The following is a 72,089-nucleotide window of genomic DNA, read 5'->3' on the forward strand; positions in this document are numbered from 1 at the left end:
ATGCTAGCACCAAATGACACCAGCAGTCACCTAAAATCTCTTTATATTGTAAAGTAAAGACCCAACAAATAATACAGAGAATACCCCAACAATCAGATGACCTCTATGAGCAAGTACTTGGTGACAGGGGGAAGGAAAAACACTCTTATAACAGGAAGGAACCTCAGGCAGAGCTGGGCTCAAGGATGGGCAATTGCTGTGACCAGTTGTTGGTGAGGGGAGGGAGACGGGACAAAGGACACACTGTGGAAGAATATGTCCACTCTCTTCTACAACAATCCCTCCCTTTAATGTAAAATGATTCAAATGTAAAATCACTATGGAAGCAGACATTTAGTCTTGATGTTTGGATGCTGAAAGAAAAATCTGATTAACGAGAGAAAATTCATTCCCTCCGCCTCAGTTTTGCCTGTTTGACGACAAACCTCTCTCTTCATCCCTTCATTCATTTTCTTCTGAAAAACGTTTTGCACACTAAACATGACGTTTGACCCATGACAGTACAAAGACAAATTGATGCCACGATGTTTTGCATAACACGGACAATACACAGGGAAAAATTATTAAAAACCAGGCACCCGCTGACCCCATTTGATGTGTTGGAGGTTCTTCAGGATTCTAAATAAGTTGCACGCATCAAATAAAGCAGATACCCAGGCTCATTTGCACACATTTCCATATGTGTCGACGTTTAAAAAGATCCCAGTACTTTGGGCCTAAATTTGAAGTACAAAACCAAACAAATGCCTTCCAAAGCTGTGTTTAATTGGCAGTCTGCATTCTCATTTATCTCTATTCAGTCTGGCAGTGTCAGCTGAGCGATACAACTAAAGCCCAGAGCAGGTGAGAAATCCATTTTCCCTGAACACTTTCCGTTCTGCTCTAGCTTGCTGCTGCACCGCACAAAAGCCATAACTTTGTGGCAAATCAGTGCTGCGATCGCAGGCACTGAAGGGTTAAAACCTGCATTTCAATCCTGCTCAAACTGAAATTAAATGAAGCTAAATGCATCATTATCCACAAGTATGCCAACAACCCTACACTCCAGACAGGAGATAAATGCTTCACTTGTTTTGTTTTTCTTTCCTCAGGTTCTCTTCTCACGCAGTTAAAGCTTTGTCTTGGCAGAACAGTCACCACGACACCCATAATCACTGAAGAACTCCCTCTTGGGCATTATTGCAATAATAACCCATCCCACAGTTTATTGTGCTGCAGATCACCTTTGTCTCATCACACTACAAGCTCACTCTGCACAAAAAAAGAAAGAAAAAAACCCACACATGACTGTAAGACGGCATTATTTACTGAGAGCGCCAGTCACAAAGGAGCTGTGAATCAGAGCTCGCTCATGCTGTGGGTTTGGATCCCAAGACGCTTTCTCACATGTCTGAAGATGCAGACTGGAGAAACACTGTATTCCCTTAGAACAGAGTGTGTGCACCCTCATTCAGATCCCTCATTTTTCTTCATCTAAATATTTCTAAGATGCTTTCTGGCACCACGCTGAGAGCACGCTTTTCTGGCTGTTAGGGTTTAAACAAATATTCAACAAATGGTTCATTTTAAATGTCCGAGCCAGACTTGCCAAGAGCCTGACTTGGGTTTGCGGTTAAACACCCCCCCCCCCAAAAAAAAGCCAACAAATACACACACACACACACTCCAAGAAAATTCACAGTCACAGATTACATCTTTGGTTGCCTTTAGAGAACTTTATTTACATGTCCATATATAGCACGGTTCAAGTTCATGATGCAGCTGTGAAACTACCTGTCTGTCTTTATGTGCCCTAACAAATACATTTAAAATAAAAAAAATTTAAAAAACACACTTAATGCCGAGTGAGTGTCAATGGTGTCCCGACACTGGAGAGTACTTGTTTGAGTTTAGTCTTCCGTCTGATTTTGGTTTCTATCAAACATCTTCAGAACACGTTTGTCTTTGTTCTTTTGAAAGAAACAGGAGGAAAAAAACAGTAAAACAACAAAGACAATGTGAGTCTCAGGACACCTTAGAGGACCGAGCCTTGTTCTTGTCATGTATGCACTAGAGATGATACAATCGTGTTGCTGCTTAAACTTAACCAGGAGCAAAAGAAAATAGCTGGAACCTCACGCCACATCGTCTCGCCATCTCCCATGCATCTGCCGCCCCGAGGAGTGGCTTCGTGCTGTGGACAGAGCTGGACCGGACCGGGCCGAACGAGGCCAAGCTGACTCAGACTTGGACTTTGTACACAGCACAGAATATGGACCGGTTTTCTGAACCCTCCCCCACGTGTTCTCAGTCCCACACCTTTGTCTTTTGTTCCTCCACTCAATGCCATCCGACTGCTTGCGTAAAATTCAAAGGCTAAAAAAATATTTTTTTCCTAATTTCTTGTTCACTACAGAGGTTTCATTTTGTTTTTTTTAAAAAAGGGACAAAAAAAGGAAACAAAAACAAAAAAGTTCTTTGGAGGAATCCCACAGTTGCGCAGCTATAGACTAACCAGCATTCTCAGAGCATTAAAATCAGTTTTTTTCTTTTTTCCAGAGATGTGACTTTGCCTCTTTTTGCTTCGCTTTCTTTTCTTTCACAAACATAACCAAAACGACAAAAGTACAAGTTGAGTGTCTCTTGCTTTCCATGCCACCAACGCTCTGTACAGTCAATGCTGCAGGAGGGAGCCTTGGCCCCGCCCCCTGATTATTAGTTTGCTTTTTGGAGCCAATCAGAGTTCAATACATAACTTCGTAGACTGTGGCTTTCTTGTCCCCGGAGCCAGTGACGATGAACTGGTCGTCGGGTGAAATGTCGCAGCTGAGAACCGACGAAGACTCCTTAGACTAAGCAAAAAGACAGAGACGACATCATCAGCGAATCAAAATGCAGAAATTCACAGCTGTTATTTAAAGGTACTTTTGTGTCCCCAAATTACCCTCTGATATTTGAAGAAGATGAGCAGGGAAATGAAAAAGCTTGTATTATTTTTAAAGCTTTGACAGCTCAATTGTTTCCAGACCAGAGATCAAAATTTCTCATCAGATCAGGCTGCGTGTCTTGCATTAAACTCTGGGGTTTTACCTGAAATATGCTGGATCCATAAGGTGTCCTCCATGCATTCAGGAGGTTATCTTTGCCTGTGCTCACGAACCATTTACCTACAGGAAAAAACACACACGGCCATCAGCAGATAAAGCCTCAGGGGAGGAGAGATATGGAGAAGCCTGAGAGGCTGCGAAGCAAAAGCAGAGAGAAGAGGCGAAAGGGAAAGGACAGCTTCTGTGTTCTAATGAGAGAAGCAAAAGATTTGTTCTGCTTCCCTCTGATTAGATACCCTCAGGTAGTGTGATGTAACCAAACCATCAATCTAATCGGTGTGTACGTGTCGTCTGTGTGTGTGTGTGTGTGTGTGTGTGTGCGTACCACAGTAGGCAAACTTGAGGGAGAGAACGCAGCTTTCGTGAAGGTGCAGCTGGTACTTGTCAGGTTTTGAGACATGCAGAACTTCCACATTACTGCTCTCCATTCCCACAGCCAGCCACTCGCCTGTCGGACAGTAGCCCAGAGAGAAGATCTGGAGACAAAGAGGGAGGAAATGCGATGATGACAGATGTAAAGTGTTATTGGTCACCAGCAGCCTCTTTAAATCTGGAATTGGAAATGAGGTTTATGTGCATTAGACTTGTGTGCGCACCTGTGATGTGAAGTCATGCTGCTGAAGCTGGCGTCCCTCTCGGAGGTCCCAGCAGCGGACTGTGTTGTCCAGCCCTCCCGTCCACAGCTTGGTGCCGTCGTTGGAGATATCGATGCAGCTCGCTCCGTCCGTGTGGCCCTGGAACTGCCTGCAGGATAGACACAAGGTAGTCAACACAGCTAGACTAAACTACAACCAGAGAGACGTTCCTTAAGGTACACAGCCCTGACTGCATTTCATTTAAGTACATTTAATATTTAATCTTTACAATTTGTTGAAATGAGCAATTTTTTTCTGCATTACTCAGAATATCATACCACAAATAGACGAGAGAATTCAAGGCTACAGAGATTTTATTAATGTTTATTTAGCAAAATTAAGTTGCATTTAGCATCAAAAGCACAAATTTATAGTGTTTGTGTTACTTTTAAACATCTAAAACTTCCATAAGTGCAGACAAGTGTCTACACAGGTAACACAGTAAAAAAAAAAAACACAAATAAAAAGTGTTACTCATAAAAGAAAAATGAGGGACCTACGGTGTATGTAAATAGCAGCTTAGAGTATAAATGTAGCACTATTTAGGTATTAAGGGAAGAGAACTGCAAAGCCCTGAACTTAGAATTAAACATAAAATCTGAAGATTTTATTTAAATAAAAACTGTCAAAAGCAGAATGCTGCACACGTGAATGTGGAAAACCACCAGTAAAACCCATTTAAAGACAGATAGGAAGGAAGACTGTAAGTCGTCACTCTGGCTAGAAGATAAATGCACAGCCTGAGCTCCAAACTTACAAAAAAGTCGTTGCTTTGGTGCCCCAAGTGCAGTTTTTCCTGGCGCTATGTCTATTTCATGACTGACAGCGCAGATTGTAAAATTACACCAATTCCTTATACTACTCTCCCTCTCTTCTCAACATCCCACTCGATACCTTTTCCATCAGTCTCTCGTCTCCCAACCTGAAAATAATCTGGCTATTTCCCACTCCCATCTGCTCTCCTCATCTGACTGCAGGAAACCGGTGAAGACGATGAATCAGCCACTTCCTCCTCCTCTTACCTAACCAGCGTCTGGTTGTGAAGGTCCCAGACGACGATGTTGCCGTCGCTGCAGCAGGAAAAGCAGACCTTGTTGTCGGGCGAGATGGCCAAGGCGTAGCAGGCGGGAGCGGACGACGTCAGCTCCGCCTTGATGCGAGGAGTAGGAGTGGCCAGATCCCAGATTGACAGCGTGCTGGCCTCTCCTCCGACAATCAAGGTTCGACCGTCAGAGAGCAGCTTGCAGGATCGGATGTAGTTATCCCTGTTCTGATTGAGCATCATAAAATGATAAATGCATCACTATAAAATCATACAGACAGATATATTCTGGGTAGTTCAACAATGTGATATAAATTAAAGGATGTGGTTACAGAAAAGTATAAAGATGCTGGAGGATTGATCTTGAAATGGTGATTCATCATTCAAAGTGTGAAAAGCAAGCACATCAATTTCAGCAGTAAAATAACATTACTAGACACGAGATGGGCAGCAGGCTTTAAAACCGATCTGCAAAGCATCCATCTATCTGTCCTCCTTTATTTCTCACCAGACAGTCCAGCTGGGCCATGGGGCTCTTGCTTCCTGGTTGGCTGATGTCCCACACCTTGACGCAGCCCTTCCCTCCGGTGTACACGTGACGCGTCGAGGTGCTGATGGTGACGGCGCACACCACCTCCCCGTGGCTCAGGGTGTGGATCTGACGGGCGTGACGAGGGATGCCCGGTCCGAGCAGGGCGTCGGGGGGAAAGGGCACCGGCTGCATCTGGCCGTCAGCGCTCACATGGAAGGAGTAGGCGCTGAGGGAAGAGAAAGAGATGGATAACAGATTCAGTGCTGCAGTAACCGTACGTCAGGACAAGTTACTGTGACGGGCACCGTTCTATGTATGTAGTTTAAAAAAGCACACATGAAGCTCTTGTACTTTGGTCATAGAGTAATATCTCTGTGTTTACATTAAAACATCACAGAACACTCTGGCTATTCATCTGCTAAAGTAAGAAATATTACACACAAGAAATTGAAACGAGGCACACTGCTAACACTTTTAAAGACATTTCTCAAATGCTTTAAGGATGAACTCACTTACAAGCTCTTAATGCATGAATACCACCTTTCTAATTTAAAATAAATGCCTTGGTGCTTTACATTTTGGCCTAACGAAGGTTTAAAATCTCAAAAGGCTTCAAAATCTCTAATTGTTCATCTTTTGTTTTCTTAAAGCTTTGTAACTGAACTCTGAGGGCAAACTGAGCTTCCGAGTGCCGTTAATAGTGAACAGGAGAAGATCTGCATGATAGCAACCAAGGAAGAGGAAACTCACGGTTTCCCGGAGGCAGCAGACTGCAAGCTGGCAGGCAGCCCAGGGACCCTCATGTGTGGGTGTGGAGACTCATAGCCCACCTGGAAGAGTCAGAGATAAGTCAACATAGGGAAGAAAATAATACTGAAGACTATGAAGTAAAATAGATGGTTCATGGTAGAGGACAGAAGAGATCACAGTTAATTTGTTAAAATTGGTCAAACAGATCTGAATCTGAAAGATCAAAATAAAACGAGATGACATATATGACTTCTGAAGAGCAGAGCCCGTAGATTTTAACAATGACAATGCAGCTGCTCTCTTCTTTTCCATATATCTCCCTCTTTCTGCCCTCTGACTGGTTTATATGCTGAGGTATGACATATGACAGTGACACTGCAAAGACAAATTATGTGCAGAGCGTCGAGCTCACCACAGGGGACCGTCCATAGCCTGCGGCAGCTGCTGCCGCCGCCGCTGCAGCTCCATTCATTTGGGGTGAGACCAAGTGGAGACCAGCGCCATAGCCCGCAGCCCCGGGCAGGTCCCCATTCACCCCTGGAGGGGGTAGGCCAAAAGCCCCCGGTGGGTACGCTCCCTGCACTGCCAGGGGGTTTCTCAGACCAAGAGCTGAACGGAAAAGAAAGGGCAGAAAAGAAAAGATAGATGATTTGTTTTGGATTAGTCAGGTGGCAAAATTACTGAATGAGACCTGAGCTTCATATATAATTTTGATTTTTGATTTTTTTCACATAGGTTGGAATAACATACACATGTTATTAAGGTGACTCCCTCTGCAGAGTCTTTTAAAGCAAGCGACAGCTGTGACTGACAGGCTGTGAATAAGCTGCAACAAAAGGCTGGATGATATCAGCACTAGACCACTACTGACCCCTGCTGGCCAGCTTACCATCCTGCAGGGGGACGGCATGTACGTCTCTGTGCGCTCAAATTAGCATCCTCTACATCCCTCCATCTGCACGTGTAGGTGCACCTACGACGGCGCATGCATGCATACATAATAGTGTAGATGTGTGTGCGGAGAGAAAACGGAGCAGAGGCTAACAGGTGACGTGAGAAAAGAGAAAAGAGATGATACACTGGAATAGATGGAGGCTCATTATGAAGCAGCTCACAGTCACAGTCCATCACCTCCCCTAATCTTTCCATTTAAAAAGTGAGGCACACAGAATATTTTTGCCCACAGCTGCTTATTAGGTCCAGATGGTGGTGGGTGGTGGGGAGCTGGCTGACACCCATACCAACTACTGCAGCCCGATGTTGCTAGAAACATTTCGTGTAACAAAGCCAATGTAACAGAGCTAAACGCTCGGCTCTGCAGATACAGATTCATATGTTTAATGGATCCTCTGAGCAGCATGTACGCACACTCCAAGAGGATTAGGAAATAGTACAACAAGAACTGCTCGTCCGCGGTGTCCTCGGCTGTCCGCCTCACACTTTATCTACAGTCTCCCTGAAGTCCAGTGAAGGGTTTTAGCAATAAAGCACAGGCTATGCGCCCTTTAGGGGAATTAAAGAAAGCTAAGGACGTTCTCACCGAGGGGGTCGACGCCAGGCTTGCCGGGGACAGGTCTGAACTGTGGGGGTCCGCTTGGTCCTGGGGTATTGGACTCCTGAGACATCGGGGTCCCTGGCTTCATACCTGGAGTGCTGGATTTCTCTCTCTGGGGGAGTGGAACAGGAAAAAGAATGTTTTAAATCTGGGAGGACTTAGTAATAAAGGACAAAAGGAAAGAGACAGGGAGGAAGAAGAATGGGAAATAAAACACAAGATGACATTAAGAAAGGCCAAGAGTGGACGGGACCATTGTGGGATGGGAGCATCCAACAAAATAACGTAGAGACAAACTATCAACCATGAAGAGAAAAGCTGAATAAAATCCACCCTACAGTAAATTAATATATTAATGGGGCTTCTTGCTTCACCTTGTCTCCATTTGAGATAAAACATTGTGTCTGTCTACCTGTGGGGGCTCTTTGCCACGGGATGGGGAGGTGGCACTGCTGGATGAGGCCAGGGAGGTGGGGCTGGCCTGCGGGGGACCCTCTTTACGGGACGGGGGCATTTTGTCCAAACCATTTTCCCGGGATGAGTAGGACTGCACACTGCGGGGCGACGATGGATCCTGAGTTGAAAAACACAGAAGTTAGAAGTCAAATCTTTCCCGACTTCAAACAGAGGCTCACATTTCTATGTTTTCCAAAAAAGCCAGGAAACAAAATAACGAAACCAATTTCTCTTGCTGTAATTCTTCTGCCAGTTCATAAGGTGAAAAATGTTTGGCTGACATGCTTTAGTGTAAATGACGTCCTCATCCTTTGCCCCATTAAGTGAGTAAAGTCAAATCGGTAAAGACGCGTCTTTTGCATTCACACATTGCGAAACAAAGAATTTATTTTGGGCTTTTGAAGATTAAAAGACGACCCGCAAGGTGAACAATCGCTGTGAAATCTTTGGTCATCGCTTCAATGGAGGTCCTACACCGAACGGTCGGAGCCTGCCATTGTAATGGCCTCGTAACCCAATTAAGCCTCACTGCTAGATATTTGAAGCGACTCATAAAACAACTGTGGCAGCAGAAGTCTTGTCTGTAAGATGTGTAAGATATATGACCCAACATGATAGATGCACAGATTTTATCTGTGTTATTTTTAGTGGAAACTAATTGCTTACATAAACTTGGAAGATCTACTTCTGCTGCTATTGTTTGTTTAATTTATTTTAAACTAACACAACATTTTTAAAAGCCGATATAAGCTCATCGCCTTGCTTTGATGCTTATTCTTTTATTTGCATAATTTTAAGATAAAGAATAAATGTGCTGACTGTTTTTTTTGTTAATCTTTGCTGTAAATAAATTATTTTATTCCACTTTTTCATAACTTGGAAAAAAAACATCTCTAACCAAGAGGCTTTTTAAAATGAGGACAGCTTGAACCACAGTGGCGTTTGTGTACCTATGTATTTTATAGCTCTGTGCTGCTAAATGAGGACAGGTGGGGGTGAAGGAGGGTGGAGAGGGATTAGTATAATTACTATTCATGTGTTCCTGCTGGGTATGTTTACATGATGTATGCAGATGAAAGCGGTCAAGTGAGGCAAACAGAGGCCAGCGGCCGCCTACTAACCTCATCTACTACCAAATTATCATCACTCTTATCCGCATCGCTGCCCTGAAAGAGAAAGAAGGTGAGATGAGACACTCCTGCTCTGCGGTCTGATGTATGCAGATTACATGTAGAAATATACAACACACAAAGTCACACGCAAACAAGTTTCTCTGTGTGTAGTTTATTGCATTTGGAAAATTTTTGATTAATACCCAGTGAAGGTGCTGAGTTCAGTAAACGTGGACAATAAACGATAGAAATGTAATTAATTAGAGATTCTTAACTCGGACATGTGAAATCCTCTCAGGAACAGGCTTGTGTTTTTATTTTAGGTCTTGAACACGTTGATAATTCTGAACTTCGGGATAAAAGGAGGCATTTATCTCTCACTAAAACAAATCCTCTCAAGGTCTGATATATCTGATCTCTCACAATTACTCCAGCAGCAAAGTAAGCACAGCAGAAAGTGAAACTATTTCAATTACTTTGGAAGAAAGAGCAGCTTTTAAAAGTCTGCTGGCCTCTCGCTACGCAGACACCACCAGTCTTATCTGACGAGGCAGAGTTGGATGGAACTTTCTTACAGTTGCTCAAACATTTAAGAGCGCTATGAAAACGTCCTCACATAGTCTGTCATGAACTCCTTCTCATCAGCTTTCCTCTTCTTGCCGTTGCTGAGGTAGTCTGCTGGGCGACCCTTATCCCCATTGGACAGAGAGCTCTGCGGAGAGGAGGGAGAGAGGGCAGAGAGGATGGAATTGAGACAGAGAGGCAGGGAGCGAGGGGGAGGTGTGTGCGGGGAGGTGCAAAGAAGAGGAGGAGATGAAGGTAAGAAGGACAGAGCAGTGGAGAAATATGCGTGAGGGCGCGAAGGAAGAGGGTGATAATGAGGTGAGAGGGACTGCATAAATCATGTCAGGCTCATAAGCTGCAGAGATGAATGTGAAAGAATATCAGGCTGCATCGATTGGCCGGCTCAGTGAGAAGAAGAAAGAATCTTTCAAGTTTTCTTGAAGGCAGCAGAAAAGAGTGCCGAGTGGTCAAAGCATGATTTGGCACTGATACCATTTTTTTTTTAACCCAGTCAGATAAATATTTTATAGCGCTGGCATAAAAATTGTTATCATAGAGGTTCCTCTATAGCCGACAGTAACTCTGTGCTAAAAGCTACGTTACTGTTGTTAAATGAGAACGAGGAGAGCTGTAAAAACATGTCGCCTTTGTGCTCACATGCAAGAAGGAAATGTTTACTTATGCCGACATACTGGAAAATGTGTCTGCAGGCAAATAATGCGCAACAGTAAAAGAAATTGTAAATAAAGAAAAAACATCCATTATAACATCAACAAATAATATATAAGTGACTGCGTAGTAAATTGTACTCACTGGTCCTGCTTCACGATCTGTTCATTCCATGCAGAAGCACATCCAGTCAGAGGACAGCAGGACGGACAGACACACACATAAAGATACACAAACGTCAGACTACATGCCATCACTATACATCACGCTGCAGCTGATGACTCAGTGGGAAAATATCCCTGAGGGGTGTTGCGATCAGCAGCGCTCCGGTGCCCTGCCAAAATTCCAAAGCAAAAGGCAATCATTGGAGTTCATAGAGCGCATTCTGATGTTTGCTCTGCTGCTAACCCAGCGAGATGTAATCCAGCTCGTCTCTCGGGCACGAACTCATCTGGACTTTCACGTGTTTTTCTTTGAACAAATTGAAACAAGAAGTGCGCTGCTGCTGTACCTCGGTGATGCTCGGCAGCGGCGGCGGCGGCGGCGGCTGCCTCGAGGTGAGCTCTCTCATCCTTGGCAGCGAGCTGGGCACCCAAAGCGCCAGACAAGGCCAGGAGGCCGGACCCGCTGCTGAGGGCCAGGCTGGGGTGGGGCAGTCCTGATGGGTGTGGGCCCACTGGCAAACCTTGGGCGTGCTGGGAAAGGTGCTGAGCTTGAAGCTGCTGCTATAACGAGAAATACAAAGAAACAGAAAAAGAGGAGACAGAAATATCTGGGTGACTTACAAGCGCAAGCTTACTTCACAGGAATTGATCGAGAGGAAGAGAGAAGGAAGGAAAAGAAGGGAACTAATTGCTGCGATGTGCACGAGGGGAGGCATGTTAAGGTCGAGGGAGTGGCTCTTTAATATGGGAAGCTTTGCAGTCAGATTGAAAGGGATGGGAAGTGATTTTAAAGCAAGGCCAAATTTTCCATGAATTTAATTTGCATCTGAATTCCAAACAAACTACCTGGGACATCATTTAAATTTATGACTTTTGGGCCTTTTTTAGGTGGTTGTCAGACACCATAAATAGTCAAAAATAGTCTTTTTTTACAAAACAAAAATAAAAAATCAACATATTTTAGAGCTGGCCAATGAATATTCTTACTAAAAGGAAAAGAACAGAAAGAAAAATAAAAATGCTGGAGTATAAGGTACACACGCTATGAGGCAGAGGGGGGAGCCCACGTACCCCTATCGAAGCATTTAGCTCCCCCATGGTCACCTGTTTGGCGCGTTCCATGGCCTGGACCACCTGTTGTTGGTGCTGTGGAACAAATCAAGGTGTCAGTAAGGGCAGGTAGATGGTTAATTAGTCTGTTTTTCCCCCAACAGTGAACTCATAACAAGTATCATTTATAGCATTTGTTGTTTGATTTTAGTGGCTGAAGAAAATGAATGTGCTCTGTCCATCTGCAGCTCTGTGTGTGACAGTGATAAATGTGTATGTATGTGCACACCTCCTGTGTGCGTCGATCTCACGCAGGAGAGAAAAGAAAGAGGACTGAATGTGACACATCGTGTGTGTGTGTGTGTGTGTGTGTGTGTGTGTGTGTGTGTGTGTGTGTGTCCCACCTCCTGTGACAGGAAGGGGATGAGCTGAGCACAGATCACGTTCAACCGCTTGGCAATCTCCGTCTAAAAGAGAAAAAAAGGTACTGTCACTTTGATGAATAAACACACACACAAACACTCGCACAGTCAAGATTCAGCATGAACACAAAGAACACGCACACCCTCATGAAGGTTACACACACAGGCGCACGCACACAGTGTGGCTGTGGCCTGTTTCTCCCAGGGCCAGTGTGGTAAATATTTCAGCTGCTTACATCTGGTCCATGCAAATGGAAACTCTGCCAGAGAGTTTGGCTAAAATATTCATGGACAGCATCTGCTGTGGCCACAGCCAGCCCACACATCGTGTGTGTCTCTGTGCATACACACCCAATTCACCATCTTGTGTGTGTGCATGTGTTCCTGGTGTGTCCTTGCATGTCTGTTTGTCTGTGTGTGTGTTTGCATTTTGTATGCTTGAGTGTGTGTGTGTGTGTGTTTCCTGCTGGGGGTCAGTGATTCTTGCTGTGGGTGTGTGTCTGTCTCGATCTGCTCTACTACACAGCCAACAGCAAACTCTTCCTCCACCCCCCCGCCCCCACCCCAACTCACCGCCATTTCTCTTTCCCTTTTTCCTTCCATCCCACTCCATTTATCGCTCTTTCCATCCATCTATTCCTCGTTTCATTCCTCCCTCCCTAATATTAGCGCAGTAATGAGTGTTACAAGCTCCGCCATGTAACGTCTAACGCACACACGCGTGTGCACGCACGCACACAAAATCATGTTTAGCGGCAGGCCCAACAAGGCCGTTAGGGCCAGTAATGATATGCATGCAGAGATCATGACAACATCATTATGGCCACAGGCTGTTTATCTTGTTGACAGCTAGACCCTGTTCTGTGTGGATGTGTGCTCGCATGTGTGAGAATCCATGTGAGTGTGTTTGTGTGCATAGCCACACTCACCCCACCCCATTCTCTCTCTTAAGTGATTTATTGATGCTGGACTGAACTTCCACCCTTCCTTTTTCTTGCTCTTCCTCTCTCATGCTCTTTCTCTCATTCCTCTTGCTTGCCCACCTCTCTCCCTCCCTCTACTCTCCATTTGTCAGCCAGCCAGAGTGCCCCCCTCTACTCCTGCCCTTCTCCCCTCCATCCTCTGAATCCATCACCCCCCACCCCAAGGGAGACACAATGATTTCTTGTTAGAGAGCTCCAACTACTAAATGACATCTTCAGGAGGGAGAGAGAGAGAGAAAGGGAGAGAAGGAGAGAACACGAGCAATCGAGAGAAAGAGGATAAAGAGGGGAGGACAAAATGAGAGAGGGGAAATGAAAAGAGGAGGCAGAGGAAGGAGAGGAGGAGGAGGAGGAAAAGGGCAGATTGGGTTGAGGAAATGACAGCCAATGAACGAAGGATGTAGGAGGGAGAAGAGAAATAGAAAGAAGAACAGAAGGAAGGCGGAGGAGGAAAATCGAGATTGGGAAGTGGTGGTGGTGTCATGTGCATGTGTGTGTGTATGTGAGGTGGGAGTGGGGTGGGGGACAGCAGCATGTCAAAAGCAAAGCGATTGAGATGGCGAAATGAACGAAGAGAAGGAAAGAGAGCAGACAGCAGGAAGGCAGTGACCTGATTTAAAGTGAAATTCAGCATGGACTGTATGTCTAGAAGGAGACAGAGGTGGAGACAGGGTGCACGGAAAATAGGGAGATAAAGAGAAAGAGAAATCAATCAAAAGGAAGAGCGACAGAGATGGTGAAGAAATGGAGATTAAGCGCGGGGAGCATTAAAAAGATACAGTAAGACATAAATTGAAGGGAAAAGATAAAAAAAGGAAGATGGGATGGAGAAGTAGGGCGACAGTGAGAGAATTGAAAGGACAGAGGGAGGGAATAACAGATGGGGATTTATGATGGGCAAGAGGGAAGGGCAGAGTATTCTCATCTGTCTGTGGTGGAGAAATGAATTCTGTTTGTGGATCCTATTAACACCTCCACAGCATAACACCGCTCTACAAGTCCATCACAGAGAGGATTGACATAACAGCAGCAGAGACGGGAGATTTTCCTTAAAAAATAATTCTCACAGTTTTCGAGCTGATTGAGGGCAAAGGAAGGAAGAAGTGATAATACAAGAGAAAAATGCAAAGCTTCGAGATGGGGGTGGGGGGGTGGGGGGGTGCAGAAAGAGAGAGAATCCTGACTCACCTGTTTGTGCATTTCAATGTTAAGGCCGTAGGACATTTCGTAATACTGAAACAAAGGAGAATATCGGTTAATAGACATGAACGTACATAGAGAATAAGAGACGGTGAAACACAAGGGTAACACAGGATGTACAATGAAATCATTTCCCATGGATACACTGTAGGAAACAAGTCATCTGCTGAAAGATAAAACACGGACATTAACATAAAATAAACCCAGTTTATATTTTTAGGCAACTCTCATTAAAAGCCTTAAACCAATAAGGCTGTGATAAAACAGCCCAACAAACTAGGCTGCTAAGTCAGTATCGTAAGTATTGTAAGTCCTGGCATTTTCACAGGATCAATAGACAATAGACTTTAAGCCTAATTCAATAACATATAAAAAGTATATTTCTGTCTCACCTGAAAAACACAAATATTCTCTAGACAAGGAGTGTATACCCAAGAAGAATACCTATTTTTATTTTCTTACACAAAAGAATTGAGACAAATCAACACTCTCAGACCACTCGCAACCTTTTCCTTTGCTCCCAGTTTCCCGACGTTAGGCCAAGCATGAGCACTCTGAAGTGTCCCTAAAAGCTCATCGCTGCTAATTTCACCTTGAATCTGCTGAAAGTCAATGGCAATAAAATGACCCTGAGGCGTGTTTCAGAAGCCAGAAACCCAAAGCGGGGGAGGGAAATTGTCACCGGGCAGAGGAAGGTGGCAGACGATTGCAATAATCATGTCTAATATGAGCTATTTGACCCTGGCTTTTACCCGAAAGTACAAGGAGCTGCGAGGAATGCACGAGGTGTTGAATGCCAGAGAGAGAGAGAGAGAGAGACAGGTAAGGATCTCTCTCTTTCACTCAGTCCCCCCTCTTCTCTTTCAGAGATGGACCGAAAGGGAGAACATTTTAAAGTCAGATGCCTTGAAAAGTGGCAGGCTGACATTTGCTTTTCAGCGTGGCTGGTTGTGGAGAGATGAGATTGGCAGTTGGACAGCCAGAACAGGCTGGCAGGATGGGAGAGGAGATGGCAGGGGTCCTCTCTCTCCAGACATCTTTCCTGGCAGTTAGCGCACATGTGTGTGTTTGTGTGTGTGTCTGTGCAGGTGTATGTGTTTTTTAGCACAAGCCTCAAAGTGTGTAGGCGTGTGTATCTATGTGCTTTGTGTGCATGCTTTGCTGTGAGTGTGTGTTTTCAAGGCGCGTGTGCACGTTCCTCTGTGTGTGTGTGTGTGTGTGTGTGTGTTTGCCTGTAAGCCTCCATAAAAGACGCCTTTCCTGGCAGCTGGCAGCTCTGCTTGGCAATTGCTTTGCCAAGTTTCGTCTGTTGCTAAGCAACATCCAAACTCCCCCAAATCATCAGCCAGCAAAGAGACCTGGCCTGTGCTTGATGCCAGCTACCCCCTCCTCCCCATTGCTAAAACTTCAATCCCCCTCCCTGCTTCAAGCCCCCCGCTCTGTGCCAAGATTGCCACATAGCTCTTTTTTGGCACAGCGGGTTCTGGGCAGCCTACACTCTGTAAGCTGTGGTTGTTTATGGCTCTGATCACAGGTAAATCAAGGCTGGAGGTTTGCAGACTAAAAAAACAGCAAAAAAAGAGAAGAAGACAAAGAGTTTTGGCCTTCCCTTTATCTGGAAAAAGATCTGCTGATCATGTATCCTTCACAATCAGTCGTACCTCTAAGTAGCACGGAGGTAGAGGGACCACTTTTACGCTTTGTTACTCTTGTTTTCATGCCCAGATTTACAGATATTTTCTGCTATTCAAATCACAGCCTTGCATCAGCTTCTATAACTTTCTCTCATTTTTGTGATGAGATGCAAATGTTTCAGACTTAGTGGAATATCTGCAATGACTGGGCACATTACGCAGCAGCACCAGAACAGACAGACCAGAAGTGAGCAATCAGAGCTGTGCTGGTGAGACGTTTAACGCTCCGAGTAACGCCAGTTTTGGCGATCATTTTCAGCTCCAATCAATGAACGAAAAAGATCCCAACAGAGTCGAAATAAACCACCTTAAATTCACATTCAAGACAATTTTAAGACATTCATCACTTCTGCCAATCTGTTTCCTTCTTCGAGGAATATAAAGTATTTCTAATAAAGAGTTTTCTTATTGGAGAAAATAAACCACATTTTTATTTTTCTCTAAACACAAACGTACCAGTACTTTCCCATCGAAAAAAAACTGCTAAAATTTGGATTTATTTTGTAGTTCGCTAATATGTGTTTGTGTGTGCATGTGTGGTCTTGTGTGTGGTTTTTGCTGGGTGTTGTTTGGCAGCTGTTAGCAGATGAAAGGGATTCAGGGGACTTGGCACTGCACTTGTTGTGAGTAAATGTGGAAAGATGTGTGTGTGTGTGTGTCTCACCATAACATAGTGTCTCTGGATTTCAGTCTTCTCTGTAGCCAGTTTCTCACACTCCAGTTTCAAACTGCAACACAGAGAAGAATGGAAACAATATAGGTTGGCCGTTTTGATTTGTATCACACGCCAAAATAAAAAATACACAGTGTAATTAGCAACATTACAACAAATTATTCCCTACTCATTCTCTGCCCCCCACCCCTCCTGTTTCCATCATTCACTGGGGAGGAGGGAGCAGGGTGACCGGGGTGCTGACAGCCCATTATCACCTCAGAGCAGAGCAGAAATAGACAAAGTCAAGCTCGGGGCCTGAAATTCAGCCAAGACTGCAGGCAGGAAGGCACATCCGAGGTGTCTCTCCCTCGTTCTCTTTTTCAGTCTATCCATGTGTCATCCATTCATCCTCATTTTGTTGCTTTCCCATTTGCCAGCCAGCCTGTCTGTCTTTGGATCTGACCGTCCCCTGCTTCAATCTGAACTGCAAACTTTGCCAAGTTTGACTGAAGTTGAAGTTTCTGTTTCAAGTGGGTCAAGTGTGGCAGTTCTGTTTCACTTGTCTGTGCGTGTGTTCGGGACGTGACCTGTGTCTGTCTGTGAGCGTCTCGGGATGCTGCTTACTCCGAGGCCTGGCGTGGAGTCTAATGCAATCAAACACAAAAATGTATCTGAGGTGATAGCAGCCAAACACAGCTCCCATGTGTCCTATATTTCTGTCTGTCCTCTTCGTCTGCTCATCTCTCCTCACACCCAAACTGGTCCCCGATGTCTCCTAAATTTGGATGATGTCAGTTGCTAGACTTGCACACACACACACACACACACACACACACACACACACACACACACACACACACACACACACACACACACACACACACACACACACACCATTTCTAAATGCGCTCAGGTCCGAGCAAACAAACACCTTTCTTGTTACCTCTGCAGCACTCTCTTCATCTCCCGCACACAGAAATACACTGACCTCAACCCCCCACCCCCAACACCCACACCCACCCCCCTTCCTCCAAAGAGACCTAGTACATTTTGGGCCTGAGGCAGTTTACGCCAACTTGTTTGCGGGCAGCAGATAGATTGATTGGGGGGGTTGCGGTGAGGTGGGACATTAAAGGTGGGTGCTGCGGGAAAGAGTGTGCGGAGGTGGTGTTGGTGGTGACGGGGGGGTCGTTTGGCGGAGGAAAATTAGAATATGATTAATACCGCAACATTACCCCCAGCCGCAACAGGTAATAACAGCCCCATCCGCTCCCTTTCTCCAGTGCAGCGTGCACACACACACATAATTGACTCATTTATCATTGCCAGTCAGTTGAGGAGAAGAGGGACGAGGGAGGAGATGGAGAGAAGCAGGACGCAGAGTGAGAGAGGAAGGTGGTGGTGGCTGAGGAGGAGGGAGGGTAGTGAGGATTAACCTCACCACCCCCACCCCGCCACCGCCACCCTATAGATTTTATTACACTGGAATTGCCTCTCGGCAGAAGTCACTCACAGCTGGGCTGGGAACTAATGCAACTCTCTGCATGCATGTGTGTCTGTGTGTGTGTGTGTGTGTGTGTTTGCATGGCTTCCAGTGTGTTAATCATGAAAAACTGGGGATATGCTTACAGAATAGCTGTGACCACAAACACACAGAAACTGTCCACCGGCTCAGAGCTAAAGGGTGAATCCAGCGATTCTCTATATAAATAAATACAACACAATCATACCCATGAAACAACGGCCATAATGCAACACTTGCACGATTTTCCAAAAAAGTGAACACAATCACAATAAACTGAAAGGACAAAAAATAGGGAATGCCATGTGAAATCATTTATGAGTGGTCTGATTTGCATTTCCCCTGCGCAGTTACCCATTTCTCCTGAGTGTTTCTCCTGAAAAGTGCAAAACGAAAAAATAAATGATAATGAAATAATGATAATAAAAAATGACTCACTTTTTAACCAATTATCATTAACACATTGTTATGTTTTGTTTCCCACTTTCTTTTGCTTCGTTTAATAAAGCAAACTGATAACGTCCATCAGAACGCGTGCCTCCTTACTTATTTTAGAGAATTCACAACCGACAACTAAAAGACAATCACTAAATCACCACATTCACTAAATCAGCAAATGAGCAACAGTTAGTCATCCTATAAACCACTAAAGTGCAACCACCTCCATACCCCCGATCTACAAAATAATAAAAGAAAAACAAACATCCATGTAGCCACAAAGTCTTGCAATGCTGCTGAGCAATTTATGGAGCGCTGTGCCAAAAACAAACGTATGCACATATACACGCCTACACCCAAACAGCGTGCAGATGGACAGCTCTTGTGCTTACAAGAAAGACCCCAAGGTCGTACTCAGAAAGCAATAACCATTCCCCAGAAAATGGACTTCAAGGATTGGAATTACTGCGCGAGTGTGTGTTGTCATGATGGGACTGTGGGAGCATAAAAGAGTTGGAGCGGGAGAAGAAAATGAGGGAGAGAGGGGAGGAGAGCGGTGAGCAGGAAGTAGGTATTTCATGTCGAAATGATTGCCTGTAATAATTAGTCTTTGGCTCAGCACCATTTACTGCGAGGGAGGGAGAGATGGTTTCCGAGGATGGAGAGAAAGGCACAGCGACACGCAGAGAAACCAAGATTGAGCGAGCGAACAAGAGAAAAAAGCAAGAAGAAAAAAGAAATGGTGTGTGTGTGTGTCTGTGCGCACACGTGTGTGCCTGTGTGGCATGGTGGGCTCGGTTCCTCCAATTTTTCACTGGCGGTGACAGGAGATAAGATGATCAGCCGAATGCGCTACAAATCTGCAGCCTGCCAGCCTTCAGACAGCTCTGTCAGTGCTGCCCTGCTACTGAGCACACACACACACACACACACACACACACAAATGCTCTTTACACACGCACACAAGGAAACGCGCAAACTAACCACATAAAGCATGGGAGAAAATGGTGATGTGTGTGAGAACACACTAAACCAGCATATTAACCGAATACACTGCATGTGTCAGGTGCACGGAAACATAACGTACACGTGAGCACAGACTGTACATACACCCACACACGTGCACACGTAGCTGCTAAATAAACACAGCGAGGAACACACACACTCTAATGAGAGCCTACAGACAGTAAAGCATCTAATTCTGCACTTGGAGAAGAAATGTGCCGACTGCTTTTTAAGTCGCCGTGTTTTAAAATTGGGCTTGTGGGTATTGTAAAAATGTCAACGCTTTCCTCTCTAGCATTTGTTTTTCTGAACAATACTTTTCCTTCATTGATTTTTTTATGCTAAAGGAACAAAGGTATTTTCACATTTTCCCTCAATAACACGTTTGTCCATTGCTCCTGCTTACTTGAGGATTTTTTTTCAGCTAAGGGGACAAGAGGAGCATTTTATTTTTCTTATGAGAGATCAGATTTGCAGAAATGGGATCTCTGTAAGCTAGTTGATGAATGATGGTAAATGATGAAACAGTAATTGCCAAATTATTTGTTCTTTTCCTGTGATAACAGATATTTTTTTCTGCACACATTGGGCAAGTGTCGCTAAAGACCATCAAAATATTGACAAAATATTAATTTCTTCCTTCCACAAGCCAGTTATAGGTGTGGTCGAAAAATCTTCTCCCCAGAGGTGAAGAGAGGAACGTGTGAAATGAGGCAGGACTAGATTTACATTATAAAGCTTTTACCACATCATATATATAACATTTAAATCTATTTACATTCAGAAAAGCGTAAACACTGAGGAGTTATTTAATTGTTATATTTCTTGAAAAACTGCAAACATTAGCTGGTGCCAGATTCACAGATGTTTAATTAATTTCGTAGTTAATATAAGCAAATATTTTAGGGATTTGGAAAAATAGATGACCCCCCCCCCCAAAAAAAAAACAAAAAACAAAAACAAAACAAAAAAAACTTGGGTTTTGAGCACTTTTGAATAAAGTGAATAAAGACCAGCTGAAAAGAAATGATGTGTGGACTGATCGTAACAAAAACTGTTTGTCAAATGGTGTCAGGTGCCAAAAGCTGGCAGAGAACTTTTGTCTTTAAATTTTAGTCTCAATTATTTCCTCTTGTAAATCACAGGGTAAACACCGAGTTCAGAGTGATAGGAAACAAAGAAAGAACCATCAATTCAGACAAAGTGCTGCAGAAATACAGAATACTAACTAGTAATCCCAGCTTTAAACATACACGCATATGCACACATGCTCGCGCACACACACACCGATGGGAGCGACTGCGCCAGTGTAGTGCCTTTACAGTGTCAGGACCATTTAGCCTGCCAGCCTGCAGGTATGTGACTGTTCACTTTACATCTCATTAACTATTGATCAACCTTCCCTCTCTGCTCTGCCACAAAAACCTCCGGCCTGCGCCCCAGTCTCTGTCTTCAAATACACACACTGTCTCTGAAACGCACAAACATACATACCAGGGACCCACCCAACTTGCCAGTGTACTCTTTCATCATCTCTCAAGGGCAAGTACAAGAGCAAACACACACACACACACACACACACACACACACACACACACACACACAAGCCAGGAACTTGTCACACAATAAGAGGCCAACTGTTACCCTCTATGCTGCTAGGCTTACTGTAAAGGCTGGTCTTTTATAACTGTTTCTAACAAATGCACACACACAACCACACACTGAATTAAAAAGGGAGAGGTTGCATCACACAAACCAACCCACAAAAAAAAGAATCACATTAAGAAACCACAAACCCTCAGCCTGCCCTAAAGCAAATATAATTTTATCATTTGGTGAATGACAGTTAAACACAGGATACCCGTTTTATCCAATTATAACTGTAAACACGCACAAACACAACCTACCTATTTACATGCGCTGTAAAGACATATTCAATTCAGGCCCACACGTGGTGGTGACAGTGTATGTAAGTCGACTTAGTACAGATGCAGCAATTCTGACATTATTGGCCGATACCAACATCTACGGCGTTTTTTGTTTTGTTATTTGTTCTGCCTTTTGTGCCAGTGAACCAAACAAAAGCAAACAAATAAATAAATAAAAATTTAAAAATTATGGCTCATCTTTGAAAATCTACCAAGCCAAAAACCAATGCAGCATAAAAGTAAACATGCTAAATACCATCGTATTTGCAGATTGACTGATGACAGTGAACGCATCACGCGTCACCGTATTTGTGCATCTCGACCTTCTAGTAAAGAGCCAACAGGCGTAGTTACATACTTGTGTTTAAGTACAAAGAGGTACAGCAAAAGCTTCTAAAGAAATTAAATATGCTTTATTCAGTGTTCATGCAGCACTGTGTAATATATTGCCTAACAGAGGTATGCAAATGACAGAGTTGCTTAATTAGCGCTACAAATTTTTTTAAACTTATCATTTGTGCCTATTAACATAAATGAAACCGTGAAAAGATTTCAGTCTGAGCACTGTCTCCATATGTCTTATCTCTGAGTTATGAATTATTGTCCAAACAACAAATCATAACCCAGAGATAATTTGTTGGATAGAGACGGTTTTTGATTTTTTACCTCTCTGCTCCACCTCAGTGGATTTTAAATCAAACAATCAATATGTGATTGAAGTGCAGATTTTCAGCTTTAGTTCAAGGGGTTAAGAAGAATCCTTTAAGATGCTCTGTTGCTGCTTGTTTGTGGGTCTCTCTGCATTCAGTTTTTTTATTTAATAAGTGAAAAGCTGCTCTGTGAGGTTGAGATCAGGCGACTGACTTTGCTATTTGATATTGAAGAATATTCCGTTTCTTTTCCTTGAGAAACCCGTGGGTTGCTTTTTCGGGATGCTTTGGGTCATTATCCGTTTGCACTGTGAAGCGTTGTCTGATCGGTTTTTGCAGCATTTGGCTGAATCTGAGCAGAGAGTATATTCCTGTGCACTTCAGAATGCATCCTGCTACTTCTATCAGCAGTCACATCATCAATAAACACTAGTGACCCGTTTCCATGCCATAACGCTGCCTCTGCCATGTGTGATGTGTCCGATCATGAGATGTTTGTCTTCTTCTCCATATTTGTTAGTGTTCCCATCACTCTAATTGTGAAATAACAAGCAAACAAACCTCGCATGGCTATGAAACTGCTTGTCAGTCAATTGTCCAATTGCTTTTGAGCCTGTGTATAAAAATGACCACAATTCTCCAACAGTTTACGCAAAATGATGTAAAACCCTCAAAATTAAAGCTGAAAGTCCGCACGTGTCTCGTGATTGGTCGGCTTTAAAATCCTGTGTGGTCGTGTACGGACGCAAAACTAGAAAACGGTATTTTTGTATAAGGTTCAATAATCAGACGATCGGTTGATTGTGAAATTATTACACGCGCGCAGCACTGACTGTATGTGCGTCAGTGCCGCTATGTCGTATTTGGGCAGAGATGAGTGGAGGGGCTCTTTAGTGATGAGTGGCAGCATATTAGTGGTGAGTGGAGAGTCTATCTTACTCTGCAGACCACACACACACACAGAGTTACAATGCAAGCACGTCTGCAGTCACCGAGAACAACGTGTGTGTGCGTTTGTACAGAAAGAAAATTACTGTAATGAGAGCTCTGTGTCAGCAGCTCCTCCCGTCTCCCTTCAGCCTGCTGATTACAGCCTGTTTAGATAGTTAGCACACACACGCGCGTGCACATGTACTCACACACACACACGAGCTGACCCAGCAATGACCCTCTAATTAATTAACTCTTCCCTTTCTTTAGGTTGCTTAGAAATCTTTCTCACTCGATCTTACCAACCACGTGCAGCACCTAAAAAAAAAAAAGGGACACATAAATTTAGAAACGCGCCCTTACCACCCACCCATCCATCTATCCGCCCGCCTGCACACACAATGCACAGTTTCAGCTCATCAGCCCAAATCCCTTCCCACCATCTCTTTCCTGCCATCTAATCCGGCATCTATCAGAATCTGGCCACTTTCCCTGTGGCCAAAATACACAACTAAGCCTAGCTATTTCCAGACAACATCTATTTGTGTGTGAAGATAATTGGGGAGGCCCGTACATGTGTCTAAGCGTGTTAAGCATATGCATCGGATTGGGAGTCTGTCTGAATGGGTCAGTGTGTTTGTGTCTGTCTCTGTGGGCGTTCAGGTCATGTTTTCCCTGCAGGGTGAATAGTGTACAAGTGGATCTGATTACATGAAGGTGTAGCCTGCAATCAGAAGTGGTTCTGTGGTGCAACCTGTCTGCTGCTGGACTAAACAAGGCCACTGCTAATCATACTGATTGCCACTGTATGTATGTGTGCTCCTTTCAAAAACTGCTGCCAAACTGGTGGGGGGAGGGGATAACCGAACCAAACAGCTTCCAGGAGTTACTCAATTGTGAGAGGGGCAAGTGGCTTTATTGCGCCACTTGCAATGGTAAAGTATTACTTCTAATTTTACTGCACGACTGTGGTTTTATGACCTCACAGTGGCGTATGGCTCAAGCGAGGCTGGCCTGCATATTTTGGTTACTTGGTGATTTTCGTGCACACTAACCCTATTTCCAACATAACTACACATTCAAGGTGGCGGGATTATTTTAAAGGTCTGTTGTATATGACTGCATTAGATTTATCTTGGTGCACCTAATAACTGCCTACTGAGATTAGCCCAAGTTAACATTTAGTGTAATAAACTCACAAAGCAATACATTATTTTGCTTTACATATGTTACAATGTAAAATTTGGTTAAACAAGTTAAACACCAATTAGATAATTGTGATCCTGGCTTTATGGTTAAGTTTGATTGACTCTTCATTGAATAATTCATTTAAAATAACTTTTTTACTCCTAAAAGATAAGCAAAAAGTATAGTTGTTTTTGTTCCTTAAACACAACACGAGCAGCAGCTCAAGTTTATTGCTGTTTGTACGCCAATTATGAGCGAGCCAAACCAGTCATTCCAATTAACAGATTCATCCCCACCTGCCAGATTAAACATGCACCCGACAGATACGTGAGAAGATGTCTGATAACACAAGCTGTTCCACTTGCAGAAACTGTTGCTATTGTTCCAAGCCATGGTTACAGTATTAGTTTTCAGTTGTAGTCATATGCAGTGAATTAATCTGTTCTGATTCTTTGTGCTCTAAACATCCCGCAGGGCTGTTGGGAGAAACCTTGCAGGGTGGTTAAACAATCTTTCCTGGAAACCTGAACTGAACCCGTTAAAACAACACGCCGGCTTATCGAAACTGGACGACGCGGATAGAATCCCAATCCCGCTCTCGGTCGTGTTCTTAATCACATCATTAATTTATTGTTGATCTGCTCAGTAGTTCTCAGTACCAGCACTTGCAAGAGGGCGATGCTCCAGGTGTTTTGTAACATGAGGTGTTATGCTAAGCTCCCGCCAGAGGAGTTCATCACCATGAGATTCAGAGGTAACTCGTGTTCAGTGAATGACTGGATCTGTCGCAGGGATGCATTGCAAATAACGAGGGAGGGGGGCTTGTTGCTGACAGCGATGACAAGGAGATAAACTGCTTCATCCATGCAAACAAACACATCAAAAACATACCATACGGCTTAGACGTGGCCGGCATCATACCTCTAGCATTGCACTGAATAAGTGTGCATATGTGACAAGACTGGAAGACTGGAGTAAAGATATATGTTTTTACTGGTTTGAGGTTAAAACAAACAGCACATGCTGCCTTCTTCTCACTGCTTGCTTTAAAAAAAAGTCTCATGACTAAAAAAAAAGCTGCACAAACCAGAAGTTAGAGAAACCAAACAGGCATTGCTAAGCCTCTAACCGGCCATGCTAATTACCGATTTAACATTTATCTTCATCAATGTGACTCTTATGCATCTCCATACAAACTTTATGCTCCGGTTCATAGTCAATAGAAAAAATTAGCAGTATATTCGGAAGCAATCCACTGGAAAGTATGAAATTTGTGTGTTTTCTTTCTCTAGATTTATACTTTCGAGCTAGCGGTGAACAAAACAGACAGTGAAATAAGAACAGAAACACATGCAGGCAGTGGTGTGAACAGGGGTAACAGTAGCCGCAGGGGTTAGAGGGGCTGTGGACGGGGAGGGATGGGTGTACAAAAGAAGTTTGAAGTGGGACAGAAAGGGAGGGAGAGGAGATTCTGGCCAGCTATATCAAAGCAGGATGAGAGGAGAAGAGTTGGGAGGCGGGAATGACCCTGTGAAGGTGTGCCAAGAGAACAGAGAGAGGGAGAGAGAAAAGAGGGAGAAGGCTGGGACTGCACAGCCAGCCCAAATCCCACATTCAAAGGCATTCTGGGCACATTCCTGCGCATCAAGCACACCATACAGTCAGGCAAAAAGAGTAGATGTCAAAACGTCACATAGCATTATCTTGCATTATTTCAGCCAGATCAAGTGTGTTTGCATGTGTATGGCATGGGCGAGAGAAACAATTCCAGTGTGTCGCCTGGGAATAAAGCTGAGCCTGCCTCAACTTCTGCCACGACACTTTACTGCACAGTCATGTGGCAGCGCTGAAGATGCTAATTCTACTGTTTAGCCCTCTGCTTTTCCCACAGATAACAGCATGGATGCTGCTGTGATCCAGAGTTGTAGTTCCTCTAGTAAAATAAATCACCGCAGTCATTTAGTGACTGATAAGCTTTAAACTCATATATTTAACACCAAGACAACACCTTCGTGTCACCAATACTCCATCATTTCTGACTAATATCTGAAGCAACCTGTCATCACAAATGCAGCTTCTGATAAACTGCGTTTCCTCAGTCAGACATGAGCCATTTTTAGCAAATATTGGGGGGGGGGGGTATATTTAAGTGTTCTTATGCAGGCTATATTTAAAGTGTTGTTTCCAGACTTTATGCAGCTAGGATCAGTGTTAAAATGTCATGTAGCTGTTGTCCATTCCAATGTGAAGTTTACAGAGAAGTGATCGTGGTGCGACTCAGACATGAAGCTTTCACATGATCGTTTAATTTTCGCCCTGAATGCCCAGGGCACTGGAAGCAAACAGACTGCAAACAGTACTGAAAACTGCTCCACACCCACCTGTGGTACTGGGTCTGAAGGAACTGAAACTCCTCCTTGATGCGGTCCAAAGTTTCTGGGTAGGTCAGTTTCAGTGACTGGGGCGTCCCCGAAGCTGCAGCCGCCGCCGCCGCTGCAGCTGCCACCACTGACGCAGAGGATCCCGGGGGTGCCTGTAGAGGTGCCTGAAAATACAAGAAATATTTATTAAAAAGATTGTTGGAATTAAATGTCAAAATCGCGTAATTCCCGGTGTCCTTGAGGAATTTGCTACAGTGAATGTTATCAAAGAAGCAAAGGAAGCAATAACTGTGAGCACCGTATCTATTCTCACGTCTGTGAGGAGCTGCTGAATATAGAAATACTGTTATTGCCAGATGTGAGCGGGTCAGCAGAATAGGGCGGAGAGACACAAGAGCTTCTCAGCCAAATGAGCACACTTTGTTTAATTGCAAGTCTGGGTAGAAGAAAAAAGAAATAAAGGGCAAAATAGAGCAGTGGGGGTGCAGAACGGGGGAGGAAAAGGACCCCATCGTGGCCAAAGACCCCTTCCAACCCCTGTGTATAGCCTCTCCTCTCTGCGGGATCCAGAGCAATTAGGAGACTACAACCATAGGGGTAATGCTGCAGGACAGGCAGACAAAAGGAGGCTAAGAGCAGGCCTAGGAGGGTGGTCGGGGCTGTCAGTCCATTTGTCTGTCTGTTTGGCTCTCTCTCAAAATAACAGAGGGAAGAAGCAGACAGCCGGTTCACAAGCTTCATGATTGTCATCTAAGATGTTCATTTTTAGCTTCTAGCACTTAAAAAATTATATCAAACTAAAGCGTAAGTACTAAAACTTATATTTGGTAGGCCACAGATTTTACTCTACACAGCGCTGCTTAATGGATACGTTTAAAATCTGAAACAGCTGACGATGTTTTGCCGTTTTTAAAATCAGGAATTGTACAGACAGACTTGGAACGTTGAATTTCTTGAGCGTTTTCATGATATAAATGCAGATTTCTTCTCTCTTGAAAAGAATAAACCAAAAGTTTGGGCAGTGTTACAATTCCAGCCAGGGCAGATACTACTTGTCTACTAGTGCCACACACATTGTGTTTATCCTGCGGCATTATTTTCTCCTTTGAGGGTAGTAGAAGAGTGCAACTCATTTTTCTCTTATATGCATTCTTAACTGGTAGTCATGTAGCTTTGCTACGTTTTGTCTCGCTGCCTGGGGATTTGTAGGAAGTACTCAAGTTCCCTGTGCAATGTGGAATATTTATGCTGAATGCAAAGGGAGAAAGCTGTGCTCACACCTGCATTCTGTCAAACCCATGCATATAGCAGACTGTGTGTTTAAGTGAAACACATGCAGGGTTAAACATTTTTGCTCGATTCGATTTTTAACGATATACATTTCCCATCCAGTTCTTCCGGAGACTACATTATATATGCTATCCTGTCTTCCAAGCCATCTGGCTGGAATTTCTCCATTTCTGAAAGGTTTGCATTTATATGAAACAACAAATAAAACCACACTGAAGGGATAAAGTGACTAGATAGACAAAAAAATAAAAAAAACTAGATATCCTTCAGTTCCACTTATGCGATGTAGTTTAATTACACCATGCCAATTAGGACATCACAGCGTGTCCAGAAATAATAAGCTGCCCACCTTGTCATCAAATAACCTCAAAGGTTATTTCTCTAAGCGTGGATTGTGACAATTTTTAATTTGGTTTCAAAAAATAACCCCACTCCTGATGTTGTACAAATCAGCAGTGTCTGTGATGCATTAATGATGTATAATTAAGGGCTTAATTACAACATCGCTCAGCTACAATGCAGCAAAACAGTGTGTAAAAGATGTTAAATAAAAACGTGCGTGTCCACATGTGTGCAGACGCATGAAAGAAAGATACACCAGGAGAGGTTTGCCAGCAGGTGAAACATTATCTGAGGAAAGGAAATTAAATACTGAGGAAAGACGGGGAGTGCAAGGACAGAGAATAGAGATGAAATTGGGAGGAGAATTTAAAGGGGGGAAAAGGTAAGACTGATGAAAAGTAAAAATGGACAGATAAGATGGATGAGACTATTTTTGGAGATACACAGAGAAGAGGTGAATGAGGAAGAATTTTCTGAAAGGAGATTTAAATGGAGAAAAGAAAGGGGGGAGAAATGGAACAAGGAAAAGGAGAAAAGAGAAGAAATGGAAGGAAAAGAAAAATGGCTGATAGAAGAGGGGCTGTGGCCTCATTGTTCCTCTTTCTTTCTAACAAGCTGCTCTCAATCTGTCGGCCAGATCCCCCTCCTAGAGCACAGAAAGCCACACAAACACGTGTGCGCACACACTCCGTTTTTCCCTTACACACTCAAACCCAGTATTACAAACACTCACCCCCACAAAACACACACATTTTGTCAGTCACACACTCCCCACACACTTCTGATTAAATGCACACACTCCGCTCATTCTCACGCACGCACACAGACACACGCACGCACACACGGAGAGCAATTACTCTTCACAAGAGGAAAAAAACACCAAGGCCATGGCCATTTTATAGGACAGTGGAAGGTGTAAGAAAGAGGGGACTTTTTATCGCTCCTTCCTCCTCTACTTCTCTTCAACATATTCTGGACTTTAGAAAAAAATATCCCCCATTTTATCTCATATTCGTGTCTTCGAAGGACGGGTGAGAGGAGAGACTGTGCCTTCTTCAAAAAGAGAGGATTTTATCCCCTCCGAAAATAAGGAATCTACCATTCCCCTCCTATGTAAAATGTCAGTCTGTTGGGTTTTTTTGTTGTTTTTTTACACTGATGCACATACAGATGTTGCCTGTGAAACACTAAAGCATCCATCCTATCACAGCATAGCGTAACGTCTTAACTCCTCTCCCACGAACCAGCACTCTTAGTCTGTCCAAACCCCTGATCTGGCAAACAGCTGAGCAGGCTTAAAAGTGAGAGGTCAGACCATTAAGCTGACCTGGTAACCTCTGGGAATAGATCTAGGCGGGGAGCCTCACCTGATAATCCCACGGTCAGTTATTCCCTCCCTCCTCTGCCGTGTCCCAGGCTCGAAGGCAAACAAGAGACATGCCGTCTGCCCTTGAACAAAGCTTACACAGGCTGAAAATCACTGTTACACAATTACAGGCTCGATCTTTTTGTGTGTGATACAATTATGAAGTCAGGTTCTGTAATACTGGGCAGGGATTGCGGGAGGTTGGATGGCAAGGAACACGGAAGGAAAGCTTATCTCTGTTATGATGAGAGATCGTCTGATTACTCAACTGTTCAGTTAAATCATTATGAAACTGCTCATTCTTGTGTAGAGAGAAAAGTTAAAGTTAGAGGTCCAGGACCCTAACTTGCGACCCCATCAGATTAAATGTATATGCAAACACACACAGACATATTCGCCACTAATCTTTGTCAGTACTTAAAAGCCTAGTTCAGTTTCATGGATTTAAACAAGATATTTCCTGGAAGAGCGCACAGCCATCCATAAAGACAGATATTATTTAACATCAAACACTGCATCCAAAAATCAAACACAGCAGCATGGCCGTGACAATCCAACAATGTAGCAACAATGTAGCCCGACAGTGCAAAGACAAGCAAAATTATAAACGTATGAATAAAGGAGAAACTAAGCACCCATTAAAAATCTGATGTAAAGGGACCATTACCAGTGTGGTGTTTTCTGAATTATATCATTCCTGTTTTTATTTGAGTTACCTCAAATTACACCACGAGCAGCAAACCGCTATGACCTCACATCCTTGCTCGAACCCCCACGCTCTCAAACAAACATGTGCAATCAGACTCACAGATGAGACAACACACCCACACATGACCATTATAAACATTAAATTTTCCACAAGTATTTACAAGCACATATGCACTTCATTGCATTCACACATGACTGCAGCTCCAACGTCAGTATCAGCGGAAACCTGCAAGATGTGTCTCCGTCCTCGCTACTCACGCTGACCTACAGTGATACAAAATTCGCAAATGGAGCGGAAATGGGGCCGTCGCTGTCATGAGGTAGTTGTGTCCACTCTGAAGAATGCTTTTCACTGTCTTCTTTATAAGGATGCAGGTAATTAGGGAAGGAAGAGATTTCCAGTGGACAAAAACAATAACTTTTTTTAAACTTTAGTCTTCACCACTAAAAAAAATGTGTTTTTCCATATGCACAATCCAAGAAAGAAAAAATAAAAGATTTGACTTCCACACTGCAAATCCTGAATGGTGCCTTTGCAAAAGAATGCACCCAACGCCAATATTTACACTGCAGCAAAACATGTTCAACTTAAAAATAAGCCTGCTCACAGTAAAACAAGATTAAGAGTCTCAAATAACACTAGCAGTTAGGTGAGACATTCTCCGCACGACAGCGTCAGCAGTTAGCGGATATATTTACCATGTCCACATTCATTGTGTGTTAGCGTGATTACATTTTCCAATCAAAAGTACAACTCTGTTTGCAAAAGAAATGATGCTGTAGACGTAAACAAAACGGAAAGAATGGATTTGTAAATCAATAACACAGCATTTTCTTTCAAATGTCACCATTTTATCATAATTGAATATTATGTGCTGATTTGAAAATTTAATGCCAGCAACACGTATCAAAAAAGTTTAAAACGTGGCAAGTTTGTGCAAGGTGATGCGTGGCCTAGTTTTTTTTTTTAAAAGCTTTTGTCATATTTTTCGTTTCATAATGTGCCAAATTTCTGTGGGTGGCAGATCTGGGCTGCAGGTAAACCAATTTAGCACTCTGACTCATACGAGCCACGGTGTGGTAATAGAAGCAAAAACGTGATCTGGCATCATCTTGGCGAAATAGAAAAGACTGTTCCTTCTTGGGGTTTTTTGTTGTCTTTTACCCAAACCTGTGGGTGCAGCTCCAAATTATGTTTTCAGGAGTGTCCCTGAGACCATGTGCAGACTTCCATTACAGAATCATGCTTTAATGCAGTGCCGTCTGAAGGCCAATAAAAATCACAGTCTTAGTTTTCAGTCTTCAGCCTTGCATACAGAGATTATTCCAGATACGGTTCCAGATTTAAATCCAAATTCTTTGAAACTTTATGCTGAGCAGCTTAACAGAATCACCTTCCTAATAAAGCCATAATCTTAAACTCAGAAAGATGCTATATTTCATAGAAAATCACATTTTGAACATTCAATCTGTATTTTGTTACATTTTACATAGTATCCAGGCTCTTCTGGGTAGTGGGTTGGAAACGAACTATAGCTGAGACGTACTGAAACATCATAAGTAAGAAAGAGAGCTTGTGGCAATATTCTGACTTAATGCCACTAGAAAAAAGAGTCAGGAGGTCAGGAAAATGATTGAAATCCTTCGTGAGGGGAACAGCAATGTAACAATGTAGTCAATAAATTTGTTTCCACAAATAAAATATATATACAGGAACATAATAACACCAGTGAAAGTCAGCAGGATTCACTGCTGGGGAGACATAAATGTCAACAAAATTTCATTTTCATCCAGCCAGGACTTAATGAGACATTTCAGGCTGGACCGACACCAAGTGGCGGACCAACCGACTCATCCCTTGAGTCACTCTACTTGCATGACTGAAAAAAAAACCCCTTGCCAAATATATGTTTAATTGTTTCATCGAATGTCGATCCCTCCGTCTGTCTCCTACAACTGGGAAAATAATTTACTGCTGCCTCCCCTCATATAGCTCATTAGTCAGGCTACTAATTACACCGCTTACCCACAGAGTCGATCAGAGTAAACACCCACCGAGCTCTCTCTTGTTGTGTCTCATCTGAATACCACCAAGGACGCAATGACAATAGGTCTAACCCCGAACAGCATGTCCGAATGCGTATCTGTGTGTCGCCAACCCCACACCTACTCATCTCTGAGGGCCACGAAACATGTCGATATCCTGTCTTCTCAAAAAAGCTTTTGAAATTAAAGCCTCTCATATGAAATTATTCAGGCATGACTGTCAACATTTGACAGTCATTTGCATTGTTAAAACAGTGTGCAGTGTGGAAGAGAAGTTGCCCCCACACCTCTGGCCCCCCCGCCACCTTCCATCGAGTAGGTCTCGGTGCTGGAGAAACCTGCTGGTAATCTCTCAATGACTTCTCTTCTTACAGGGGAGGGGTTGCCAGGCACCTGTTTCATTAGTGCCACACATCTTTCTTTCTCAGTTTTCTTCTCTCCCACCACCACCAGCACCCCCCCACAACCACCTCCTCATTCCCGTCTCCTTCCTCCCGCAAGCCTCGTTATTCAAATTTCCCTGCTGTCAGCCCACATTAGCAAAGCGCCACAGTTTGCCTGTCAGCTGGCTTAATTGCTGGAGGTGCCTTCTTTTATTAGGTAACCCCCTCAGCTCGTTTGTTCCTTCCGCCGAGACACATCGCCACAACAGCTTGTATAAACCTGAAATCCCTTCAGCCTCTTTTCCTTCATTTTCCTCTACCTTTTCTTTCTCTCTCTAATCACTGGCTGAGCAAAGCAGGCGAGCTGCAGATCGATAGCCACGCTCTCACCATAGGACAACACTGGTGATAAAGAGCTAAAAGCATGCTAGGACTACGGAAGCGGGTCTTGCTTTATGCTAGCTCTGAGGGAGGAGAGCCGAAGACTCGTCTCTCTGACCTTTTCTTTTCTTTTTCTTTTTTGCATTTTACTCTCACTCAAGATAAAATTAATTCAGTAAGAAATACTCCTTGCTTGGTGGATAATAGTAGTGGATAATAAGGAGTTATACAGGTGAAAATGCATGCCTCCTTTTGGTCTCAAAAGCAAAACAGTGATTTGAAAATGATGTAGACCTTATGATTGAAGCAACAACAGCAGCAACGGTAAAAATCTAGAGATGAAAAAGCCAGAATTTAAAAACACATGGCGCGCCTCCTGCAGCTCTCCCATCTATAATCTAAGCCCCTCCTACCAGACAAGCTGGGGCATAAGCCCTAAAATATTTCTGCTGATTTCTGGCCTCACACTGGATTTGAATCCTAGGCTTCCATCAGGCACATCTTAGCCTTTTTCATTATGTTTGTCTGTTATGCTACACTAGACTAACTACCAGACCTAAAAAACAAAACAAATGTCCTTAGCGGCTCAAGCTGTACTCAACAAACTGTGAAAAGAGAGACCAAAGGAGATCCAGAACTCTAATTCCTGTTGTCCCTGCTCTTAAATGTGCTGGTGTGACTTGGCATCAGTGAGGTAATGAGTTAGGCTGAAAAAGAAATGCTTTATATTAATCAGCAATAATGTCACCTTCACAGAAGTCTACGATATTTCCATCTAGGATGTTGTGTTAGATTTGCTAACTGATGTCTGTGATTTCTGGAGAGACCTCAGGTGAGTTTTCTATCAGTGCATCTAACATTAGCCACTACTAAATGGATAATAGACATTTTTAATCAGACATAATGACTTAAACTAATAGAAACCAACCCTCCTCCCTTTAGACCAGGACATTGCTTAGGATAAAATGGCAGGTAGGTAATTATGTTATTGCCCCTAAACTCTGATAATAAAAGAATCAGTAAAACAGATGGTCAAGGAATACCTGACATCTAACTAGCCATCCAATAATCATCACATTTATCTTACATGTCATTAATGTATATTAAATGGTTAGGGTCAGTGTAGGCCAGAACACGAGGAGGTTTCCTATTTAAATATATTTTAATATTATGTTTCTGATGTTTTTCTTCTTTGTGTTTGTGCGTGTTTGTGCCACTGTGGCTGATCTGAATGAACACTAATGGCCTAAGACAGCCAGACATGCCTGCCATGACCTATGCACTTCTTTCCTATTCTGTTTTTGGCATCGCTTGGACCCTAAAATAATCTGAAAACAGACACTGAATTCTTCCATGTGGTGTTAATGCTATTTTGGCATAGGGATCTAATTTGTGCACATAATTTTACTTTGATTAGCTGGTGAAAAGTTCGGCCCTGGCATGCAGAGCGTTCATTTTCCAAGATGTGCAAGATGTGTGATTGAAAAGTTAATTTCTGATTTGCCTCTTGCACTTTACAACAGTATGTGCGTATGTTTTTTTGAAGGTAAGAGTCATTTCTAGTAGAATATTTGAAGCTTGTGATTACCAAGCACCTCCTGTATTTGAAAGAAGGAAATCGGGAAAGAAGATCTGTTGTAAGAAGCTCTCACGATTCAGGTTATTTTACCTGCTGACTGCCAGATACAACCGCAAAGTCTCTTTCTTAGAATGTGAAAATACATGCAGCATTTTACAGTCACCATTTGGCAACTATACATGTCAGAATACGTGACTGCGTGTTTGTATATTATATGGGTCACTTCCTTCAGAGCACACCAATATCCAGTGATGACAGGTTACTGCCAGCCTAGCATTTCAGAGATTAAACAGTTTGCTGGGTTGAGTGGCCCTTCACTCCGAGGTGCAAACAAGAGCCGCTGATGGCCGTAGACTTCTTTATGACGGTTGCCTCACATGGTACCGTTAACCTCTGTGGAGAGTTCAAATCAAAAGGGACCGCTGTCCTAAACATCCCACCCAGACCCGCCACAGTCTGCTACTCTCACCCTGGGACGCCTGCCCATACATTAAGATGTGGTTTCTTAGCTCTCACAGGAACACAGTGAGGAGAGGCTGGATGAGAGGGATTGGGTTTACAGCGCAAACCACAGACCCACAGTCTGCCTCCTGCCCTGCCTTCCTGTACTCAGCTATACTACAAGCACAGCTGCTGCTAGTGTGTAATCTTTCTGCATGTGCTGTATGTTTGGGACGGGGGCTCCAATAATGCAGTCTTTCCTACAAGTAAGTATAGGTTGAAATGCTGAAATAGATATAATGGCAAACCCACAAAAATCCAAACGATGTCTTTCTAGTCTCCACCTGCTTGACTGGATTTGTGAAACGTTAATTACAATGGCGTACACACACATTCCCATGAACTTTTCAATACAAGGGACGTGAATGTCAAACCACTGTCAGGGGTGGGGTGCAGGGTGGCATGACTGAGGGATGTAGAGGAGGGTTAGGCAAATGAGCAGGTCTTAATTGATACTTCACACAGCTGGAGGACCAGTGTTTATGTGTTTCAGCCTGCTCAAAAGCTCTCCACATAAACTCCACTAAAGCAAATTAAACCCATGCAGCACAGATTTCCTGTCCTAACCTTGCAGAAATCTATCTCAAAACACAAACACCTTGTCATTTTCTCTTTTCGTTTATTTTATTTTATTTTTCTTTGAGCCCACGTGCTGTTACTGAGATCGTTTGGCACTAGCAGTTATCTTCTTGAAAAGGGTTTATAGTTTCCAGCATCACATCGGTAAATCAGGGCGATGAATCACTTGATATGATGGGAGGGAAAAAAAAGCAAAAGCCGAATTTGTAAAAACAATGAGTGGCACTTGAGAAGGGCAGGCCATTAAGGGAAGGTGACATGCCAAGCTGACTCACTTCCCCCTCATGGTTCACGAGGAAAGCAGAAACAAACACACACACTTCATCATCTGGGTCAAGTCCACAATAGTATGGAGATGGGAGGCTCTGCGTTTCTGGTGGTGGCCACCAAGGACACGAGATTTACACACAAAGGCAGTGGGTAAAGTTGGACGTTGTGTGAGTGGGGCTTTGCCTCACTGACAACAATCTTCCTGACCTTCATAAGACAAAGCCTACACCCAGCGTTAGTAACGAAGGCAAATAATATATGTTCTAGAGAAGAGCCTGAGGAGAATCACACTTTCCATACAAGAGAGTCCCCGGAAATACACACTGAGGACAAAAGACAAGCAATTTTGACTCGCACTTTCTCGTTGAGGTTCAAAAAATGTTTCAATCACACTGAATTTAACTGCTACTCAGTCTGATACAATGATCTCAATAAGCGCGTGGTTACATAGTAGCTAGCTTACTTACCGGTGGTCGGTTCTGGGGAAACATTGTAGCCGCCGACTTGTGAGTCTTTGCGTTTATTTATTTTTTGTCCTTTTCCCCCTTTTCGGTGCCCAAAGCTTCGTCGAAAAATACGAGCAGTCGATGTACTATTGTTGGTCTCACAGAGGCATTTGGCCGGATTTCAAAGATAATAGCGAAGCTAGCCTCGACTCGCTCATTCCTCGCTTCAAGACTCCTTTGTTCTGGGTTATATCTCCAACCCCACACCGCACCGCGCTCGACGAGTAGTAAGGACGGGGAGAGGAGGAGAGGGAGAAACACCCGGTCCAAGGAAGCTCTCCTCCAAGTCCTCAACTTCACGCTTCCAGCAATTACACTGAGGCAAATTGTTTCCCTCCTCTTCGATAAATATATATATAAATATATATATTCGCCGTCTGTAGCGTAAAACGCCAGAGAAGGAAGGGGGAAATGTGGTTCGCTTGTGGCTTCGGAGACGGACACACCACCAGCACACTGAATGCAGCCGCAGCCTCTTTTGTCTCGCTCGTTGGCCTGCACTCTTTTCACACAACACTCCCAGTCCCTCACTTCTCTCACTCCCCCCTTGCTCTGATCCTCAATGGGACATTACATATGAGTAGCTTTCTTTGAGGAAGGGGGGGCTGGGGGAGAACCTTAAGACACGGTTTGCTTCACAATTATCAGCCTTAAGATTTTCTATTGTTCTTTTAACAGAATGAAATATTGCACATATAGTCTATGCAGGATATAAATAGAGGGCAAATCAGAGCATTTACACAATGCTGTTCTTCAAACAGCCTGATGATATTTGCCAAGAAACCTTAGCATGTGTCTTGTTAGGGATGCACCGTAACCAGCTTTACTCGCATCCAGCGTCGGAAATAAAGACGTATCCGCACAACTGGGAATTTTTTAATTTTATAAAAAGTCCAAAATGTATTTAGAAAGAAGGGATTCTGAGGAATTGTTCAGTGATTGAATGAAATCTCCACGTGGGGCTCGGCCTCGGCACGGTAAACACTGGTAAAACGAGCCAATGAGTATCGAGAACACCCACGTGGGGTGTGGCGACCGTTTGCCGATTGGAGGGGATAGCTAGCACAATGCTCCACGCGTCAATCAAGCGGGGCTACAACCGCTCCGTCAGGTTAACCCTTTCCTGGCTTCGTCTAGTGACTGAGAAGGCGAGGAGTTGTGTGGTTGCTGTATCAAGACTCAGTGGTTTTCCTTTTTCTCCCCACAAACTCGGCAATGCATTCGAGAAAAAAAAAACTTACACACCCCTCACCCCGCCTTTCATCCTCGTCAGTGTGGAAATAAATCGACTTTGCACTAATGTTTGCATCATTTTAGTCATTTGTAGATGAGAAAAAATAAGCTTGACCACAGACAACTGGCAAAACACATTAAAAGTAAGGCATCTGAAAACCACATAAATGCAACAGTGATAATGGTGCAACACTCACAAGGCTATTCCTTTGACGTGCACTTTGTTGTTACCTGGAAAAGGAGAATTATTCTGGAGGAGAAGGGAGAAATGGTGGAAAAATTGGTATTCTGGTGGCATGACCCCTTTAGCTGGGCTCATAATTAGAGAGAGAGATATTGAAAAAGCAATTTCTGACAGTGGAAATCACAACCTGCCAGAGGTGGAGCTGGAAAATATAGATGGGTGTGTGAGAGTGTGTGCGTGTGTCTGTTTGTGTGAGAATATATATGTGTGTGAGAAAGAGACAGAGAGAAAAAGGCAGAGGGGGGTAGGAAGGGAGGGAGGAGGAAGAGAATAAAGGATGAAGGACAGCAGGGGGGATGCTGAGAAAGACGAGCCAGTAGGAGGGTTAGGAGATTGAACAAGAGAGAGAGAGAGAGAGAGCACGGGTGATGAAAAAAAATGAGTGTGTGTGTGTGTCGTTTGTGCATGTGGGTTTTGCGTGTGCGTGCATGTGTTGAGCAGACAAGTAAGGGAATGAAAAAAGAGAGAAGGGCGAAGGGGAGCAAGTAGGGAGAGTAGAGAGGGAAGGAAAGAAAGAAGGGAAGAGAGAGAGAGAAAGAAAGATTTTATTGCCATTTTTTCCCATGAATTTTAATGCACAGCACTGGTCTCCCTCCCGGATTCTGGGATCACATTTATTAGAAAAAAAAAGTCATGAGGAATGCAGTGCTTTGCAGTCTGCTGCTGCACAGGGAGATGTTTCTTGTTGTGTGTGCACGTGTGTGTGCGTGTGTGTTGGGGGCATAGGGAAGAAGGCAGGTGGGAGGGTTCATGGGATGTATGAGGCTATGTTGTGCTGGCGGGGCATAATAATATAGATGATAGAAAATGATAAGTGAAGGACACATATTATTGCTATTGGCAGGTCAGGTGAAGGAGTGCTCTAGGTGTGTGTGTTGGCTGAGCTCCAGTGATTAAACACACTCCGTCCACAGTGCCCTTATACTCAACCGCTCGGAGCAAAGGGACATAAAAAAAAAAGCTCTACAAAAAGGAGAGGAAGCCGTGGTCGCAACGTCACGGGACCTTTCAGTTTTACCTCAATTATGTGAGGTTGTTAAGAGAGGTCTATCAGACTCATGCCAAGTCTAAGCAAACACATAATGACCGCACACACCTGTCTCGGGGGGGACGGTGGAAAGTTCCCAAGGGAGTAGGGCTGCTTTGCTAAGAAAAGAAAACAGGAGCGAAGGCCAAGACGCTGGTTATGCATAAAGTATCACCGAGCAGCAAAACATCAGGAGGGAGTGGCGATGAAAACAAATTCGCTTCTCACTATTCTTTAGAGACAGCTTCATTCCTTGTGGTTGCCAGCAGCAATATCAGTGTCAAACTGTGACTGATATTCATACTAAATGATGCCCCAATAACAACGGACAAAGCCTACTGAACAGACATCCTGTTGAGACGATGGACCGTTGTGTCTTTTGTTTCCGGCAGGCAGCGTGATGAGAGTGGTTATTGCTACTTTACTTGGATCAATAACCTTCACCTGTCTGGATGTTTTCTCCCTAGACATGAGCATTTGTGTTATTATACAGTGATACTGCATCCAGAAATAAAAATGCAAGCTGCTACATGTTCTCAGAAAGTCAAGAAAGGATAGCAGTGATGAAAGGAAAAAGTCTAGATGACCTGGCATCACTTCAGAGCACTCAAGCTAATACAGAAAATATAGCCAACTATGTAAAGCATTGACGGTTTTAGAGATAGGCCTTCAAAATACAGGGTGGGCCATTTATATGGATACACCGTAATAACATGGGAATGGTTGGTGATATTAAAGTCCTGTTTGTGGCACATTAGTATATGTGAGGGGGCAAACTCCTCAAGATGGGCAGTGACCATGGTGGCCATTTAGAAGTCGGCCATCTTGGATACAACTTTTGTTTTTTCAATAGGAAGAGGGCCATGTGACACATCAAACTTACTGGTAATGTCACAGGAAAAACAATGGTGTGCTTGGTTTCAACGTAACTTTATTCTTTCATGAGTTATTTACAAGTTTCTCTTTGTTCACAGCCATTGACATGTCAAAGAGGTTAACACGTGACGAGCGGATGGAAATTGTGTTGATATCTGGTGAACGCAGTAACCGGGTCATTGCAGCAGATTTCAATGCAAGACACCCTACAAGACCACCCATCTCCCATGCTACAGTTAGCAAACTGCTTGCTAAGTTTCGTGAAACTGGTTCAGTGTTGGATTTGCCAAAATGTGGACGCAAGAAAACTGTCACTAATGAGGAAACATCAGTGGCTGTCCTAGCTTCATTCAGCAAGAGCCCACAGCGTAGCACTCGCCGCATGTCACTGGAGAGTGGCATTAGTCGAACATCCCTTCGACGGATATTAGCTACTCACAAATGGCACCCTTACAAACTCCAGCTACTGCAGCATCTCAACGAGGATGACCCAGATCGGCGCACAGAACTTGCAGAATGGGCAAAACAAAAACTGGAACAGGACCCTAAGTTCACGCAGAAGATTTTGTTCAGTGATGAGGCAAACTTTTATGTGAATGGTGAAGTTAACAAACAAAACCACCGCTATTGGTCTGACACTAACCCACATTGGATGGATCCCTCCAAGACTGTTGGAACAACAAAAGTGATGGTTTGGTGTGGTATATGGGGTACAACGATAGTGGGTCCATTCTTCATCAATGGTAACCTCAAGGCCACTGGATATTTGAAATTGCTACATGATGATGTGTTTCCCTCTTTATGCACTGAAGCTGGCACGTTCCCTGAGTCTTTCCAGCAAGATGGTGCACCACCACATTATGGGTGCCAGGTCCGAGCACAGTTTGAACAGTTTCCTGGAAAGTGGATTGGTCGTCGTGGGCCAGCTGAATGGCCCCCAAGGTCTCCCGATCTGACCCCTTTAGACTTTTATCTTTGGGGTCATCTGAAGGCAATTGTCTATGATGCGAAGATACAAGATGTGCAGCACCTGAAACTACGGATACTGGATGCCTGTGCTGGCATTTCTCCTGCGGTGTTGCTATCAGTGTGTGAAGAGTGGGAGAAGAGGGTTGCATTGACAATCCAACACAATGGGCAGCACATTGAACACATTTTATGAGTGGTCAGAAACTTGTAAATAACTCATGAAAGAATAAAGTTACGTTGAAACCAAGCACACCATTGTTTTTCTTGTTACATTACCAATAAGTTTGATGTGTCACATGGCCCTCTTCCTATTGAAAAAACAAAAGTTGTATCCAAGATGGCCGACTTCTAAATGGCCACCATGGTCACCACCCATCTTGAGGAGTTTGCCCCTCACATATACTAATGTGCCACAAACAGGACTTTAATATCACCAACCATTCCCATGTTATTACGGTGTATCCATATAAATGGCCCACCCTGTACAAGAGAAAAGCAGAAAACCATTTTTTTTGGAGAAGCACAACAGCCTCTGTTACATGGGGACACTTTTTAAAAGCAGCAACTGCAGTTTAACATGGAAAAACACATGTTGCAATAGTCTTGCTTTAAATTTGAAGTGAAATATTATTTATCAATGCAATTTGCACAATCTTACTTACTTACCTTTTACTCGTCTATAACTTAACCTCATTTTTATTTTGTATTTTCTGTATTTTCGCCACATTTGGGGTTAAAATGTTTGCTATACACTATAAAGCTCTCAAGATGCTTTTGTGACACTTTAACTATGTTTTTTTTATTAGACTTTACTATTTTTATTGTTTATCCTGTTACTCTATCTATCTATCTATCTATCTATCTATCTATCTATCTATCTATCTATCTATCTATCTATCTATCTATCTATATTTCTCTAGGTGCAGATGTGGATCAGTGAACTTACCACACATACTAGGGCAAGTTGACTGTGAGCGCACAATATCCCCCATGTGTTTTGCAGTTTTCGAGTAAGTTCAGGCTTTGAAACCAAATGCACAAGCTGAGGTGTGATCTCTTTTTAAGTTTGAAAAGACACATGAGGGGTACTTCCCAAAGTCTGAGCTGCATAGGCCGATCTGCTTAATGTCCTCTTTGGTCATGCTGGGCACAACAGTTGTGGCAGAAACACTAAACTGCTGTGAACCGAATAATTAAACTGAGGTTGCAATGCAATAACTTATCGCCAGTATGGTTGTTTATGGTTTTCATGACCAAAATGAATTAGTGTAACTTACTGAGGCCCATCCATAACATGGACGCTGTGTAACAAGTTAAATTCCACTTTCTTCTAATTGTTCTGAGATCTGAAATTGCTTGATTCAAACATTAAACACGTCTCCATAATGTAGCGGTTTACACATTCACCTAAGCAGAAAAAGATCCCCAGTTTGATCCTGGGTGGAGACACAAATCCCTTTGGGGTCGTGTCAGGAAGGGCATCAATAAAATCTGCCAAATCAAACATGTGGAGCTACCCGCTCTCTGACCTCTTATGAATCAGGGAGTAGCCGAAAGCAGCTTTTAAGCCCTCGAATAAAAACCATTGTCCTGTAAGAATGTAGGCAAATAAGAAGAGTTTGTTCATCTCAACTTTCTCCAACACAGCAGCAAAGGGGATGGATGATCTTAGATTAAGGTGCCCTGTGTGGGTCAAACTTTAGGTTTCCCAGCCTCACCACCTCTCCCTAATTTCATCAGTTCCTTTAGTTTGGTATAGAGAACGGCTCCTGCCTTGCATTGGCTTGAGTGACAGGAAGACAAGGCCACAGTGTTGTCACAATGCCCACCCCCCCGCCCCACTCTCCCTTACCCCTCCCCGCTGCCTTATTTTGACCCCCACCCCCCTACCCCTCTTTCTGTCCCTCATCAGACAAGCTGGGTGTCAGCGCAGAGACGGCCCTGTGATTTATTGGTCTCTACTCCTTTGGGACCCCTCCTCCCCAACACACAATCTCATCCTCTACCTCCTTCTCATCCCCTCCACAACACCCTCCATGTTTCCCATCCCCACCCCCACCCCTGCCCCCAAACCCTCAATCCAACTCCTCCCCTTCGGTCCTCTCCTGCTGTATAGCCCCCGGGGAAAAGAAGGGGGTAATGACCCACATCAGCAGCAGCTTCACTCACATACACGAGCACACACACACACACAACACACCTTCTCTCCTCGTTGCAGGCGGATACAAATAAATACCCTGTGTGACACCCACACATACACACACACACACACATATGCGCACATAAAACAGGCGCTGACACATTTATGCCCACAGGCATGTGTATCTTAGAACTGAGGAATTCCAGTGTTTCGGCATAACATTGTGTCCCTGCTCAAAAGTCTCCCGCAGTCTTTTGACCACATACCATAATGCTGACGAGATCAATACAGAGCAATCCTTTCCTTTGATATTTGCTAAATTGTTCCATTTGTAAATAGGACGGCATTTTCATCATGACCTGTTGTAGCCTCGGGAAGATGGAATGCACTCCTCTCCTTTTCACTGGCATTTTTTTTTCTTTATAAAACAGAACAATGGAGTGATTTGTATCACGGTGAAGCCGAATAAGATCTCCTTTTGACTTTCCACATGTCTGGCGGTGTAGCTGCTTGCACAATTTGGCCATGAAATCTGAAATGGCATTGTGTACTCAGAGGTAACGATGAGGCAAGGAAACGTCTTAGAGGGGTTTCCTCATAGACCCCCATTGCAAAAAGATAACTTCATACGTACCAGAGAAATTTCGCGACAAGGTCAATGCGATGGTTCATATTCCCACATTTTCTTTTTCTTTCTTTTCATTTTTTTTTAAGGAGCGAGTGAGAAAAGAGCATCTTTTCAGAGTTTGATTTTGAATGCAGGAAGGGAGGGAGAGTGGAGAGGTTAAATCTGAGCATTGACTTGCAAATGCTACTGACAGCACTCTGCGTGCGCTGTCACTCATCTCACACAGCGGTGGGATGCTCTCCTGTGAGAAGTATGCAGCCACTGCCACAGGTTTCCGCTGTAACTGAGTGCTGGGAAAGTGGAGAGTGCAGATCGGGTCATAATTTGTATATTTATACTTTTTTTTTTTCCACAGGAAGAAAAATTACATAAACTAGAAAAAACAAAATCCTGTTAGGTTGATAGAATTTGCCTCCAAAATGTGTCTATAACAACACGACTCTCCTTATCAACAAAAAACTAATAAATAATTTGAGTACCTCACATTTATGCATGAAAAACATTTTAAAAGAAAAAGCACACAGTTACAGCTTAACTGTGGTCCTGTAGATATCAGGGTTCGTTTAAATAAAAGATTAAACACAGAGCTTTTCTTTTTAAAAACAACAACACAAATATATCAAACTCCTAATCTGTATTTTGTGAGTTTGTACTTAGACGTGCAACGAACAAGCTACCACATTGCATTATGCTGCCACCTGCTGTAATCTATAAGTAATGCAATCAGCGGCATATACAGTACCGTAGGCTACATTGTATACTGTATCTTATTTATGTGTCATTCCAGGACGGTATAAATGAATAAATCATTGTCAACGCTGTCTGTCATACCTCATATAGCTTCATATGTTCACTGGGGGTTTGTAATAGCAGCACTGCGGACTTTGAATCCTGTGACCTCGTACAACCTGCTTTTTCCCCCATGGGTAAGGTCAAGGTTACCCGCTGGGCAGGATTTTCCACCATATCCAGGAGCTCACCAGGCGGACACAGACACGCTGACAGACTGCATACCCATCAGAAGCTCTGCTGGGCGTTTCTAATCGCCAGTTTCGCTGCGCTTGTCCGTCTCAGACGTTGAAAACCTTCATCAGTGAGTGGAAACTGACGCTAAATACTGTCGCGTGCCAAGACGCCACTATCCTGTACCAAACTGCAGTGGAGAACTTTCACCACACGGTGTCACCATTACACAGTGAATCACGTGCTGTGTGTAGCTCTGTTGTTCCGCTCAGGAATGAGCCAAACAGAAGTTCACACTGCGGTGTACTGATGTAGGTATATGTTTGCCTGCCAGGTGCTTCACACTTATTTTTGTAAATGTAAGCGATTGACCTTTTTGTGGAAGAATTTTGGCCCATTTTTCTTTATGTCATTGCCTCAGTTGTTGAGCTTTCTACAAAGATCCCACTACAGCGTTTCAGCTGGATGGTTCAGGGGCGATTCTAGGAATTTCTAAATTGGGAGGCTTCACTGGCAATCACAAAAAGGTATCAGAACACTTTTGTAACTTGTCTTATAAGCCAATGTTATATTGATTATGTTTTTTTACATTAATACAACAATGATCAACATTTTTAGATATTAAAAGCTTACAGTCGAGATTATCAGTTTTAAAGTATTTGTAACAATCATTTCAGTGTATTTGCTCCTCAAACAAATCAATGTTCTCAGCTTGTGCTGTATAGATTTTAAAATTCTCTTACATGCTTTGTTCCCTTACAAACCACAAGCTTTACTTAAAAATACAGCTATTAACAGTTATGCAGCTACAAATCCAAACAGAAGTAAGCCAGTCACATGAAGTAAGATAACAGCCACATGTTTTAAAATCAGTATTTGCCCTCATAAAAGCTATTCTAAGCATTACAGCAGTATTTGGCTGTATACTTTGCAACACAGAGAAAAACACAACATCCCAGTTCACAGCTTTAGAGCTTTATAACCAACCATGAAGAAAGATGTGATTGGCAGCCAAGTTGTTTGAAAAAATTATTTGAAGGGGGCATGTGCTACCCCATGCCACCCTTCAATTTGGTATAGCTTTAGCTATCAAATGGATGCAAACAGCTCCATGATCTGCTGGCATGAGGTGTGTTTGTGCTGTTTTGGTTGATTTTTTCCAAATGTGGTGCTGTGCATTACAGTCAAACAGGACATAGTTCCAGAAGTCTTGTGGTTTGTTTAGATGCAGCTTTGCAAACTTAAACCGTGCAGCCATTTTTTCTGTTTGTTTTTTTCAGAATGAAGACGCTTTTTCCTGTTAACCCTTCCAAACATGCAATACTTGTTTAATCCATATCTAATTATACTGTTGTGAAGTTTAACATTCAACATGCTATCTAAGACCTGTAGTGTCTGAGATATAGCTCTTAACGTTTTTTTTGTGTGCATGGTCTGACTTTGGGGTGGGGCAGCAGTGGCATGGTGGTTAGCACTGTTGCCTCACAGCAAAAAGGTCAACTCGATCATCAGGCCGGGGCTTTTCTTTGTGAAGTTTGCATAGGTTTTCTCTGGGTACTCCGGCTTCCTCCAACAGTCCAAAGATATGTAGTTTGTGGGGTTAGGTTAACTAATTCTAAATTGCCCATAGATGTGAATGTGAGTGCAAATGGTCCTCTGTTTCTGTGTGTTACAGACTGGCAACCTGTTCATGGTGTACCCCACCTCTCGCCCTATGGTGGCAGGGATAGCCCCCCCCCCCCGCGACCCTGATAAGGATAAGCGGAGGAGGATTGATGGATGGATGGATGAACTTCAGGATGAATTTTGCATTGTATTAACAAACATCTGATTGTTCCAGACCAGGAAACTGCCAAAATCAAGGGCGTTTGAGGTACTGTGACCTTTAGAAGCACATTGCTGCTATTTCCTCTCTTAATTCTCATGGAAGGCGTAAGGGTGTACTTGGTTGTACTTAAATGTACTTTCTGAAAGTACATTTGAGAATTAAATTTTAACTGTTATTCCACCTTGATGGAGATCTAAGTATTTTAGTTAGCACTAAGCGCCTAATTATCATCATGGTTTATTGAGATTTTTAAAGTTTGTTGACACTAGTCTAAGCTCATAAGCCATTATTTTTGTAAGAAATCTTCTACTTCAATGTCTGGTACCTTATGGAAACATTCCAGCTCATAGTCATATCTAGTGGATAATCTTAAGATGAGTTTATTATATAAACTTTTTTAAGGTAGGGATCAAACAGCTCCACAACAACACACATTGAATCAAGACTACACAAACAATATAAACAAGAAGTCACATATAGAAATTGACTTGTATGGTAGCACGGTCTCCTAAAAATGCTTTGAACAGAACACACCCAGCATTATTTAATCTCCTGATTACTAAACTCCTCCCATCTGCACTGATTGGTGGATACCTCTCCCACTCCTGGTCTTACAGAACAAGCTTGGGATTCTTGAGCAGCTGCCCGCTCATATTTGATACTGAAGCTGAATTTCAAACTAATTTGTAATTAGGTTGCAACAGTTGAACCAGATAATAAAGGACTGACATGTTGATCCTCTGTGTTTCTGTCTTACTACTGAGATGTCTCGCATTTTGATTGGCTGCAGAACTGAAAAGTCAGCACTGCAGAAGAGACACTTTTCAAAAGTCTGGCTTTAGAAAACAGTGTGGAGGAGGCTGGGAAGACTGTCATCATGGGTCAAGTGCAGGTTAACATGTCTTCCTTTATTTTGCTGCGTGTTCTACACTCAACAGGAAAAACTGCAAGTCACCACAAAATTACAAGCTGTGCAGATTTTTACAGAATATGATGGAAACTACCGCAAATAAAGAAAATGCTACAATAAATACTGAAAAAGCTGAAATTAGTTCTTAGTGTACTTTGGCTTAATTATTATTAACATTTCAGTTTTGCACCTGAAAGAAGAATAACATCGAATGATGTGCTTCTCATAAGAAACCCTCAAAAACAGAAGTGTGTGTGGAGATGCATCCACATTAAATGCAAACGTGACAATTAGACTGAACAGCACAAATAACCTTTAATTTTTTTTAACAGTCATTCCAAACAAAGAAGAAACCAAAAAAGAAGGAAATTCATGAGTGTGAGAAGATTACTGAACAACCTTCAGCTTCTTTTCATGCGTGTCTGAAAAGTTACTTGCACATAAAATGCCGTGTATTTGTGCTTCACATGCTGAACCATAACCATAGTTTGTTTAGATTTTTGGTCAAAATTTCAGGCCACCTTACAGAATTAGCAACATTTCCCATACTGTTCCACACAAACATGCTCTTTGTCCCACATTTAGTTTGTTGGGATCAGGTCTAACCACAGCACTGACAGATCACTGAGCAGTAATGGTTCCACCCCAGCCTGGGCTTTTTCAGCTTTGCAGGGAATTGCTGGCATTGTTTTTCCCACAGCTGTTATCGGCATCCATGATAATAACCAATTCTCCTGCTTCTCTTTCACAGTTGTGACAAGTGTGGAGTAACCTGAGGCCAAGAAGGTCAGCCGTCGTCTCCTACCAAGGATCTCGGTCACTGCACACAGCCCGAAGGAGGCAGTTTCTTTCAAGGACTTTTTACAAAGTAAAGTAATATAAAACGAAACATTTTTGCTTGAGGTTCATATATTATTAAATTGCCTGTTGCTGAGGAAGTTAAAATTACTACTATATACTAAAGATGATGATTTTGTGGTTGCTGAAAGAGGAACTGACAGGATGTGTTTGAGTGACCTTCACTGCCTAAACTTGGTTCCCAGCAAAATTTAATGCATCAAAATTGTGTAATTACCACTTGTAGCCACATAGGCTGCTTTTGCAATGCTTATGTTGCTACATACTGCAATTAATTTTGACTTTGAAACAAACTAAAGTCTTTTTGTTTACTTTGATGTTTCAAAAGCATAATAGTGACCTCCTGGAAAAGTTACTGTGTCAACATGAGCCACAAAACATACAGACTGCTGAAAAGGAAAAAGACTTTAATTTTAGTGTTGTTGAAACAGTTACCCTTTGTTGGCACCTTCTGTGATTAAGTGTGTGTTAAATGTCAAATCTCACAAGATTGGTGCTGATGGAGTTTTTAAGCATTAGAGAGGCAGTGGAAACTAAATGGGTCTGAAATTAAAAGCCGTAATAAAGAAAAAATAATAATAAGAAAGCTGTAACCATTAAAGGATTTTGGCTTCTACATACTGTATCCCGCAAGCTATTTGTACATTTTACATATCAGAATAAGTAAATTCAGATTATAGTAACTAAGAACCAAAAAGCATCGTCTTTTTCTTTGAATTTTTGTGTAAAGTCTGCACAAATTGGAAATTTTGTAAATAGTATGGAAATATGCAAACAACACTAAACCTACCCATGAAAAGAAAAAAACATAATTTTTTTAACAGTCATGAAATGCTTTAGCATAAGGGCTGTTTGAGGATTTTTTTTTTAATTCATACAAAAGAAAAACAGCACTTCAAACTCACTTTAAAGAAAAAGCTTCCAGTATTACTCACTTTACCTACCCTATCTTTAAAAGAACATAATCCTTAATGTCTCAGGCCAGACTGTAGGTTTTTCTTTATCACTTTTACCTTCTGAGGCAAAAGGAACTTTCTTTCTTTACACCTTCTAGTAATATCTGCCAGCACTTTCCTTTCTCCAGAAGATTGTTGAATTTAAGAATATGAACCAGTCTTTCCTTCTCCATCTTGGCTGGCATTAACTACACTAACATTTTCCCTTCTTTTATTCACTGTTTGTTCTTGATCTGCAGATTTCTGGCACAGGAAGGCAACTTGTATAGTTAAGCAGACCCGAGCCTCCAGTTTCCCCTTGTGGTCCTTTTCTCTTTTCTACTGCTACGTGCACTGCGGCTACAGAGGAAGAGACAAGACAGTTGGAAAGATTAAAGATCATTTTTCTGACAGTCTACAGAGAGGAAAAACTGACTTAATGTTATTCATAGCGAGAGTGAAATCTTTTTCAAGAGTCAGAAGTCAAATACTCGTGTATATGTAGAACATCCTCATTCTGCTTTCTCCTTCTGGTCCTGCTGTTTGAAGAGATCATGTAATCTTGAACACAGTCCAATAGAAAGAGGGGAAAAAAATCTTGCAAAGCTGGCTCTTTATGACAGACCCAAGTTAGAGTCGCAGTATTAAATGACAAGCTCTGCGTGATATACAACACCTCCTAACCCCATTGGGGTGACTGTCTGTGTACTGATTTAACAACTGGTCAGAACGTTTAGTTTTCATTCCCAAAAAATGCTGTTAAAGTGTCATTTAAGAAATACGAGAATTGTGAATTACCATCTCTACACTGTGCAAATGCTGAGTTAGAGAGTTTGAACTGTATGTCTTGGCCTTACTGTGGGGTTCAATCCACAAATACAGTGCACTGACGCCTGTATCTGCTCTAAGTTTCCAAAAGATAGTACACATCTCTCTGGAATCTAAATCTGGAAACTCCAGCACGGCATAACAAAACTATAAAACAGACTCATGGCTCTTGGCTGATGAGATGGGTGGTCTCTGTAGAGTCTTTTACAGTCTGTTACTGTATATTCGCATATTTTTCCTGTGTAAACATGTGACAGAAACAGAACTACACCTTTCTGGATTAACCTTCTTGTGCATTAATACTAAGAGATGAATATATGTGGCCTCGACTACATGGTGCACTTCCATTTGCAATGACATCATTTGAGTCTGAAACAGAACCTTGGGCTGTTTCCCAACGCAGGCCGTGTCACACATGGCAAGGTTTGTTTACCTCTCTGTGTCACTACTATTCCACAGTGGGACACGTTTTCCCCTCAACCATAAATCTACAAAGTCTTGCATGACTTGCAGAGTTGAGGTGGAGGGACATGAAGCCTATGGTCAAAGCAAGTAAAGCAGTGTGTGTGTTTAAATATATAAATCCCTCATCAGGGTCACTGGTGGTAGTGGCGAGGATGGCCAGCAGCCAGATAAGCTGCTTCTGCTCTCTCTCCTTCTGACTCTCTCTGAGCTGCCTGAAAGAAATGTGCCATTATCCAGCGAGGCCCCTGCAGCCGGGCCCCTGAGCACAGAACTAGTGTCCAAAGCAACATGCAAATGCCAAGACACTGGAGACTGGAAGCTGCATGGGAGAGAGCTTTAGATACCTCCTCAGACTGTTTACGACCACCTCTGCTACAGCCAAAAGTTCCTCCTGCCTCACTACCCTCTCTTTACTACTTTTTTCTTTCCAGCAGGCCACTGCTAGTTAGAATGAAGCGGTTTCAGTGAAGCTATGCAGGCTTTCCTCAGCCAGTGTGAGGCTGATCTCCAGAAAATTTAAATTAGTCTGGAGACTTTAGAAGGCTTTTCTCAAACCAAAAGTCTCACTCAGCTGTCCAGACTGCAGCTAAGATTGCAAGAGTCACAAATAATGCATAAAATTTTCCTGCTTACTATATGTTCATCTGACCGTTAAGCAGTAAGACAGGTCTCAGTAATTCCTTTACTCACTTATTTCTCTTGGACACTTTGTTTCAAGAGCTTTGATGGGGGAAAAAAGGGTGATGACTAAAAGCATGCTGTTCAGCAACAGCTTCACGATTCTATATGGATGCTCATTCCTTGATCCAATCTATGGTCTTTAACTGAGAGACTCAGTGGGCTTTCCAAGCAGTGCTTGGAGCCAGAATATGATACTGGTCAAAGTCAGATCGCAGCCATATGTGCTTCACATGCAAATATTTGACAAGAGGTCAGAAAGTTCATTTAATCATTAGTACAAAAATGGCTTTAGAGTCCTGTCCTTGGATAAGTAATGGGTAACTGTTTGTTACAGAGCAGTGCATCAAATAAGAAACATGAAATACCACTATATGTGTATGTGTGCTTTAGCTCTAGTTTCTTCTTTTGCTAATGTGCTGCAGTAAACCGTGCGGTCAAAGTGGAGATTTTGAGATCAGCTTATCTTTTCCACTTTGTTGGCAGCCACGTCTGTGTTGTCTGTTAATACAGTGTCATAGAGCTTAAGAGGCCTGGTAACTACCGATTATGACCTTTACTTCTCGAGAAAAACATCTGCAAATAAAATAAATACAATTTTAGAAAAAGAGTTATTATTATAGTGGTAGCTTCTCATAAAATAGAGTCTTGATATAGTTCACATGCACCAGGCACTGTTGATGTTCAAGAAGCTGTGGCTTCCCTCCCTAGAAAATGTCCATAACTGACCATCAGTGAATTAGATACAGGGAAAGCCTACTTGTAAACTTTATATTACAGGTGTAGCTGGCGTTGTAGTGTTGTCGGGCTCTGGCTACAGTTACGCATCACAACTTTTGCTGCACAGTAATTCAGTCAAGCTTATCAAGGTCAGAAGTTAGTATCTGTTTGTAGTGTTGTTGCACTCACCAACATTTTAATCACTCCCCATCGTCTACTAGTGTAATTATAATTTACCAACAACTGCCAGTCAGTAACAGAATTATTCTGGTAGTTCAAATAGAAAAACATGTAAGAACAATCAACCATCCTGTCTTCTGAATAAAATTTAAAAATGCATTCAGTTTGGGTGAATATATGGATGTACCAAAGACAAGCAACGGGTTTGTAGGCTGGAAATAAACCATTTAAATGCACATAAAAAGGAAAATAGGATATTAAGCACAGCATGTTAAGAACACATTTTCTGGCTGAGCTAAATGTATAAGAAATACATTTTACTAATACATTTTAATGATATCTCTTTAAAAAATAGCTGGGCAAATGTTTTAAGAACCGTAGATGTTTAAATTCTTTAAACATATGTTTGGTCTTTGTGTCATTGTGCAGGAAGACAATAGCACAAACAACCAGACAGAAGTGTGATGAACCTGACAAAGAGATATACAGGGAGTGCAGAATTATTAGGCAAATGAGTATTTTGTCCACATCATCCTCTTCATGCATGTTGTCTTACTCCAAGCTGTATAGGCTCGAAAGCCTACTACCAATTAAGCATATTAGGTGATGTGCATCTCTGTAATGAGAAGGGGTGTGGTCTAATGACATCAACACCGTATATCAGGTGTGCATAATTATTAGGCAACTTCCTTTCCTTTGGCAAAATGGGTCAAAAGAAGGACTTGACAGGCTCAGAAAAGTCAAAAATAGTGAGATATCTTGCAGAGGGATGCAGCAGTCTCAAAACTGCAAAGCTTCTGAAGCGTGATCATCGAACAATCAAGCGTTTCATTCAAAATAGTCAACAGGGTCGCAAGAAGCGTGTGGAAAAACCAAGGCACAAAATAACTGCCCATGAACTGAGAAAAGTCAAGCGTGCAGCTGCCAAGATGCCACTTGCCACCAGTTTGGCCATATTTCAGAGCTGCAACATCACTGGAGTGCCCAAAAGCACAAGGTGTGCAATACTCAGAGACATGGCCAAGGTAAGAAAGGCTGAAAGATGACCACCACTGAACAAGACACACAAGCTGAAACGTCAAGACTGGGCCAAGAAATATCTCAAGACTGATTTTTCTAAGGTTTTATGGACTGATGAAATGAGAGTGAGTCTTGATGGGCCAGATGGATGGGCCCGTGGCTGGATTGGTAAAGGGCAGAGAGCTCCAGTCCGACTCAGACGCCAGCAAGGTGGAGGTGGAGTACTGGTTTGGGCTGGTATCATCAAAGATGAGCTTGTGGGGCCTTTTCGGGTTGAGGATGGAGTCAAGCTCAACTCCCAGTCCTACTGCCAGTTTCTGGAAGACACCTTCTTCAAGCAGTGGTACAGGAAGAAGTCTGCATCCTTCAAGAAAAACATGATTTTCATGCAGGACAATGCTCCATCACACGCGTCCAAGTACTCCACAGCGTGGCTGGCAAGAAAGGGTATAAAAGAAGAAAAACTAATGACATGGCCTCCTTGTTCACCTGATCTGAACCCCATTGAGAACCTGTGGTCCATCATCAAATGTGAGATTTACAAGGAGGGAAAACAGTACACCTCTCTGAACAGTGTCTGGGAGGCTGTGGTTGCTGCTGCACGCAATGTTGATGGTGAACAGATCAAAACACTGACAGAATCCATGGATGGCAGGCTTTTGAGTGTCCTTGCAAAGAAAGGTGGCTATATTGGTCGCTGATTTGGTTTTGTTTTGTTTTTGAATGTCAGAAATGTATATTTGTGAATGTGGAGATGTTATATTGGTTTCACTGGTAAAAATAAATAATTGAAATGGGTATATATTTGTTTTTTGTTAAGTTGCCTAATAATTATGCACAGTAATAGTCACCTGCACACACAGATATCCCCCTAAAATAGCTAAAACTAAAAACAAACTAAAAACTACTTCCAAAAACATTCAGCTTTGATATTAATGAGTTTTGTGGGTTCATTGAGAACATGGTTGTTGTTCAATAATAAAATTATTCCTCAAAAATACAACTTGCCTAATAATTCTGCACTCCCTGTAAAGTTTCCCTTGGATAATGGATGATTGGGTCAAAGGTAATTGTTAAAATATATTTATACAGAAAAACAAGACTCTTGAGATTAAACAATATCCATTGTGTCCTGGACAAGAGAGGCAGTAGCTCAACTGGAAGTGGGTACATAAAGTAGCAACACCCACAAGAACACACCTGGCAAAATACACAAAAATAAGTAAATCTTCATAGTTGCACCCTGCTGGAAGAAGCCATGAGAAGATGGGTATACTGGAGCCAAAAAAGTATGGACATGATCAGTGTTCTGTAAGGTACCCATTACATCGATAGCAAGGTGACCCTGATACAAAGCAGAATGGATTCCTGCTTTCATCATGTTGAATTCAAAATCCTGCTTCTCACATACAAGGTCTTAAACAATCAGATCCCATTTTATCTTAAAGATCTGGTAGTACCATATCACCCCATTAGAGCACTTCGCTCTCTCACTGCAGGCTTACTTGTTGTTCCTAGAGTATTTAAAAGTAGAATGGGAGGGAGAGCCTTCAGTTTTCAGGCCCCTCTTCTGTGGAACCAGCTTCCAGTTTGGATTCGGGAGACAGACACTATCTCTACTTTTAAGATTAGGCTTAAAACTTTCCTTTTTACTAAAGCATATAGTTAGGGCTGGACCAGGTGACCCAAATCCTCCCTTAGTTACTGGGGGACTCCCATGATGCATTGAGTTTTTCTTCTTCAGTCACCTTTCTCACTCACTATGTGTTAATAGACCTCTCTGTTATTAACCTCTGGCTCTGTTTCACAGCATGTCTTATATCCTGTCTTCCTTCTCTCACACCAGCCGGTCATGGCAGATGGCCGCCCCTCCCTGAGCCTGGTTCTGCTGGAGGTTAAACCATCTTCTCATTCATAAAATGTAAAGCCTGTTGTAGTATCTGCATCATAGTTACTGTTAGGCTGGTATCAGCTGACCTACAGAACAGCTGTGTCTGTGTAACACATAGGACCTAAAAAAAAAAGAAAAAAAAGATTAACTACTAACCATAAAAAATACAAAAGGGTCACTCCAAACTATTCTTCAGACTAAAACTTGAGAGCCAATTATACTTTAACCTACTGGTTGATGATCCTGCATAAATAATGTAGGTATGTTTGAGAATGTCCTTTTGTATGAGGAACAGAGTGGGCTCAATTAATGTGTCTCTTTGCAGAAGCATAGCGTTTAGCGATGATGAAAGGACTAGCTGCTGTCTATAATAGGAAGAGAAAAACAACAGAGACTAGCTGCTCATTTCTGGAGGCATTTTAATTGCTAGAATACAGAGCCAAGCTAAAAATGTCTCCACTGGCTTCCAGCATGAGAAAGTAACAAAAGCTGCTCTCTGTAACACCTCCGAATCAATACTGGAGGGGAAAAAATGGTAATTTTCAAAATTAACATCATACAGCAATGTACTAATAGCGCTAGATGAAACTAGTTTTCTGCATCAAAAAGCAAAAAAGAAGAAAAAAAACCTGCTAAAGTTTACAGAGTAAAATGATATTCTCAGTCAGTAGCACCAGTAGTTCCAATAGTGGTGCCCCATGCATATCTGTGGTTATGAGACTCTAAACACTAATTGATTTAGATGCCTGTCCCCCTTTAAGTGCTGAAAATATGATATAATCAGTTCCAGCTCAATAGAAGCCACAGAACAATTAAATTAAACACTGGAGCCACTTCTGCTTATGTAAAACAGCTCATGTCTGATTCCGACCTTCGCTTTTCTACTTGCATACTCCCTTACTCTCTGTCCATAAACTGATAGATAGACAATACAGATTATTGTGATTGATTTTCACTTCCCCTCATTATATTAAAAACTATAATTTTTCCATCTGAAATTCACTCATAGTTACAAAGATACAGCAAGAGGAAGAGAAAAAAGGGACGCAGAATTAAGAAGAAAAGAGTTCTAAATAAGATGATTTTCATTGTGCGAAATACACGATCAAAGGATTTCAAGCAGCACCCCTTCCTGTTTTAAATATATGGCCATCTTCCACGGGGACGTTGACCAAAGTGAGTATATAACATCCAGCGTTGTCTACCGCAGCATCAAAATACTGGCAACTAAGTCTTTTTCTGTCATGCGTTACTGCTTTCAGTGCTGAGGTTTTTCCAAAACCAGTCATCTCAAGAGCCACTTCGCACCAGACTCTCAGTCATTCACATAATTCCATCTCGGAGGACGGGACCATTCATGGTTTGTGATGGCTTCTAAGGAATATTTTTCAGCTTGTTTCTGTAGAGTAGATCTGATCCATTTGTTGTTTTTTGTTTTTGTGCTTTTTGAACATGCGCTTGAAAGGAGTGAAATACTGGAACTGCAGAAAGTAGCTTAAGTACAGATTTGAGTGTTTCTATTTATTCCCATTCAGCTGACAAAAAACATTGTTCTTACTTCTGCTACACTTGAGCAGGTGATGAATAGCTCTATGATTTATTTTGGTAATAATATAGACTTTTGCACACCACACTCTCCTGTCTGTACACAGGGTCTATGGAAACGGCTTGTTAAGCAAGCTTCCTAGTTAGCTGATAACTTTACACACCACTGTTTCCTAAACACTAGCAGTGGCCAAAGGGCTAAAATAAAACTATCCAAACAGGAGTTCACCAAACAGCGCGTGAGTCATGGGTCTAAGTATACATAACCATACACAGAGTCTATGGTTGGAACTACCACTACTACTTTTAGTTAAGTACAGGATGTTAAGGCACAATCAAATTAGGATTTTGATGCATCACTACCATCATTACTGAATATTTCTTCCTCTTCTTCTTTTTTTAAAAAAAATCTAAAACCAGTGGAATTTCTGTCTGCACTCTACCTGAAATATTTCTTTAATCTTTCATTAACCTTTAGTTAATTGTTTAGTAAACTCATAAATGCCCTGGTTACCAACATCTCGTGACACAAACGGTTATATTTTTCACCAGACCTGCAGGGTAATATATTCAGTAGGGGTATAGTATGCATTTCTCTGGAGAAATTAATGACACAGCGGTGAACTCACATATTGTAAATCACCCTGAAGAAGAAGCAGCTAAATGGCTAAATAGTCACGTAAATAGAAGACCTTAGTGTTTTCCATTTCTACTTGCTTTGACATCGCAGTAAAAAAATCACCCTGTGTCTGCGTAACTTTCACAACATGCAAGTGAGTAATATTGTTTTAAATGAGGAATGGTAGTGGTTTTCAGTACCGCTGCCAACAAAACTCCCACAAATGTACCCCGTGGGTCCAGTGTTTATTTCGTTATAAATATATGTGTTTATTTTTGTGGCTTGTTCCATTCTCCAGCCGAGACGCACTGAGACAGCAGAGCGAGACTTGATTAACCCTTCCTGATTCATCAGCAACAGGATTTTTTTTTTTCATGATGAAAAGAAATACATTTATTCAGTATGTCTCCCAAGGTAAAACTAAATAAGAATTTCAGTGCAGCAGCACTCAAAGCATTTGCTATATCTGAAACCTCACATACTGTGTGAGTCAAATATTCCCCATTTTGATGTTTGAAAGCAGCAAAAATTCCCTAAATGTAATTTATTTGCTATAAAAGTCACTGACTTTTCCACAAGTGACCACAAAAACACAAAAATGAAAATATTTTTAAAATTTTACACCACTGTACAAGTGCACCAATTTGTGTATATTGAGGCTGCTCCTGTTCAAATTTCACCTGTATCTGGGTCAAATCAAGGAAAATTGTGGTTTAGGGAATCTTGAAACCGTGAACCAGTACATGCCCTATCTGTGTGTATTTGTTTATGGGACAGTGGTGACAGAGATTATACTAAACCTTGACACTGTCAAAAAGAAATATTTGTATTACAACCACATTTTCCCATGTTTCTGCAGAGAAAGGTACCTGCTGCCATTTGAAAATATGAAATAGTAAAACACCAAAGGACCAATCTTACATGGTGCACACATGGAACAGAGGTCATACAGAGGTTAGAGGGTGCCCTAATGCAGACATGAGATCTGCCCCTGCAAGCACTATACATAATCTAAAAATAAATTAGAACCAGGCTGAGATAAAACCAGAGGGGTTTAAAGGCACCTGAGTATATTATATGAAGGTATTTAAAATCCCATCCAAACAGTTAACAGCATAACAGGTTGTCCATTTTCTTCTCCTCACTTCTAATATAAAATAATCCAGTCTGTGAGTTAAAAACCTGCTGTGTTGTAAACTGTTTGGATGTTTCTGGGAAAAGAGATTATTTTATTGTATAAAATAGCACTGCTGCTCAGTAAACTCAGCCAGACAAGGAAAAATCCGTTTTTGACTCCAGCCTGTCGACGCAGTGAACTCATTCTCATTTAAAAAGTGCTTTACAAAAAACGAACATTACAGCTGATGCAGCTTATTCGCAGCATCAGGTGGCCCTGAATCCTCCCTGAGTTATGCTGCAATAAGTCTTGGCTGCTGAGGGTTTCCCCCGATGCACTGAGAGCTTCTTCTTCTTCACTCACTATGTATTTATACACCACTTTGCATTTAATTACTATTATTAATCTCTTTTTCACAGTGTGTCTTTTGTCACACCGTCAAACCTCTGGCAGAAAAGGTTTCTTTCTGTTAAAATTCAGTTTTTCCTTCCCACTCTCAACAAGTGCTCATTGTTTGGTTAATTGGGGTTTTCTCTCTATGGTAGGGTCCTTACAATATAAAGCACGTGGCAACTGTTGTTGTGATTTGATGCTATATAAATAAAACTGAATTGAACAGAAGTCAACTGAGCAGTAGAGGTTTGGGAAATTTAATGATAGATGCCATCTCGTGTCTCTGAAACTTTCAATAAGGATCAATCATTACTAAAGTCAGAGGGACTGACATTTCAATATCTAATATTTCAAATAGATTTCTAATTTAAGATTAATTACACACAATCATTATTAGTAATTCTTGAGTCAAAACTGGCCTATATAACACTGAGAACACGTGAAATATTAACAGTATCTAAGAGCTAGAATTATGGCTCAGTACCTTGTGATTCTTTCACATAACTCTCTTCAGCAACCTAAACCTGAAGTAATGCCTTTATAAAGCATGGCAATATCTATATTATATATGAAATCTATGAAGCTTCAAATCTTATATTTAACACTTTTCATAGTCAGGTCTGCTTGTATTGTAACATCAGTCATGCTAAAGAGATACATTCCAACAATACATTTGAAGTGTAAATTATAACTTTATTTAAAATTTGCTGCTTTAAAGACTATAGATATAATCTATAGGTTACACACAAGCAAACACAACATGAACCACAGGCACAAGTCGATATATAAACAGAAGTATCAAATCTAAAGTATTAAACCAATAAAGCATACACATGGAGACATATCGCCAGCTGAGAACTTTAGTTTCCAAAAAGCTTGAGGGGAGTCGAACACCATGATACCTCTACACCCTCATCCTCATTTTCTGCCATTCGTCAGGTTGAGTTATATACACATGCTTTAGATATAAGTAGCAAGCACAAGCAGAGCATTGCACATCTGTGCAACCACTTCCAGATGCTTCTTGTTGTAAATGTGCACTTTAAATGTGTGGAAATCCCTGTGGACCAAGGTTTGCCATGGGATACCCCACCCCCACTACAGCACAGCTTTGGGGCCTCACAGTCACTGCCAGTTAAGATTCCCTCTGTGTTCTTTTCTCACCAAGTCCATCAGCCTATCAGGTTTGTGGTCTGTCTGATCTATTGTCCATCATCCCTGTGCTTGTTTATACACTGTACAAGATCTACACATGAGACCTTATGCACACCATTCATCAGCACAGGAAGGGGAAAAGGAACATGGACCAATGTTTGAAGTGGAACCAGAGCAGTGTTACAAGCTTCAAATACACAGCTGGGTATGTAACTCTTCATCATTACAGCAGCCATTTAAGAGCCCTGCCAAGGCATCTGGCATCCGTTTGGACCTGGAATTGGATTTGTTTGTGTAGCAAATCCAGCAGGCACCAGTCTGAGAAATCCCGGGCCAAAGCACACTGTACAGGTAAGACTAAAACATCCCTACATTTGAAATAAAAGCATACAATTTATATATTAATCATTCTTTTTGTTGTTGTCTGTTATTTATTTCAAATATAGGTGTATAAACACGCACGTCCTTCACAAAACTTAAAAACATGTCTTATAGCATTCATGGATACAGTATTTGTGGCTCATAGTGGCAAGCTGGGGTGATTGCACAAAAAACCTTAGAGCTGGCACTTCCAACCTTATAAAAGTACATAAAGAACATTTTATATTCAAAATAACTTATTAACCACTTTCAAAATGGCTGTCTCGTCCATCTTTGATTATTATTTGCTAAACAAAATGTTTTTTTCTAACAAAAAATTAGAAAAAAAGTGGAAAAGGGACACAAGATAGAGGCAACGTTTCTTAATATTTGATTGATTGTATAGTAGTGGTATAACACATCAAGTCCAGCAGAAATAAAAGCTACAGGCATCAATGGTGTCTGCTACTGCAGTCCATTTCACATAGGTGATCAAAAAAATCATTAATCTAATCCACAATTACATGTTTACATTTCAGAAACTTTCCAGTCTGGACATGAGCCTAAAAGCTGAAGATTCGATGTGTCCTCACCTTAGCTCAGTTTCATGCTAAACGTAATGAAATCAGTGATATCACATGACAGTTAGTGAAGTCTGCCAACATGAATGAGCACTAATCTAATTAGTGTGTTGTCAGCTGGTAAACCTGTCTAGCACTTTAAGAACAAAATGTTTGTTCTAGCAGAGACACAGATCTGTTTGTACGGCAGTTATGAAACATTACTGGATGTTCTTGTTTCCCATGTTGGTTAACCGGCTCTACAGCTCATGTAAGCAGCTCTGGATGGTCTATAGCTAACGTTTCAGGATTTCTTTAGGGCCACATGCCAATAAGATTTTAGCCAGAGCCAAAGAAAAACCACCACAAAATCAGCAATGTAATAAAAAATTATAACAACATTGTTAATTCGGGTAATATTTACTTAAGCATTTTAAAAATGTGTTTATCAAACAGGCAGCAAGATCCATAGATTTCTGTTGAACGAGGTGACACGGACTCCACGATTTGGTCGACTGCCAGGAAAAAACCTGTATTTTAGCTTTTGAGACATGCTGTCAACAGGATGGCATTATATAGGAAAATAAGTTAACCAACAGTCAGAAATTCAGTATTCTTCTACTGTAGGTCCAACAAAATGACATGAATCCACCAACACTTAGAAACATTCCTGCCTGAACATTCTTCTCTTTACAATTATTCTAGACAAATTTGGTTTTCTACTTTCACAAATCAAAAAATACACTCTAATGTTAAAGCTCCATTAATCGGTGTAGTTTTAATTAAAATTAAAGAACTCACTGGAAGTGAAATAGCTGCTTTGAATTCTGAAACCGTGCCCAGATTCTGGTGCAGTTTTTGGCACTTTTCAGGCACTTTTAGGTTATCACTGCATTCGCTCTGTATAACTGAAATCTAGGTGCTGTCACTGATCCATTCTGGAACAGATAACATGCATACTGCATAATAATAACAACCCTAATTTGCAAGTAATGAGTAAAGAAAGTAGAATATGTATCAACCCAAATGCAGAGAGACTTTTATCTGACATTTTTTTGTCAGTGTGCTGGAAAAAGACACTGGAAGCTTACAGCTATTGTAGCCTGCATTGCTAACACAGGTAACAATGTTACCCATGTTGCATTTGGTTTGTGATGTTTCAGTTAATGCAGCTTTTTTGCTTTACTGTTAATAATGATAGCTTGAAAATATGCTTCTTTCTCTCTTACAGGAGAAAAGTGTCATGGTTGTGTCTCAGGTGCCTAGGGATGGGCTGCATCCCTCAGTCCAGTGGAGCAGGTAGAAAGTGAGTGGTTGATGCAGAAAAAAGAGGTTGAAAGTTACAGGCCAGAAGTCTAGCTTTTCCTTTCTTTTTTAAAACACAAATACAAAGGGCTGATCGCAAAACTTACCAAAACATTAAAATTTGACACAGTTCCAGGACAGAAGGCATCCTGAAGAGTCAGGATTGCATATAACCCAGGTTATTACCTGATCTAACCAGGTTGAAGCCCCTGGATTTGACGCTATCACACAGGTTTGTGGTCTGCAGGTTTGCAGTCTTTGTTCCTAAGTCCACTATCACACAGTGCCACGACTGTGGTAGTTGTAATGGTTGCTGTTCTCAGAGTCTGCAATCTGCACACTGGGTTTCCTTTCTGGTTCCTCACTATCGCGAGTGCCAGGCCTCTTGGAACGTTTAGGACACTTCTCGAAGAAATCCGACACAAAGTGCACCTGCAGAGGAGAGGAAAGGAGAGATTAAGAGGGGACAGAAAAAGGAAGCCAGACAAGATTGCAGGTCACTTAGAAAATTATTTGTGCTACAGAGATTGGAATATAAACAAGTAAGGGACACTGAGGAGGTCGGGCAAAGCTGGAAACTGTGATTACACATGTCTGGAGAGGACTGTGAACAGCTGTTAAATGACACACTAACGCAGACTCTCACACACATCAGAGAGGAACACACAGAGAGCAGGCACAACCCCTGCAGACCATAAAATCCTATGCCCAGGAGGGTCTCTAATTGCGCGCAGCACTGTGAAGGCCAAAGGTGCAGGCTCACATCCCAATTAATCATGCATGGACACACACAGACACACAAACACACGCTCTACCACTCCAGAATTTCCACGAGGCAGAGCTGACAGTGGTTCAATCATAACAGGGAAGTGGCCAAACAATAAAGAAGCCCAGCTGGATGAAGGAGGTGAATGGACTTGTTACCTGCCAGCTGTGAGTATGTGGGTTTGTATCAAGACACACCATGCTGCTGTCACACTTCACTCTACTCATACTTCCTCTCTACATGGCTTTTAACTTTGGGAATAAAATATATGTTTTGAGCTATTCTGCTAACGTTTCCACTAAATGTCATTTTTATGATTTAGACGGTCACACCCGTGTTTGCCTTTCCAGCACTTGGAAACCACAGGACTAAGATGCAAAGTTAATATGTCATCAGGTAGGAAGCTGGTGGTACAAAAAATGTAATGAAAAAAAGTCTCCATGTAATCATAAATTCTCAAGAGGAGAAGTAAAAAGAAAAACTGCCAAAAGTTCCCAGGCGTAAGCTTTTAAAAGTAATGGCTGTGTTACTATAAAATCACAAATTTTTGTAGCATTTATCTTGTAGGACGTTGCCGTGGAGACTCACATTTAGCAAAGCAACAAGCGCTCCCTGCAGCAGCCCCACCAGCACATCGCTCCAATGGTGCTTGTAATCAGAGACTCGGGTGTAACCCACATAAACCGCGAAGGCCACCAGGAAGAACTGGATGGTGGGCCGGAGAAGTCTGGCCCACTTTGCCACAAATCTCGCCTGCACGTAAAGCTGGAGGTGGAAACAGAGAGGAAAAAGAGAGCAATGATGCTATTAGCACTGCTGGAACCTAAAAAGGTTATCACACCAATACATAACAGCATAGTCGCCAGTTATATTATGGCAACACTGCATCATACATCATAACTGCAATATGATATGCTAACAAAACAGTAAAGTAGGGAAATTTCTGCCATTTCTAAATGTGCTTAAACTGCAGCACTATCAAGATACTGGTTGGATCCTTTAAAAAAAGCCTATGATTTTGGTGCTTGAGTTTGCAGTGAAAACAGTAGCTGGCACCTCTCAAATTAGATTTAACTTTAAAAAGGTGCTGAGTACAAATCTAATTTATGTTCTCCACAGACTCAAACCCCATTTATGCTGGAAAGCACCGATGCCAACAAAATATGAATCTGGCAATAGTTCAAAACTCTGCTCGGCTGCTGTTAAAGGTGCAAAAATTGGCATCGCACCACCGCCCGCCTGCCATACAGCTACGCTGCATTCAGCACTATAGCATACTCTTTCAAGGCAGCCCAGAGGACAAGGGCTGGTTGTCACAGCTGAGCTTTATGTTTGTTTGCAGCATATGCCTGGCAAAACAGAGAGCGCCAAAGACAGGAATGGACACTAGCTGGACGCTCTTTTCTTGGAACTGAAAAAATAAAAGCTGCTTTGCTTGGAGCTTGCTGTGTAGCTGCGGTGCCTTTTAAAACAAAGAGATGGGGCCAAGTGGAATGAGCTGAATAGGCCTGGAAGACAGGTCAGAGCTCGTGCTTTGCCTTCATCATTGCTGGGAAAAGGGTTGCAGACTATTCCAGATCATTTGTCTCACTACATTCTTCCCCTGGACTCCACTTTTCCCTTTTATGTCTCTGAGTACAGATCTAAATGCATGAGAATGCTCTTAAAGGAGCCCAGAGGTTTTGGAGTTTTTTTATTTAATTTTTTTTAACTGTACAGAGAGATGGGTTTTATGTCTTGAAGCTCACATTCTGTACTTACCGCTAGGAAAAGCATGCAGTACATGCTAAAAGAGGAGTGACCAGAATAGAAGGACAATCTAGAGAAAAACACAATTCAGATGTAACTGCTTTACACAGGATATTTGTACAGTAGCATTTTGTAGCATCAATATCATGTAAAATGTGTTAGACCTCCTTTTCACAGACAATGTCTGATTTTTTTGTTTTACAGTATGTTACAATCTGTGTAATTAGTATGAGGTTCTTGTTTCCTCTATAAAGAAACTGATGGAAGTTCTTTCCCTCCTACCTAGACTCTGTGACATCCTCAGGAGTCCCAGTGCAGTTGATCACCGGCATGTATCCTGTGCAGACTTTCGGTGCACATACTGCCATGAAGTTTGGCCTTGGACGCCCAATAGTGTACTTTGCAAGGTCAGTAAGTGACTGGCTGACAGCTCCTCCAAACAGAAAGGTGCCTACTACCTTGTAGAGTGCAGCTATATACTGATTGAACTGTGTGTTAGACTGAATCCTCTGTCTGTAGACCAGATAAGCCTCTCCAGATGAGATCTGAGGAGAGAGAATAAAAAAATCAAAGATTATTTCTCCATTACATAAAAAGTCTTCTCCTACTTCTATATCAACTCATTGTCAAGTTCTGGCAAAATGCATTCATTTATTTAAGAAAGACCATAGGATCGTGTCAAATGAGTAAAGTCAGCTAGAACAGTGTCATGAAACGTCCTGTTACACTTACAATGACGAGAGTGCAGCAGATGGTGATAGCTGCCAGCATACCGGGGGTGATGGTGTCTAGTTTTAGGGGATACTTGATGCTGTCATCATTGCAGTAAATGCCTCTTTGGTATGGCTTGGAGACAATGGTCATAATGATGAAAGGCAGTGCCGCTGGAGGGAAAACAAACCAGATGAACAGTCTTATTATGTTAGACTAATTGCATATCTGGATAAATTTTGCTCTTGCTGGGATGAGATGGATGCATAGGTGTTTGACTGTGATGTAACAGAAGTTCCTGGGCTTTGGCCGTGATTGGGCGGCACAGGATATGGATAAGAGGATCCCGGATCCAAGTTAATGTGCTTTAAAATCAAAGAATAATGAGGTAGAAAAACATATTTGGCTATTTTTCTGTATTTTTCAGACATTACCTCATGTCCTAACTTGGGGGATGAAATTTTTTTCTAAGGATAAATGCTAAGTTCACAAGGATGAAAACAACCCACAAGGAGAAACACATTCTGTGCTTTAAATGTAGGCAAAAATACACAGTGGGAAATAGATTTTATATTCATGAGCATATGCAAAAAGAAAAAAAAAAGATCAGACATCAGACATATACCCATGTGTACAATATAAACAGTTAAAAAACTGTACACAAATTCCTGCAGGCATGTGGTTGTGTGCAAAATAAGCCCAAATATAGCTGCTTACAGCTCCCCCGAGAATGCATGATGTCCTCGAGAGGTTCAGGAAACTCAATTCCTAAACCACACGCTCACCATCTTCCTCTCTGTCTAACAGACACTCACTAACAGGCACATTTCAGAATGTGAAGAACTAATAAACAGTTTCTGAATACATTTTGCAAATTGCTTTTGTACTATGTGAATCAAAAACCTGTTAAATTTGCAGAAGCTCAAATGAAACTTGAAGATATGAGACTGCTGAAAAACAGCTGATACTTATTTCTACATCTTAGCAATGTGACCCAATTAAAACGAGCTTCTACTAGCTGTCTTTGGCGATCCCCTTTCAAGGCTACAATGCAGAGTGGTGAAGAATGACTCTAGGGAGATTTAGACAATATGTGAGACAAAGGCCTTATATGCACAGGTGCAGAAACTGGAGGTATTTGATCCAACCTTGGGCTTGTTGATGGGAATAGTAAAGTAATTAATGTTCAAGAAATAACTAATACATTATCCAGTTATTGGTTGGACATATTATATAGCACATATATGACACATAACATCCTAGAAATGCAGGGAATAGGTATCTTTTGTCCCTTACATGGCACTGCAAATTTGTAGTTTTATAGGGTTACGGGTATTTCTGACATTCATTAGAGAAGTCAAAGACTAAACAATCAACTGACAAATGGCTGAAAATGATCAGGTGTTCCAGCCCTAGTAAGGAATGTGTTCTCCACCCTAATACCCACTACTGCTATCCATAGAAGGCAGACAGTCTTGGGCCCACTGTGAAAATACCAAGCGCCTGCATGCGAAATGCAACAAAAACAGCAATGCAAAAGCATTGCAAGAACTTGAAAAGTTCACTCACCAATAGCATTGAATTTCTGTGTAAATGAACTGTGCACCCCTCCCATTTAAAAGCAAAAAAAGTCTGCCCTTGACATATTTCTAGGAAGACTTCCAGTGAGCCTGACTGATGAGAGACCATTAAGACTGAAACTAAAGGAAAATATACAACAGGAAGGTGGATTGGGATTCAGCTGAGATAAATGCTCTGTTGATTCCATGTTTAATTCCACCTCGTGACAGATATAGGAGAACAGCCTACTGCAAATGTGTGAACACTGTCACAAAGAAAAGCACTACTTAGTTTGTAAGTGGACCCGAAAACTGTCACTTCGGTACATTTAACAACTCGGTTAAATTCTTAGAAATACCCCTCGCTATTGTTCAGTATTCTCAGCAACAGGCCATGTATGATGACAGAAGAAGAATAACATGCACTTGATCTTATCGCTCTATGTCGAAGGTGACACGGGATGAGATGGGATATAGAGACATGTCGCCTGCACACCTGTGGACAAAGGGTGTTATGGGCTCAGTGAGCAAAGGCAGCAGCAAAATACAGGCTTTGTGCTGAGAGCAGAATAAACAATAGTGCTCAATTGGATAAACACATGATTGTGCATTGACTCCTGCTGACCTGGCCTTGATGGAGCTGGATTTAGACTAGACAAACATTGAAGGAAAAAAAGTAGAGATGTTACCTTTAACAAAGACAGTGTTCAGTCACAAAGTAACTTTATTTAAAAGCCTTTTGCCAGACTAGTCTTTCTAATCAAAGTACCCTGGGGAGGGCGTGGGAAGCTTTCCCACCATCCGTAAAAACAATCAGAAACACTTTCCAAAACATGCAACTATTGTTACATGCAGCAGCCATAAATGTTTAAGTAATTTTAGTGCGTACAGGCAGTTTAAGTGCATTTACCCCCCATCCCCCCTTTCTAATACCAATATCATTACAAGCAGCAGCTGGTTGTCACCTTTCACTGTGTGGCAGATTCCCACCAATCACTGCATGAGCACAGGACCCCAGTGTGCAGGATGTGGTAAACCAGGATTTTAAAGTCCTATTCCACACATTTTCCTGTTACAGCCACCAAATCCTGTCTGTGATAACTGTAGTGTAATACAGTCTCTTATATTTAACTAACATCCTGTCTGAAGCACCACAGGGGAGCTCGCTGATGCAGATTTACTGATGTGGCTTTTGGGTGGCAGCTTATCCATCTGTATCCTGCATCCTGCTACCAGCTGGAGAGAATGGAGCAAACTTAAAAAAAATCAACAACTACTACTTTTTATTTCTCTGTGGAGTCAGGAAAAAATAGTTGCACTAAAATCAGAGTCAGGTTTAAATGAAACCTACCTCCATGAATACATAACACCAAGTTTGAAGGTTTTTATAAGATTGGCCTAGACAAACTCTAGAGAAATGTTTATTTACCTAACACAGAATGGTAAATGTCAAGCAGCAGTACAACATAATTATTTCTATGCTGGAGTCGCATGATAGAACCAGGCCATTAATCACAGCAAAGCAGGAGAAGAATTAAGGGGGAAAAAACCTTTAAAATGATGTGCCAGCTAGTGAAATATTGCACAAATTCACACATGGCTGAACAGCTTTTGCACGTCCATCATCACCATTATTCTACTGACTGCAAAAATGTATTCATCTCATCAGCTCAATATCTTTATGTTTTTTAATGCTTACTAAATCCTCTTAACAGGACAGAGTGAAGTCAGCCTGCAGGTCTTTAAAAAGCCCCTCTGAGTTGTAAAAAAAGTATTAATTTTTCATGTCTGTTTTCATCCATGAAGCACTAATTCAGCTGACACCTGCCTTTAACTTTTAAGTCATGAATCAGAAGCTCAGATGAAAAGGGGGGAAAACGGCAGAAATAAAATGATGTAAGGAGTCTGGACTGCTCTCATGGGCAAAATAAATGGTACGCCCTGAGGTGCGTATGTGAGTGTGTCTCATGAGCAGTCCCCCTGCGTATAATATCTGCAAAAAACAAACCAGCCAGTCTCTGGAAAAGCAGACATACTCCAACACAGTTTTCAGACAAAATTAGACCCATCGGCACACAAAATAGGCCTCCAGCATACCACGAGACAATCCCACAACCCAAACTGACATTGCTCCAGAGCTGCCTCCACTTAAAGACCGAGCAGTGTCTCCGACTCTGCTGGAGATTTTTCTGTTGAGAAAATCTGAAAGAACACAGAATACTTGGAAGTAACAATAAAAAGAGTAGACTTATTTCTTTAGCGTGCGGAAAGCCTTGTTTTTGAATGTTTCCTCCAAAGATTGAGGGAGGAAAATGTGGCCAGGAAACGCTCCTGCCTGAGCCTCTAATGTGCAGTCGTTCTGCCTCCGTTTAAAGAAGGTTCACTTTAGAGTTTTTGGTTCCACTTTGCAGTAATACCTTGGTGACTCCCACTGCTACAATGGATACTAGAGCAAAATGAAGCTATATGAGAGTAACTGAGAATGACTGTCTGAAGAATCCAGCTCAGTCAGAGGGAGATTTCTGCATTAATTGATACATGAACAACACCAGCATGTTCATTCTTTCCACTGCTGCTGAATCACATCCTCTCCCCCTGTTTCTCTATCATGGTTAAAGCCATTCATTCTTCTCTTTCTGTCACTCACTCGATCACAGTGTCCTCCCACACACTTCTCCCTCTGTTGTAAATATAGAGGCCTCACTGGGTGATGCTTTATTTAGCTGGTAGATGTGCAATTATGCAGGACCATTTGGACCACAATCGCACTCTGGTGCTGACATTCAAGGCCCGTCACATCCTCTGCTAGCTTAGGTCTTTTTCTTCCATTTCCCTTCCCTCCTTTTCATGTCTACATGTATTTGCTGTACAGGGTCCATTTTTCTGCCCTGGAGACCTTAGTCCCTTGAGTCAAACTTCCATGATTATCTGGAAGTCACAGTTTGAGAATAGCTGACACCTACTCACCGTGGTTTCTCTGACATAACTTGCTGCACCTGCATAACCACACAGATGGACAATTATGTTCCCTAATTTGAAAAACATACAGTCTGGGTTTTTATTATGCATACCTAAAGAGTGCATAGCCTGTGTGTGGCGTGAGATGGGTGTTCCCATGCCCTTAGGCTGCCCTGCGGGGCCTAAAACTTTCCTTCGGGGTCGTAGCTGGAACATTTGCCCTTCCATCTAATTTCTTCCACTCTGGTTTCCTGTCTTTGCAGCATGAAGGTCACCTTCTTCTTATTGTATTTCTAGCCTTCTTTTCTTCCTGTTGACTGTTTTAGTTTCATCTCACATTTCACCACTTCTTAGAAATCTGTGTCACTCTTTAGTCATTTACTCAATTCCTGACTGCTTCCAATTCCACCCTGTGTGGATGAGGACAGAGGGAGGCTCCCCCCCCCCCCCCCCCCCCCCCCCCTTTCTTTTAGCTGGAGTGTTTCCACTTTTTATTCCTTTAAATAAAAATTTCTCTCCTTTGTTTGTTCCCTCCAATTCAAACATGCTTTTATGTCAAAGCAGGTCATGCTCAAGAAGATGTGTTGCAGTTAAAAAACCAGCTAAAGCTCTCTCTCCTTCTAACTGTCGCCCCTCCAAGCTGGACTGACTAATGTGGAAGGTATGTGCTGAGCCTACAACCTCTGCCGGCGTAGGCCTCTGGAATTCTAATTCACATGAGGAACGCCCAACTTCACCAGTCACACCAAATCCTGCTGCTGCTGTGGTCCATTCTTTATTTTTAATCCCACTGTTTCACTCCGTCCATCATTTACGCGTGCTTAGCTTCAAGCAGAGCAGAAGGAGACATGGCGGCAGGCGAGGCTGTGCGAGTGGTGGGAGAGCAGCTAAATCTGGGTGAGCAATCAAAGAGTCTGGGTTTGGAGGGGATCAAAGAAGTAGGCCACACAGGTTTCAACCTAAACCAGAAAGGCCTGCGGGAGGAGTTAAAAGGCAGTCTGATGTGTGCAGCTACAATGAATAATCCTGACCTTACTAAATAAGCTGCTGCCTTGCTGTGTCGTACTTTATCCTGTATATATTTGATGTTGCCTTTATATGTTCCCAGTTTGTTTGGATTAGTCCTTAAAATCTAGTTTGGCTCGACATTAACAAGAAACATGTCTTTTAGACTGCGTTTGGCTTATTTACAGCTCGTATCTTTTTCTAGTGATCAAACAGCACTGTTTACATTTTTGATACTCGAGGTTTTATATGATGTCAGTGACAGCTCTGGCAGTGAGCACAGCAGCCCCAAACACCTGCTGTTCATCATTCAGAAAAAAAGGTTACCTAAGGAGAGAAGTGCTTATAGAGCTTTTTCCAGAGTGCACGAATTGGGGGGTTACACCAAAACAAAGATTATTTTGAACTGTGAATCATGCTAAGCTCTGGTAAAGTCCAAAATAATAACATAGATCTGCAAAGAGCAGTAGGTATCCTGTAATAAACATCAATAAATATACAGAAAAATAGAATATTGGATGTCGATATGGCAGAGCTACATAAAAGAACATACAAATAAAAACTTTAAAAAACTGTAGAAACAAACAGTCAAAAATAATCAATGTATGCCTATAAAATACCTGAATTCCACGCTCAACCTCACTTGCAACGATTTAAAATAATTTGAATACCAGCAACCAAAATATAAAGAAACTAAGTTCTTTCAGTGGAACGTGTCTGTTTGTTTAAAAGGGCTTCAGTTTCCATGACATGGCTCTCCTAAAGAAAACCATTCCCATCAAGCATCTTCATAGCTTTGCTCTGAGAACTCAAGCCAATCAGTCTTACCAACAAAAACCACATGAGAGACGCCGCTGGATGGCTTCACCGACAAACTAACAAGGGTTGGCAAGCAACACAGCAAGGGGACAGAGTGCATTTAGAGTAGAAAATGCAATGAAATGCGTAGACAGTCTGATAGTTTTCCTGCCGTGGGAATCTGTGAGCAAGCGCTATTGTATGTGTCACTGTGATTGTGATCATATAAAATACTGAGAACAACTTGATATGTGCAGGTTAGGCGAAAATCAAAAACTCTGCTGCCATTGTTCTTTAGCTGTGCAAAAGAAACCAACAAATGCAGAGTGATAAGTGATAAGTATACAATTCTCTGAAAACAAAATTATAAAATACTGTAAATCTTAGAGATAGGCTCCAGCCCCCGTGACCCTTATTAGAATAAGCAGAAGAGATGGATGGACTCTAACACCATTTTAAGAAATGCAGGTATGTTTCTGAAGGTTAAAAAGAAAAAAAGGAACTTTTACATACTGTACAATACATACATAACAC

General features: G+C 42.1%; 2 protein-coding genes across 7 annotated transcripts in view; both read right to left on the reverse strand.

Annotated features, from left to right (window-relative positions):
* Positions 1–1,695: 1,695 nt before the first annotated feature.
* tle2a (TLE family member 2, transcriptional corepressor a) lies at positions 1,696–37,114 on the reverse strand. Of its 5 annotated transcripts, none has more exons than XM_084921582.1 (20): positions 36,524–37,114; positions 26,612–26,775; positions 16,579–16,642; positions 14,209–14,253; positions 12,020–12,082; positions 11,670–11,711; positions 10,913–11,123; positions 10,546–10,562; positions 9,785–9,880; positions 9,178–9,222; positions 8,013–8,174; positions 7,586–7,712; positions 6,458–6,654; positions 6,046–6,125; positions 5,272–5,521; positions 4,744–4,991; positions 3,683–3,830; positions 3,412–3,562; positions 3,070–3,146; positions 1,696–2,831 (listed from the first exon to the last, which is right to left on the reverse strand). In XM_084921582.1, the coding sequence occupies exons 1-20, from the start codon at positions 36,545–36,547 to the stop codon at positions 2,724–2,726; spliced, it is 2,319 nt and encodes a 772-aa protein (XP_084777708.1). In that variant the 5' UTR covers positions 36,548–37,114; the 3' UTR covers positions 1,696–2,723. The 5 variants fall into 5 exon arrangements, with proteins under 5 accessions (XP_084777708.1, XP_084777707.1, XP_084777706.1 ...); XM_084921581.1 differs by having other exon boundaries at positions 10,913–11,126; XM_084921580.1 differs by having other exon boundaries at positions 11,637–11,711.
* An 18,406-nt stretch (positions 37,115–55,520) lies between these two features.
* Positions 55,521–72,089, reverse strand: part of plpp2b (phospholipid phosphatase 2b) — a 19,771-nt gene continuing 3,202 nt past the window's right edge. For both annotated transcript variants that reach the window (XM_084921789.1, XM_084921790.1), the window contains exons 2-6: positions 65,257–65,408; positions 64,807–65,069; positions 64,537–64,594; positions 63,364–63,540; positions 55,521–62,441 (exon numbers count right to left, since the gene is read on the reverse strand). In XM_084921789.1, the coding sequence (XP_084777915.1) occupies positions 62,286–62,441; positions 63,364–63,540; positions 64,537–64,594; positions 64,807–65,069; positions 65,257–65,388 (786 nt within the window). In that variant the 5' untranslated portion in view covers positions 65,389–65,408 and the 3' untranslated portion in view covers positions 55,521–62,285. The remainder of the gene's footprint in view (positions 62,442–63,363; positions 63,541–64,536; positions 64,595–64,806; positions 65,070–65,256; positions 65,409–72,089) is intronic.

Source organism: Perissodus microlepis, chromosome 23, assembly GCF_051167445.1.
Source record: "Perissodus microlepis isolate ML-2025 ecotype Zambia chromosome 23, ASM5116744v1, whole genome shotgun sequence".
Classification (NCBI taxonomy): Eukaryota; Metazoa; Chordata; class Actinopteri; order Cichliformes; family Cichlidae; genus Perissodus; species Perissodus microlepis.

What these genes read in the sequence shown, in the direction of transcription:
- tle2a (XM_084921577.1), bottom strand. Translation starts at nt 36,547, where the DNA reads ATGTTTCCCCAGAACCGACCACCG. An exon ending in TCCCCTTCCTGTCACAGGAG is followed by an intron (nt 11,712 to 12,019) that starts GTGGGACACACA and finishes TTTGTTCCACAG; the next exon opens with CACCAACAACAGGTGGTCCA. An exon ending in GCCTGGCGTCGACCCCCTCG is followed by an intron (nt 6,655 to 7,585) that starts GTGAGAACGTCC and finishes TTTTCCGTTCAG; the next exon opens with CTCTTGGTCTGAGAAACCCC.